The following is a 69848-nucleotide window of genomic DNA, read 5'->3' as shown; positions in this document are numbered from 1 at the left end:
TACAGTAAGTGCAAAATCAACAGAATTATGGGGCCTATCATAGTGGATATTGCTTTTAGAAGCTGATGAATTCACAGAACCATCATCCACATTAAAACCACTGTGATTTTCCAGGCATAGTTCAATACGGGGTTTTTGCGAGGGAGCTATTTCGCCACCTTGTGTCTGAGCTAATCCTTTCTTCCATGCTATTAGTTTTAAGAATTCTCTTAAAACTGATATTGGCAGAGTAAGGAGAGTAATGAATGATGCAACACGAGAAGCATCATATGGTTCTGATGCAACACGGCGACTGAAGTAGTCACATATCTCTCCTATTTCAGATTGAGTTAATTCCTCTTGGGCAGTACTAGAATTTTGCTGCTGTTGCTGCTGCTGCTGTTGATGGAAGCGTTTCACACTCAGAACTTGTAGAAGAAGTTGAACCCTGTGGACACTAACAGCAAATACATAGCCCCTGTAGAACGAGGAAGACAAAGATTTAGGGTAAAAAATGCCAGGTCGTATGATAGCCTATATGTTTTTAAATATGCAAGATTATCTTTTCATGAAAACTAATGTGTTTCAACATTAGCAGATGAGCGAAAAGGCTTAGGATCTCTTTCTGAAGAACCACACAAATTATTCCTTCCTAACAATCTGTAAAACACAAAAAAAAAAAAATGCTTTCTTCTATTGTTTAAACAACATGGATATGCCTTTGTGCCTTGTTACATTCCAGTTATCTTCCTCACAAAAGCACAGAAATACCTTACATAACCTACTTCAGTACTTAGTTTACCACCAATTTCATTCCTCCAAGAATTTATAATAGCAAAATCTTTCTTCAACGTGTTAAAATATCCAATGTCCTTCCATACAATTCTCAAGCCACCCAATTTAGGATAGTGTCTAATTAGTTCAAGCAGAATTTCAAACTCAAGTAGTACAAGACTTCAGGGGTTTGAAGCGTGCTCACAGGGTTAGGGAAGGAGTTTAATTTCCATTTCATGCAACACTTCAAATTAAAATACCAAAAATAATAAAAAGAATTTTAAGTGTTTGGAAAGATCTGCCGTGATTTAAAACTAAGATTTGGTTCATGTAATGCATAATTTAGAAGTAACTCTTCCAGTCTTACCCGACAAAGAAGCGCAATGCAGGCTGTTCTTGGTCCAAATTTAAGAGTGCACCTTCATTGTCCTTCAAAATTGACCCAAGAATCTCTTTCAAAAGATCGGGTAACTGCGCAAAGAGCCATAGTACTCCAAGGTACTTAAGAATGCCTCTTAGTACCTTCTTAAGAGCAACAAGAGGAACCCATCCACCTCCATACCCTCCATCATCACCAAGACCAATAATGGCAGTATTCAGTTCTCCTCTCACGTGAGCAGGGACACTGGCACCCGGAGATCTACGTATAGGCAATCCTGAGCTCACAACAGACAGGTTTGAAGATCCTGGCATAGGATTCCCAACACGGTTCAAGGCAGCAACTTGGTTCACTGCCCTAGACATAGCAGCAGAACTAGGTATGTTAACTCTACTTCCATTGGCACTTGCTAGCTGTGAGCCTGAACTTGGGTTTGTATTCGCCATTCCTACTGTCTGTTGACCACCAGTGATATTAGAATCTAATCCATTCAGCTCCTGTGCAACATGCTCCATGATGAAAGGCCTAAATTGAGGGCATGGTAACGACCCTCCAACTGAAGGGCCCCCCTTAGGTGGTGTAGCTGGTTGCAACCAAACCTGGTCTCCAGCAAAGCATCGCATGTCAACAGCAAAATGTTTGCGATATATGATTCGTATCCAGTAGGGGCCACGTAGTACAACAGAGACGTCAATAGGCAACAGTGAGCTGGGGACAATCCCAGGGCCACCTCGCCCTGCTGCAGCTAACATTGCAGCCCCATGAAGGTTAGGGTTCCCAAGAGGAACTGTAGAAGCAGCTCCAACAGGGTTCCCCGTTGAAGCAGAAGTCACCTGACTAACATTTAACCCCGTTGGAGCAGAAGTCACCTGACTAACATTTGTGGTTGAACCGTTTGGCAGAAGCCCCTGGGATGATGAGTAGCCTGTTTGTTTTGGGATAGTAGAAACGGCTGTAGCTACCCCTGGAACCCCCGGACCAGTACCAGCTCGCGCAGGCCGTGTTGCAGCTCCAAGAGCATGCAAAGGTCCTGCCGTTAGGCGAATGCAGTCCAAAAGGGAAGCAACTTCAGCTCCATTTATGAAATCTTCAAGGAACTGCTCAATACAGCAAAGGGTAGGCATATTATTAGCATGCATATCTGTGATAAAAGAACACTGTGGAAAGAAGGAAAAGAAAAGTTCAAGGTAAGGCTACTACAACATTATATTTGAAACAAACATCTGAGATCAAATGGCAACAGATTCAATGATGAACTGATAAGGGAGTTACTCAAAACCTTAAATACTAAATTCAGGTCAATTTAAATGTTATCATTGTATACTTAAGGATTCAAGAATGTTGCCTTTGTATTCAAATCTATGAATTAGAGATAATTCATAGTTTCCAGATTCTCCCAAAAGGAGATTTAGCAGTAAGAATGTATCCCATTTGAGGTTTAGTCATCTAATTGGTTTTCTCTATGTAGTTTTATTTTGATCTTCCCCACATAAAGTGTAATATCTTCTTGTTTCCTATTATAGGAATTCTAATACGAGGATAGAAGAAACAGTAGCCTGTACAGAAGTAGTGTAACTTGTCATTTTTTATCAAAAAGAGAGAATACAAAGATTTTTTAAAAGCTGACGCTTAAAACAGGGCTTCCCTTCCATGTAATTACGTAAAACTATCATCTTCTTTGTTCCATTTTATTATTGTGCAGCCATTACCAAATTAAACCAGCCATCTTGTCAGTCTTATATCTTTAGTTATAATGCTGGAAATTGAAGAATTTGGATCAGAAAAATTTTCACCTGCTGTATCACCCAGACAACTCTACAAAATAACAAATATACAGTTTTCATCGGATCCATGACAACAACTTCATAACATTAGACCTCTTGAAATTGTTTTCCCTTTACCCGATTGGTTGTAAAATTCAGATAAAGAAATGTGGAAGCACAAAATGAATTGAAGGAAAAAGACTTACACATGATACACAGGACAACACAACTGAAAAAATTTAGGCTTAAGGAAATAAATACAACATTATGACAATAAAGAAGAGAAAAGACTGACAAAAGAAACAAGAAAAATGAACAAACCTTGGTATGGGGCCAAAGTTGGTCCGGAGAAACATGCATCGTGCAACCTTCTTTACCTGACTCCCACTCAACAACAAAACGAGCAAGGACTACTGAACCAAAACTAAACCACAAACTCATTAATCCAACAGCTTCAATTCTAAATGCCCTTTTCATTTGTTCCGATAACTTATCAGATGCCTCACTAGCACCTTTGCCTCCAACTGGTGCCTTAACATCAAAGTTAGCAGTGCCTTCTTCTGGTTTCTCATCTGCTCTTACTCCAAGCAGCTTCCTCATCCCAAGGGCAAACATTCGAGCATTGGCAAGCCTTTGAATATCAGCAACTAACTTCTTAATACTATCATCCTCAACTGACTGATAACTCAGAACAACACCCTCTGGATCAAAACGGATATGGGAATCTATATCAGATGTATTTGCAATGCGAACCCCAGAACCCCATGGGGTACTGTTGCTTCCCTTTTGGAGTTCCCACAAATCCCTGAAGTGCTGATCATTTATTTTGACGTCCCAATGCATGCTTCCTGGTCTTCCAAGTCGTAAGCATATGTGTCGCCATGTATAGCCACGTGCAAATGGAAGACGGAACCATATATTAGAAGATGCACTTCTTAGTCCCACTTCTTCAACATAAGGAATGTCTAATAACTCCATCTGACTGGTTAGTCTGGCATGCTTAATGCATAAAGAACAATGCCTGACCACATGAAGAAGAGCAGAAATGTAAATGCTTGAAGGTGCATTCCCTTTGTTTGCTTCAGCAACAAGATTACCATAACTGTATCTTTCAGCCTTAGAAACAATTTCAGCTGATATAAGGCCCCCGGATAAGGGCTGCTGAAAATGAGCTGATTCTGAGATTTTCCTTCTTTTGTTGCTAAGTCCGGTTGCAGCTTCTATATCTTGAAGTGATGGAATCAAACTCAACATATCAGATACAGTACGCTTTTGTGGATGTTTATCATGTTTTGAAACAATATCAGTATCTGCTGCGTGAGCTGAAGAAAGAATATTTTAATTGTCAAATGCAATTCATCAAAAAATAGGATTTTGAAAAAAAAAAAAAAAAAGAACGTGAAGATAATTAGATAAATGTCCCAAAACAGATAAACTCAGAGAAAGTATCTTACATACGGGAGGCGAAGCCAATGAGCTTGATCCAGCAACTTTGATGGACCCAGCAAGGGATCCAGTAACTGAACTCCTGGGTCCATTTGGTTTTGCACTTGGAGGAGGGGCTCGAACAGAAGCTGTTCTTGGGGGAGATAATAGACGAGATGACCTACCCACAGATACTAAATCTTCCTCCACAGTGCCAATCTCAATGGAATGTGGAGATCTTAGAGAAGCCAAATCCTGATCAGACTTTGAAGCCGGCAGTTTCTTTACAGCTGTGCTTCTTGCAAGACCAGATGATAGCGAACTAAAAGAACTAGATTGTACAGGGCCCTTTACATTGCTTGATGAATATAAAGAACCATTATATTGGGTATTCCCAATTGAACCTTTTGCAACATTAAGATGTGACATCTGCACACCTCCCTCCCACCTTGGAGAGGGAGTTCCAGCTTTTACACCATGAAGATTCATTTGCAGAGAGCCAAAATGAGAAGCAGAAGATGTAGTAAAAGATGAAGAAACATTCTGCAAGGTATAAGAAGATGCAGCTGGCCCTTTCTCAAATTCAAACACTTCATCAACAACAGATGAAAAGCTTGACAGCGGACAACCTGCAAGATGCATAGAACCGTCAAGGTTGAATTCAGAAATAAGGCCCTGTTCCGAAGTATGATTGGCACCATCAGCATTAGGCATAACGGAGAGTAAATTCCCTTGGTTAAGTATGCTCAAATTGAGTTCATCTTCAAGTATCTGCATCTGACTGATGTCAATTTGTTTGATGCGTATCACACGATTTAAGTCACTAGAAGATTGACCTTTCTCAGATTGATCAGGCTGAGTCTCTACTAATTTAAACATGGGTTTAAAATCCTTATCAAGTTCCATCAGCAAAAAATAAGAGCTCCCACAATCTGGAAAACCCATCAGCAACACAGTTGACCCATTCACCAGGTTCTTTGGTACTTTCATAGAAGCAAACCCATGGTCATAAACCTGCCAGAATCACATCATGCAGCTTCATAAACATTAACGAGATCTGTATGGATAAATACCTAGTAAGAATCCAATAGGCAGTCCATCTAATTGTTCTCTTAATCTAGAAAAGGGTCAAAAAAGGAAAGAAAGAAGCAACGAGAACAAGATTACCTCAAGCCCTAAAAACCTGCCAATAGCAGCAAATAAGTGCAAAATACTTTTGCTTCTCAAGCTTATAAAAACTTCAGCTGCAGACGTACTTCCTTGATTTAAGGCTTCTTCACAATCAGATAATACTGAAGGTGCAAGAACTTTATGAGATGATTGGAGAAGAAAACGGCCATTCCTGCAAGATTGGAAAAGAAAATGAGGAAATCTACAGAAGATGGATGTCTACCGAAACTACCGATATTGTGAAGAGCCATTATGTTTGTGTTCATTTCTCCTCTGAAATAACAGAACTTCCTTTTTAGTGCCAAAAGGGTTTTTCGACAGGTAGGATCCAATGGATGCTAGGTGAACATCATCTGGGGAAAAGGCATACACGCACACAAACAGAAGAAAAAGAAGAAACTTGAACAACACATTATGTTAACCCCAAAATCTTTTTCCTTTCTGGATTTTGTGTGTGTGTGTGTGTTAATCTCACTAAAGAAAGCACATTGCACTGCTTTAACATCAGGTATTCTTATAATCTTTGAGGAGTGCTTCTACAAACTTCTTTTGTGCTCAATCAAAATGATTTCAGCCAGAACATCAATTTTATCCACATTTTTAATCTGAAAAATAAAGGTCATGATCGGTCATAGATCTGAATTGAATCAAAGGTTGGTCTATCTAAGAAGAGATCAATCCCTTAATTTGAAGGCACAAGCTAAATGTTCAATAAAATCTCTCGACCCCATGTACGATTCAGTTCTACATCTTAGAGCTGAACTAATTAATAGAGATTGAGCTGCGGCCAGGGAGTCAAATAGGTCGGGAAGAAAGAGTCTTGAGGTTGAGTAGAACGACATACATCTTGGTTGGTTTCACCTCTTTGCAAGGTGATGACACCTCTCAAAGTATATGACTATAATGAGTTTAGGGTATACTAAACTGGTATACTAGACTATACCAGGGAATGTCAGACATTGCATCTTGAGTGAAGGCCAGTTACCACCTATACCTATACTCAATTCCTAATATGTTCTTATTGAAAAAGAAAATCTTGATAAAGACCTTGAGTCATCTTCAACGGCAATCAATCAGAGAGGACTACTTATCCTAGGAAAGTTAGCTGGGACAGTGATAAATTGGCAGTCTTAATCTTGATTTACTCCTTCTCATGAAACCATAAATCAACTGAACTGGTTATGAAGCTGACTAGTGAAAAAATTGAAGCTCATCAGGCCATGCCAATGGATGTATTAAAGTAGTGATCAGATTGCAGATGGAACAGGTAGAGAGGCCCATAAAGGGTCAGGTTTAGGTCAGGTAGAACTTAAAGTTTGCATATAGCCGAAAGATATAATGTATTCGTGGTTTGTTTATATATAGCATCATAAATCTACCAGTGAAATGCAGAAAATTGTAACACAGAATTTGTGCTATCGGCAGGAGCAGATAACAATACCTTATATTTATTCCAAGGGTAAAGAATGATGAGCCATATGCACGAACACGTAGAACTTCCTGCCCCTCATAGTCCCTAAATTCAGATTTGTTATCTTTCTGCAAACAAAATTCAATAATGAAGAAATTATTAAGCCGTCTCAAAATCATAAAATCATCAAGCAAACTAATGCATTAAACAGAAAAAAAATCCCATTAACATTTTGAAACCAACCTTTCTATTGTCAGCATCTAGTTCATCCATGAAAGATTGAAGTACAACGTCACTTGGAGCCCGACAAATCTGAATATTCTTACCCAGTTCTTTCTGAATTTCAAGCAAACGAGTGTATCTATTACAAGATATAGCTCTCAGGAGCAGCTTTTCTACATCTATGCAACTTTGGTCTAGTGCGAATTCTGCCTCCTTGCCAGTTAATGGATCTATAACAAATGAGCTATGGAGGCACTTTATCTGTAGATCAGGTCCAGGTTCAATCTTTATAAAAGGGCATGATCCTGAATCAGATGAACCTGGGTTTTTATCAAAATCTAGCCAGTAAATAAGTTTTAACCCTGGAGTTCGTAGACCAGCTGAATCTACTTCTCCATCTTGATTTGGTTGTATGGAACTCCCACTCGCTCCATGACCCATACTTCCATCAGATATGAGCTCAAACCGTATTGCATCCTTCCATCTTCCTTGCCGAAGTGCTTGTACTTGTCTTATGACAGTGTCCATAACAAGTGCGACGCATAACTCATGAAGAATCGAGTATAATGTTATGAATGGATTGTCAGCAGCCGACATTCTACGCTCTAAATCATCTCCAAGAACATGACGACGTGATTCTTCCAACTTCACAGGTCCACTTCTCTCACCAACAAGCAGTTCGAGATGCAATATCCTCCACATTGATAGATGTCCTCTGTAACCAAGAGTAACTAACGCCTTAAATTCCCCATCCACTCGTAGCAATGCGGTACCACTAGAAACTTTGACCTCAGAAATTTCTTTAGGCAAAGAAACTTCGAGTAATTTAGCCCGTACAAGGGTATCCAATTTTTTCAAAGCAGCCTTCTGCTGATCCTTGGTTAATGTGCTTTGCATACCCATATCTTCAATACATTTTGGTAAGCGTTGATAAGATCCTGTAAGGAAGACTTCAATAGCAGATGGAACATCGTAGATAGGAGCACGAGCTTGCTGTAGCCCCTCATGCATGAAAAACAACGAATCCGCTGCTTGGGTGAAACATGTATCATGACTTGATAGAGTAGATGCCAATTGCTGAGAATAATGTATTAATGGAACCTGCAGTTCAAAGAATATAAATAAGTAAAAGAACATTTTTCCAAATTCCAACTGCTTGGGAACTGAACAAACCACAAGGTCTTAAAAAATAATAAATAAACAATCCAATCTATGGAACGTTAATAGCATTCAACAAAAAAGCTGTCCTGCCACCAGTAGGAGTGCAGACCGATTCAAAGAATTTTCTATGACAAAGAAGAATTTTCTATGGTAAGCAACGAAGAATATCTATGATTCCAATTCCCAACTTTTCCCTATGCTCCTATTTTATCAGCAGCGAAAACACGGTCAGTGATTCCACTCTTTTCAAATATTATGACCCTGAAAAGAGCAAAAACTAAACCAACTTCTTGCTACACGAATCAAAAACATTACACCCAACCACTTCAGCAAAACAAATTCACAACACACAGATATATTCAAAATTGCATCAATTATTCATCTTCACCATCTTTTTAACAGCCAATCAAAGAACAAATAAATCAACCAGCCTTAAAAAGGCTAAATTGCCTTTTCTTCCAAGACAAATTAACTAAGAAGCAACAAAGCGAAACCAATAAAACAATGTATTAATTCAAATTTCCATATTTAAAGATATAAACTTTCCAATTAAACAGCCTGAATTCACAGTACATCACTCAGAATTTACCTTCACCCACTAGTCAAAATTCTTAATTTTAATTTTAAGCCTAACCTAGCTTATCAAAATTCTTCCGGGTTGACTGGGAATAACTCAGCAACTAAGTAAATAACTAACTAACTAACCAACCAACTCATTAGTCGCTAACCTGCTGGCACCACTTGGCAAGAACATTGAGGCGGAGCATGCGTTGCTGAGTTTTCACAATATACTTCAACAAGTTAATCTTCTTATCGGTATCGTACTCCTCGCCCGTCTTCGATTTCTCCACCAGCTCTTTGAGCGACGCAAATGAATCCTCCGCCGCACGACTCACCAGAGTCGAAAACGGCACCGTTTGCTGCCCTAACTCCCCCATTTTTAGGAAATTCCCAAAAATTAGGGCTTTTTTTTATTTCCTTTTAACTAAAAAATTTACAATTCTCTAAGATCTGAGTGCCGTGTAAATAACTTTGATTTACATGGGAGATTTATTAGGGTTTCGTTTCGTTTAATTGCCTTAAGTGGCTTCGCTCTTACAGAGTGAGAGAGAAAGTGAATTTTTTTTATTTTTTTATTTTTCCTTATTTTCACAGAGCGATTCTCTCTCTCTCTCTCTCTCTCTCTCTCTCTCTCTCTCTCTCTCGCTCGATTCGCTAGCTCGCTCCCTCGGTCGTGGGGGAAGAAAGGTGGAATAATATTTTGAGGCCCTACCTCTTATAGGCAGGAAAATAAAAGTGACTGAGTGATTGGGTCCCACTTGGGGAATTTTTGCCACATCAGCATACGTTTCAAAATGAAAAATAAAAAAATTAATCTGAAATTTGCTTGCTCTTAACTCTTAAGTCACCACTTTATTATTTCACGCAAAATTTGACGACTTTATTAATTTATTAATCGAGATGAATTTATATTAGTTGTTTAACAGTTATGTTACATGGTCGGGAATCTGCTCTTTAAACCACTAATTTGTTTATAATACAAATATTAATTGCGTATGTGTGTGTATATACTCACGTCAAAATAAATCCATTTGTTGTTTTTAAAAACGGAGATGGACATTCAATTTAATTCAGGCAAATAATTTAAAAGTTGTAAATCAATTAGTATTTAAGTTTGAAACTAAAAAATTGATTCGTTAAGTGATAAAAAATTTGAAAAAAAATATTTTTAAAGCAAATAATTTAACATCAAACCAAACTGAATTCAATTCTAATTGAATTGAACTAAAAAATAATGAAATTTAGGTAAAAAGTCTAAAATTTTGAAAAAAAAATATACAGTATTTTTTAAAACTAAATTATATAATATCAAATCGAACCGAACCAAACCAAACCAAACCGCACAACCAATTTAGTTCTGTAATTTCAATTCACATTCGATTTCGTTTTATAAAAATGAATTAATTTCGTATCAGTCGAAATCGAATAGTACCCAGCAATAGTTGCCTCTTTTTAAAAAAAACATTGCTCATTTACATTTATTATGAAGTCTGTAGATTTACGATTGTAAGCATTTTTAAGTTACCATAAAAAAATAGTACTAATAATTGACCCAAATGGTGACATAAAAAAGTGATAGAAATAGGGGTCCGGTTACGGTGCAACGGTAATACGGTATCACCGTTACATCCAGTCGTTGGATCCACTTGGATGAATGAATTCAGTGGGATCCAACGACTGGGTGCAACGGTGGTACCGTAACACCGTTGCACCATAGTTTTCTCCTGGAAATAAATACAAATTTGTTTATACTTTTCACTTTCAAAGGCAAACACATGTTACGTGTTTTAGTCACGTTTTAAGTCGCCGTTTGGATCAAATAACATTATCCAGAAGGAAAACTTCAAAAGAATCTTCCATAGCTATCTATACTTTGGTAATAGAAGTTTCGATGACTAACTTTCGTGGTGATTGTTGATGTAATTACTAATAATAATGTTGGTAGTGTAAATGCATGCGTACACTTTTTCAAAGGAATAAATTGCTTGACATTTTATTTGATGACAAAACACTCTACCAAAAGTCTATCATCGGTACTAGTGGAATTTTCATCAACTAATTTGCACAGCTCCGTCACTGGAATTTTTGCTCCTAGGCTTGCGTGTTTGGCCGAGTGATGATCAAGTAATTTTCTTTGATAGGTTACCCATATTCAAATTTTGAAAAAAGTAAATAATTATAAGATCATATCCAGGTCTAGCGATCAAATTTCTAAATTAGAAAACATGGCCGTTTAGCTGAAGCAAGCTCGTAAAAATATGTGAATGAAAAATATGACCACTAAAGTTAAACTCTTTAACTCCTAATGTTGTTTGAGTTTTTTTATTTGCTTCCTTATGAGTTATATGATTTCTTTTAATTCTTTTTTTAGTTTCGATAATCAGTATTAGACTTTGGCCCTATTTGGTACTGAAGTGTTCTAGAAAAAAAAAGTTGTAACTATAAAATAAAGATTAATATTATATAGTAAATATAACTTTTAAATAACAATTTTGACAAAATGAGTAAAAATATAATAAAATTTTCATCATATAAGTGTAAAATCAAATTAACGTAAACTACAGCAGGTAATATTTAACCAATACTTTAATGTTGCGCTTTTAAAATTATAATTGCTCAACCTCAATCTCAAATAAGCGTGTATGCATGATTCAAGTTCTTAGGGGCGTGGTTTCTGTTAACATAAATATGTTAATAATATTGATTTTGATGATAACAAATTTTAAATGTATTTTGACAAAAATATTGGAGCTATTTCTGAATAAACGAAAACCCTTCTAATCATTGCCTTATTTCTTTATAAAAGATGGATTTTCAAATTAGAAATAAATTCTCTGCAAAAACTTGTTTAAAATTACAATTATGGTCATAAACGGTGAACCGTTTATTTTAAACGGTGAACCGTTTATTTTAAACGGTTAACCGATTAAAGGCAGAGAGTAACACATTTCCTAAACCTCTAACCGTTTATGAAAAACGGAAAACACCCAAGATGGGAAGGCTACTGGAACCTAACGGTGAACCGTTTATTTTAAACGGTTAACCGATAACGTCCAGAATTGAAGGTTGTCCTCATCTGACATTGATTAACGAAAACTGATAAGGCTGAATTGTTGTGCAGGTTACTGGAGCCAAACAGCAAACCGTTTATTTTAAACGGTCAACCGATAATACCCAGAGAAGCCACTTTATGCAATCCCTTAACCGCTAAATGAAAACGGATTAACTAATATTCATTTTATTGGTTACTGGAGACAAACGGCTAACCGATTATTTCAAACGGTTAACCGATAATATCCAGAAACGTTACTTCATGCAAGTCCTTAACCGTTTAGTGTAAATGGATAACAAATGCTCTTCTTGCAGGTCTCTGGAAGTTAAGGGCGAAAGGGCAATCCTAAACGGCAAACCGTTTATTTGAAATCTGGCCCAACGGTAACTTTGACTAACCGAAACTGTTAACTGTTAATGGTTAACGGCGAACCGTTTTCTGTCCGACAGTTTGTAACGGCTAGATTTTCAGATTCAAGTATAAATAAGCTCATTCAAATTCAAAGAAGGTTGATCACAACACGACCATTTGAGCTAATATTTGAGAATACAATCTTCATAGAGCTTAGAACACATTCTTGCTTCATCTACTCACATATTAAGCATCATTGTGTAATCTTATATATTGTGAGAGGCAAAACAGTTTGTAATCTTTTACTTTGAGTGATTGTAAGTGTTGGGATACATTTGGGTTAAGAGATTGGGGATAATCTCTTGTTGTAAAGGTCCATTGACACCTTGGAAGTCAAGTGTAAGCATTTGAAGCCTTGGAGGCTTGCTTAGTGGAATCCTCAAGCCTGGAAAGCTTGGAGGCGTGGACGTAGGCGAGGTTGGCCGAACCACGTAAAAATCTCGGTGTTTGAATCCCTATTCCCTTATCTTTTTATATTGTGATCATCTTAATTGTTATTGCTTTGAATTTGATTTATAATTGTATTAAGTTTTTATTTAATAAATTGAATAATTTTTTAGAATCCCAATTCACCCCCCCTCTTGGGTTGCATACTTGTATTTCAGTTTCTCCCTTGTATGATTCTGTTTTTTACTTTCTTGAACAAATTGTCACTGGCTTGTTTCGAAGTAATGATCATTAGGGCATTGATCTTAGATTACTTTAGGATACAAAATTTCTTTTTTGACTTTCAGGAACCTCACATTGTTTCAATTCAATTTGACATGACAACTTTGTTGGATTTTTAAATCCAATATTATTAGATCCTTAATCCAACATTGGGTTTATATGTGAATAATTATATATTGCAGACTATCGTATAAGGTTAAGTTTAATTAAAAGTGATCTATTAAGATTTTCGGTATGATGTGTAGAGACCTGATTAACACTAAAAAATATACATTTAATAAAGATAAAATTATCAGTTTTTCAATAATTGTGTGGATTAATGTGCTCATTATTTTTAAATTATCTTAACGCTCTCCAAATATTTTTTATATTAAATTAATTTGTAATATACTAATTTTATTTTAATTTTAGATTGTAGATATATTTCAAGAATAAAAAGGAGTTGGAATTGGAAGCGGGAACAAAAAACGAATTATTGAAGCCATCTAGAATGCATTATTCAAGAGATGTAATTAATAAAAAAATATTTTAAAAAATAAAAATAACAGAAAAAAAATGAAAGATGCTCATGATAGCCAGGCGGCCATTTTGCCACTTGACCATCACACTTCTCAACTTACATATATATTATAAAAATAAAATAAAATAAAAAATAAAAAAATAAAAGGATAGGGATGGCAATTAGGAGGGGACCAACATCCCCGCACCCATCCCTAATATTTTGTATGTATCCATGTCTCCTCCCCGTCCCTATTAGAATTGCTTGAGGGGATCCACGTCCCCTTCTTGAATAATAAGAGGGGATCATCGAGGGGTTCTCAATCCCCGAATAACTGATACGTTTTTAAATTTAAATTCTGAACTTGATTTAATTATATTAAAATAAAATTTTAAACAAAAGTAAGGTTTGACAATATATCTTACACTAACATTAATCTATTACAAAAATCGCACTACAAAATACAAATCATTAGAATAATTATTTTCATCAATTTTCATAATCCTATAATAACAAGAAATTATTTTTATATCAACAATGAAATAAATGAAATGAGTATAGATACTAAAATTAATATTTTTAATAAAAGCATTTACTCTTGCACCACATGCTCCTCTTGTTTTTCCTCAAGGAATGTGACAATTGAAAGATAATATCAGGGTTCAAATCTAAAACAATAAAAATAATATGAGCAATATGACTCATAATTTAAAATAATTTTGGGCTAAAGTCTTTAGAATAAGGTCTGGTTGAATAGTAATTCATGACTAAAACTAGTTAAGTAGGAGCGAAATTTTATAGCAGATTTGTATAAATATTTTTATATTTGTTATTCATACTAATATTTAATATAATTTAAATTTAATTATTCATTTATTAATAATTCTAAAATATAAAATCAAAATTAAAATTTAATACAAGGAAATGGGGGATACGTTGGGGAGAGGGATTCTACCTCATCCACGTCCCTTCCCCAAATAAGAAACTGGGAAAAAATTATCTTATTCCCTTCCCCGAATAAGAAATTGGGTATAAAATCGTCTTCATACCCTCCTTGAATAGAGAAAATCCCAAAGGTCCTCGTCCTTATGGGGATTTTTGCCATCCCTAATAAAGGATGATGCATTATAGGTAAGGAGATGCAGGCATGCAAAGGGCCGAGCTGGGAGAGAACGAGGGAGTAAAGTTGAGAGATTTCTTTCTTTCTTTTCTTTTATTGTTTTCTTCTGTATCAATTTTCTTGTAATATATTTCAGAAGTTTGTCAAATAAAAAAAGAGTGTTCTATTTTCTTTTTATATGAGTGGCTAATTTTACCAAGTTGAGGTAAAAAGTGAAGGTCAAAGTTTCAAATTATTAAATTAATTATTTTTTCAAGTGAGTTTTAAGCTTATTTTATTTTTGTAGTTATTTTTATGTCATGTTAATTTGTAGATATCCTTGGATCTATATAACATTTTAATATAATGTCGACACATTAATATAGTTATGACATATTAGGTACTTGATTTTATATTTATCCACATACATAATTAGTTAAGAATTAAATCATATAATAATTAATTAGTAAAAGTGAGGCAAAAGATAAAAATGATAGAGTATTAAAATTATAGTTTGAATATTGAGAACGGATATTGTAATCTTAGCATAATTTTCAATTGATTCCTAATAATTTCTTTTCCTACAATTAATTTTCTTTGTTTAACAAATTGACTATTAGATTCTAAATTTCCTGTGGTTCAACCTCGGACTCACCGGGTTATATTATAACTAGATACCTTTATACTTAGAAGTAATAACACTTTTGAATCGTGTCAATACCTAATTATATTCTAATTTTATGATGAGCAAAATTACCAATATTTACGAATATGCCAATTTAGTATTTAAAAAACTGCCACAGTAGTATCTGCCAGCTTCCAGATACTTTTATATGATATATTTTATCAATATTATTTTAAATGTCATTTTCTGTCAATTTCACAAACGTATCTTCCACAATTTTTTCTTCTTTTTTTTTTCCTCTCTCGCACAAAGTCTTGACTGCCAAAAAAAAAATTACTTAGCTTTTAATTCTATAAGTTTGATCTTTTTTCTTACTAAATGAGTTTAATTCACAAGAAATTTCTAGATCCAATTCTCAAGTATTATTTAATGTTAGTGTTTGATCCATGCCTATGCTTTTATGGATTGTTACGTTAGGTCGAATTTTTTTTTCTTTCAATAATTTTTAAGATGTATGGATTTTATATAATTTTTTTGTTGAATTTTGTAGATATTGCTTGATGACTTGATTGTAGGTTAATAGGTCAAGAAACAAAACAAGGTGAGTGGTGGGCTTGACAAAAATTCCGGGCACAAACGAGCCCAGCCTCTTCAGTTGTGAAGGTTCGAAACAACAGAAAGACTAAGCCCGCCACAGCCTGGTAAAAAAATTATTACGAAATAATATTTGAAACCTCAATTTATTTTATCAGCCCGCACTTTTCAATTAACTTTATTTATTCTCAAAATTATACTTTATTGAAAATTAAATTTTAATCCCCCTTTTCTTTGTCCCTCTTTTGCGCACTCTCTCTCTCTCTCTCTTTTCTTTTTTCACTCAGTTGCGCCCTCTTTCTATCTATCTGGGCATTTTTATCCTATCATTTATTATCTTCATAACCTTAAAAAAAAATTTTCTCCTCTTTAACATCGAAAACCAAGAATCTCAACAATTTTAATTAAAAAATATCCATTGGAATGGCTTTAAGAATGTAATTAGCCATAAGAACTTAGTTCGTTCGTTTCTTGAATCTTGCTTTCTATAATTTTTTTGTTTCCTGTAAGGGTTGTTAAAGCTTGATTGTCAAGGGTCTTCATTAATAATGTTAGATTGAAATATAATTAATTTGGAGTTTATGAAGTGGGTTCTATTTTCATTTTGATGATGAATTTTATATAAAAAAAAAATTATCTGCCCAATTGAGAACCTGGTCCCTGATTTTGAGGAATCATCAACCCTAATCAGTCAAAGAACCAAGACTTTTGATCTGAGCATGCTTTCAGTTCATAACAATCATCTAAATACCCTTCGATTTGCACATCAACAAGACAACTGCAAGCTCAAGTTTCTTCTAAATTTTAATTAAAGACAACTTGTAAAACCATTACTAACTAATTGGCTAAAAAATTGCAATTTAGAGAGAGAGAAAAAAGAAAAAAATATATATTTCAATTATAGTTTTTTATTTTATAATAAGGATAATTTTTGTAAATGAATATGATTAATTAAGAAGTGGAAGTTGGTAAAATGAATTGAGGAGTCAAATATCATTACTCAAAAATATATTTTGTCAATTACAACCCGTAAATTGCTGGCTCCACCCCCACATATTTCACAATGCACCCGACAGAGTGACTACTTTCTTCTTAAGCCCATTAACCATTTTTGTTTTCACAATGATTTAAAAATAGTTTTATCATTTTATATCTTTTAAAGTTAAAAGATATAAAATGATAAAACGAAAATAGACACCTTTTTTAAGGATTGAAATTAGAAACCTAATTCATGATTATTCATCTTAAAATAAATTTTTTGATCCACATTTCATTTTAAAATAAAGAATTTTTTAACAAAATAAATTTCGAAAACTTAGGTTTCAGATCAAGCCTGGCCCAGCTCGGCAAAGTTGGGCATGGGTTTGGGCTTGCCCGATAACTACTTAAAAATAAAAGACTATTGAAATTTTTATCAATGTCAATGTATATTCTATTATTTCACATTTGACCCCTACTATTTACTTGTTTATTTTTTATTATAAAAAGTTGAATTCTATCACAGCTCCTGCTATTGGCCTCCTCAATTTTAGACTTTTAGTAATTCGGCGAGGGTATTGGAACTTATTAAAATACTCAATAAACATTTTTAAGAACTTTTTAAAATACTCCATAAACATATTTACTCAATAAACACATTACTAAAATTTAAAAATTTAAATTTGATTTGTAAACTCATTTAATGCCTAAAACACTCTTATTAACTAAATTATCATTATTTCTCTTGCTCTCTCTTTTCATCTTTTTTTCCTCAATATTTCAATTTTTTCATCAATCCTCTCTGGATTATTTCCACTCTTTTATCTACCACTTTTTTGCACAAATCCTCCATTTTTTTCCAATAACTTTTAATTTGCTCCCTGAACTTAAAAGATTATAGGGAAAACGAAAATGTTATATTTGCAATAAACAAAACACAACAAAATCCAAGTGCTTGATTTGACCATTCTCACTTGGTTTTTTCAGTCATATATAGAAAGCTTAAAAGGGGTAAATTAATTGTTGAATCCAAAAAGCTTGTAAAGAAGAACTCATTTGCAAAATTCAAAAGAAGCTTTAACGCCCATAATTTTTTTTTTTAGGTATAATCCAAAATATCCTGCAAAGTCATTCCTTCTTCATGACTAAAGTGTGAATGAAATCAGAGTGCGAATGAGAAACAAAAATTAAAGAAATTCATAAATTTTAAATAAAGATGAGTGAAGATTACAGATGATTTCAAGATGAGAGTAAAAAGTATTTAAATGAAAGAAATAATTGTGTTCCATTTTTTTATAACAGCAATTTAGGTAATGAACAATTTAGTAATAAAAATTTTCATTAGAAAATGAGTCTAATGAGTGTTTTGATTAGTTCAAATAGCCACACCTTTATTATCTTAGTGCTTGTTTGGTATACGAGATAGGATATAATTGGACTGAACAAGATTGGATATGATGAGATTGAATTATATGCAATTATAATGTCTCATACAATATTGAATTAGGATATAAATAATAAATTCTTGTGTTTTTTTTAAAAGATAATTCTTGTTTGGTATGTCTTGCGATTAGCTAATAACTGATATGTCTTATTTATTAATTTCATCAAAACTATCTTAAATTAATTTTTTTAAATTTATCTTGAGTTAATTATTGTACCAAAAACTGGGACAAAAATAAACTGGGGAAAAAAAATACTCTTTTTTTATTTTTTTGGTTCACTCATTAAAATGATAAAATACTATGAACATCGACCCAGCAATTCATAACGTTGAAGCTATAGTATTGTGTAATTGATTTTGATAAAGAATTCATAGCAATAGAGAGAACTAGGGTTTTTTTTTTTACTTAATCCCGTGAACAGTTGTGTGATAAAAATTTTAAAAACGTAATCCCCAGTGTCTCGTCGGGGTTGAATTTTGGCACCGTCTAAGATTAAACGGTGGACCCATCATTTTTATTTCATCTCTACCTTTTTGTACTTAACGAGAGATAAGAATAATTTTACACCAAAATTATCCAATCTCATGATTTTTAATTATAACCAAATGGCCATTAATGTTACATCCAAGTCAAGTTTATAATATTTCTATTATGTGCCCAACGAACCAAATTCTGGTTCCATTGCTTGCAAGTCTTCTCATGCCGCTTATCTACGATTGGTTCATCCATAAAGCTCTGCACTACACGATATGCAAATTAACAACTCAACTACATCTCCTTATATAGAAATAATTGATTCTCTTATCTTTACAAATATGTACATCATTAAAAACTTTTATTCTCAGTGATTCTAAGTGTTTATGCTTACGAAAAACAGTTAGTGTTTGAGCTTCACATATATTATTTGTTGTATCAGTTGGCAAAAAGGCCTCATTTTTCCATACATATTCAAGTCTTATTGGGTATCAAGATATTGTTGTCTTTAAGCCACTAACTATATATTATTAAAAAATATATAATTATAAAATAAAAATCGATAATATCTAGTAAATATAACTGTTAAATAATAGTTTTGAAAAATAATAGTAAAGATATTATCGGAGTTTTATCATGCAAATGTGAAATAAAAATAGAAGACACTTTGCTGTTATAACTTTTAAACTATAATTATCTAACCTCAATACCGAACATGCTTACATGCCCCAGACTACCGGATTAATGGAGCTAATTAAGATCACTTATCTACTATTTTAAAACTACTAAAACTAGCACATTAATTGTTGTGTTAGCTGCTTGAGCTTAGTGGTTGAGTTCTAGGTTTTTCTGATCTGGCAAAAAATGAAAAATGAAAAAAACAAACAATGATTCTAATTCTTGCATCACCCTTCTTTCTGGAAAATATACCAACTAGGGTTTACTCAAGGGAGCACTAATCAGATTTGGTTTGTAGAGGAACATTTAATTTCTAGTTCTTAAAATATCGACGTACAACTTGAATTTTTCAATCTGTTGCTCCCAAATTTCTATTTTTTGTGGATAGCTAGCTGGCGAGGCAACTGGTTATAAAGGAGGAAATACAAGAACAAAAGTAACAAATTATGAATCCTATTTGTAGCACAGCTTAATATAATAATTTTCTCATTGATGTATTAAAAACATTTGAACACAATATACGTTTCCTTTGTACAGTTCATCGTTCAAAGCAAAAACATATGATGCCCAGTCTATACATAATACATGCATATATATTTTTTTTCATTCTCTTTAATTCCTGAGGAAGGAAATTAATTACTCAAAAACCAGAACCCAGATCTGAAGTGCTTCTCCGGGAGCCCAAACTGAATTGGTTCCCTCTCATTACAAAATCATTCGGCTGTTAGTTATTGGCCTTATATATGGAATTTTTTTTTTTTTTCATTTAAACAGCACAGCCTAGGCCTCTAGCTTCAGATCCTTTCATGACCCTTAGCCTTTTGCATGAAGTAATAAACATCTCCCATGGTACATCTCCTACAAGCATCCAATCACCATCTTTATCCTCATAAGTTGGTACGAACTCTGAACCATTGTAGCCTTCACTCTCTGAATATTCACCTGAAAAATAATCATCACATACAATTTAATATTAGATTCAAAATTCTTCTGGAGTTTGGACTAGTAATCTAGTTAGTCTTTATTTCTCAAAAATTACCCAGAAACACTTGTGTCGTTATTTTCATATATAGTTGTTAAATCTGATTTCTAACAGATAAAATAGCACTTTTGTTTGATATAGATTAAAATTCAGAATAAATCTGACGTGCAACAAGTGAGAGCTAGAGCCAGTATAGATAAACTTACCAACTTTGAACTTGAACATGTCTTCCAAGGCCTTGAGCAATTCAGGATAATCGTTGTAGATGTTCAAATGAATCTTTCTGAGATAAGGTGCCCCGTCCATGCTAACTTTTACATAAATTCCGGAAGCCTCAGCCTCCGATTTCTTCGCTTGTAGACTATTTTTCCTGTAAGATCTAATCGGTGGCCACCCCACTACTTGTGTCCTGTAAAATTACAAATATACGACATCAACCCCATTAGCTCATGCATATAATATGCTAAAACGTTACTAAAGTAACTACATATAAATAAAATAAAAAATAAATAAAAAAAGTGCTTACTTGCTAGGCGGAGTTGTTTCTTCTTCAGATTTTGTAGCATCTGATGCATTAGAAATGACCCTGGAAGATCCTGACCGATGACCTTGGTCGTCGACGATGTTCATGTCAGGCAATGATCTTTTGTTGCTTCTTGATTCTTGGGTTCCCGGTAAGCCTAGCCGCAGCTCCGTGGCCTCAAGGTTAAGATCTCTCTCAAATGCCATGGCCTTACTTGTAATTTGCTAGACGAGCAATTCCAAATTGATTAACTAATACTTTGAAAACTCGTGTGTCTATATGTTGGCAAATGGCAATGGCGTACAAGGAAGCTATAGTGACGATGATGCAGGGAAATTTCTTCAAATGGTGATTGCTCCGAACGAAAATGAAAGTAGAAACTGTGTGGTGGGCAAAATGAAAATTCAATGGTGTTTATATGGAGACAATGCATGCCGAGTAGTATTATAAGGTTGATGAAAGGCAGAGGAATATTGCCCTCGGTGAGAGAACTTGAAATATCCCACTGCACTTAACTGCGCGTGTGCTCACACTTGCTATTCTTTTTCATGCATGTAAATGGAAAATGGAAAATTCTATTTGAATAATAGGAAGATAGAAATAATAGAATTTTAGTATGAGCAGTGTTATCGTTTTGTATGCTATTGTATTACTATAGTATGAATAGTATCTATATTTTTGTTTTCATACTGTCTTGTTGCTGTTCAAATAGCAGTGCCAAGAAAAAAAATGTGTTATTATGTTGTATATTCGCTTTTAGAATTTGTAGTAATAAAAATATAAATGGTGAATGTGACCAAGTAATAAATTGAAATCTTTCACATAAAAAAATCACATGAAGTTATAAAAAAAATAAAACTTAATAAATATGGATGGTCGGTTTGTAAGTTATTAGAATTAATAATTGAAAAATGAATCATTTTTCTATTAAAAAAAATAAAAGCTTTCAATTTGTATTTAAAAATTATGAATTTTTAATTTATAAATCTGGATTAAACAATTGTCATTCTTTTCCATTTTTTTTAAATTAAAAATTCTTTTTTGAACTCCTATAAATTATAAATTTAAAAATATAACATAAAGTTATCTATTCTTTTTTTTTTTAATTTAAGTAGTATTCATTTCATCCACTAATTACTAATAAAAAGTCAAATATATTGAGTATCTTTTTACTCAAAAAAAAAATTCTTAATATTACATTGATTTACTAATATTTACAATTAAAAGTTGGTCAAGCTTCTTCTGATTTACTAACACTTATAATTAGAAATCTATCTAACTTCTTCATGTAATTCTACTGTAACACAATTTAAATTTTTGAGCTCAAAATAAATCAAACCTTCATTTAAATACTTAACAAAAAAGTGTTTCCACTAATATATAAATTAAGCTCAAGCCTTTTTCACTGCATCATAAAGAAAGTGATCTAGTTAGATGATGCGTCCTTTGAGAAAAGAATATTTAATTTCCCATTAATAAACCTGCTGAAAAAAATGGTTTTTATTTTTTATTTTTTTTAGTGGAGAGTAGGTTTAGATGCCCGGCAAGGAGCGTGGAGTCGTGGAGGGAGCATCTTAGGGGAAGGTATCTTTAGTAAGTGAATTAGGGACAAGGGCAGGTAATGTGTTTGTCACATGAGCAGCACAATTTAGGAGACTGCCCCTCCATTTTGGGGACAAGCTTTGGACAAACCTTAGCCGCTCATATTGAAGACCGTGACTGTAGATCCAACGCTCCACATTCTTTGATCATTCCAAAGGAAATAAATCAGAACCGTTTGATCAAAGTCAAGTGGTGGACGGTTGCGTTGCATGTGAATTGGGCCCACGTGGGTTTGTCGCTGGATGGCAATAGCATGGTGTGGCCTGCCTCAACAGCAGTGGCTTTTAATTTTTTCGATCCACAGTTTTAGGGCATTTTTTAAAATTGCTGTTGGTGTGGTCAGCACTCAGCACCTTGAGCCATGCCTTCCATTTAGGGAGTTCCATGCATTTTCACTGGGAAAAAAAAATTCATATAATTTTTTTTTTAGTATGTTTTGTTGATTTTTATAGATTCAATTAAAATATACTACATGAAAATAAAACTTGTCCGTTATATGAACGAATTCTTCTATTTATAGAACCAATCATTCCATTCAATCTAATTATCTACAAGTGATTTTTCTTTCCTTTTTTTTATTTTTTAATGATTGTTTCGAATATGATAATTTCGACCAAAAAAGAAGAAAAAAAGAAAGAAAGAAACATTAAAGAATTGTTAATGGTGGTTTAATTGATGGGATTAGGGCCCTTTTCTTTTCTTTTTTCTTCCTAGTCTTGGCTTATTTTTTAAATCTAGTTATAGTTTAATTGTAAATAAAATAGAAAAAAAATAGGGACTTAGTTTAGTATCGCTTTTTAAATAGAGACTTATTTAAGCAGAGCTTTTGTTAAAGAGTTTTTACAAGTTGAGTTTTAACAAAAAAATTTCAATTATTTCACCGTCAAAGAAAACTTTATTAAAAATTATAAAATTATCTTAATAGATAAGTTATTTAAAGTTATGTTGTGAAATGAATGAAATAAGATCATGTAATAAGTAAATGATATTTTAGACGTTTAATATTTTAAAAAAACTTTTTAACCTCTATTTCTGAAAGTCTAAAATTTGTGTTTTTGATAGTAAAGACAAAATAATTTATTTAAACTTTAAAAACTCTACTAAAAAAAATCAAACAACAATAAAATTTTAAAAAAAGAGTTTAGATTAAATAAATATTTATGATCATTAAATAAGTAATAACAAAATAGCACTGACTTAATTGTTAACAATAAAATTCAAAACTCAATCTTAACCACTCATTAAAAAAAATACTTAGAGAAGAAAAAAAATAAGGAGCTAGAGGATCCTTGTCTTAGTCAATGAAATGTCATTTATGTATTATTTATTACTATAATTATAATATTTAAAGGTACGTATGCCGCCGTAATCCGGGCATCATCAAATGATCAGAACTTAAAATAAAATCTAATTACCTGATATTCTTAAGGTATCGTAATTAAATTCTTATTTACATATACAGTACTTTATCTAGAGTTGACGTTACATAAAGATGAAAGGTCGAAATTTTGGGTTTGGTAATCTCCTCAAATAATTTTGATGAGACCCCAACTTTTTTTTTTATTTATAATTTTTGGGGTGTCCTACCAAACTGTAAGAAACATTGAAAAGGTTAATTTGGTTTGCTATGGCTGTTAACAGCAATATCTATCAAGAGATTTATATTTTGGAAAGTCCTTTATTACTTTAATTAAGTCAAAAAATTAACAGTTAATTGTCCCCGCTTTGTTTAACAAGGTTTTGTTGATCATTATTTAGCTTCATAATGTTTTAGCTAAATAAGGTGTGCGTGCGTAGGTACTTGAGTTCACCCACTTTTCTACTTTTGTTAATAAATTTGTTTGTAAACATTTTTTTTTAATTGAGTAATATTATACATCTCTAAATTTTATTACAAAATTTCATTCTAATATGTCATTATTAGTAAAATAATGTACTTAATTCTCATAATTTTTTTTAAAAAAATAATCAACTATTTAATAAATGACACATCACATACTATATTATTTGGGACGAAATAAATGAATTTATGCTAAAAATATGATAGAATGGTTTTCGATTAACTTTATCTAACTAATCATCCGAATTCAAGTCTTAAAGGAGTTAAAGGATAAAAAATAAAATTGAGCTTTACTTTTTTTTTAACAATAAATAAAAATAATATTCAGGCCAAATTCTAAAATTTTATATTGAATATTTTTATAAGAATATTATTAAGAAATATTAAAAAAATTTAACAGATAAAAATTTTAGGGTTATGGTCTTTAGATACAGTAATTTGAAAATAATTGATCATTTGGGTTACACCGACAACACAATAAAACATTAGATTGCACCATACTAGCAAAAATTGCACGTGGATTCCATGTGATACTGTCATTTCTGAGATTAAAAATGTTCCTATTGATTCTTCTTCACCAGCGAGAAAAATTATTTTTGAGAGAAGGCTTTGATTAAAAATTATTTTTTCATAAATAAACAAAAATATCAACAGTTTTAAAAAGTTAAAAATATTGGACGGGACCACAGATAAACACCAAGGGACCCATAATTTTTGGACCTAAAAAAGCGGAAACTGGGGTCCACTTCAAGCGGATTTATGACACCACATCATGATTGTCTGGATGGGGTCTACATACTCTTATTATGTGACAGCCAATCAGGACCCCACATTCATCACAGCCTGGGCCCCCTCCTTTGTAATAGACCAATTACCAATTGGGTCCCATCGCACACATTTCCAGCTATTCCATTTTTCAATCTTATCCCTTTTTATTTCCCCTCTCTTTTCAATTGTCTTAGGTACCTTTTTAATCCTGTCTTTTGTGTCCCAACAAGTTGACATAATTATATTACCATGGTATTGATTAATGTTGTTTTAATTAAGTCTAATCTAATATAATCAATTCAATTTGATTTCATTTTTTTTTAGCTAATCGAGCTTAGATTAATATGTATAAAAACAATACTTCATTATCAAAACCAATAATCTATTTATGGCTGATCGTGAATGTGTTTTGTTTTTTATCACCCGTGTTTGAGCAATCGAAAATTTTTTCAATAACGATAATGATTAGGTCTCACAATATGAGAAACAAACCTAAATTTGGGAAGTTTGAGAGTTCTGCATCCAGCAGACGATATAATATTCCATTTTATAGAACATACCTGAATTTGGAACAAGTCACAGAACCTCGCGTTCTTGGGAGGGTCATTGGCAATAGAACAAAATGAAATCGTATCATTAACATATCTATCCACACATCGGGTCGTAAATTGACTATAATACTAATTGTAGCAACCGAAGTTTAACAACCGAGTAGATATTGTCGGCTTTACCCACACAGTTTGTCGTGATTTTATTATCTTACTTTACAACTCAAAACGAGTGTATTTAATTAGGAGAGCCCACAACTTATGAAGTAGTCTAAAAACTCACATAGATTTTTAGTTTATAATAATAATAATAATAATAACTGATGATGGGGTTGTATATTTTGAAATGTCATAAATATTGTAACCGTGGACACGGCTGAATTATGGAATGAAAAAGACTAAAGAAAAACATTGGGAAAAATGCATTGAACACGGCAACTCTATCTAGGAATTTCATCTTTCCTCTTTAGATTGAACATTCAATGTTGATATCCCAACTATATTTTGTGTAAAAAAAATTGAAAGTTACTCAACAATGCATTGAATCTCAAAATTTAATGTCATTTTCTTGTTGGCGTATGAGGGAGACAGTCCGCTCGTGGACATTTATACTGCCACGTTTAGGTGTAAATTGCCAAATATGAGTTGGGTTTCATGATGAGAAATGTTTTTTAAATGATGAGAAATGTTTTCTAATTAAAGGGTGATTTGATCAGTGTAATGTTAAACAAATTTCTAATAAATTGTTTTATTTTTGTCATATATATATGTTAGCTTAGCAAAGCTAATCAAGAAGATAAGTTTGTATCAATTTGTTCTCTGTGTTAAGCCATGTATCACATCGCTTTCACTTGTATTATTGGAGACAATTAAGGATATTATTAGATCAATTATTAAGGTAAAACTTTTGTATGGACGTTTAGATTAGATGGCATCAATTATTTTTCGAGAAATTGCCACCCATATTTGAAATGACATATTAAATTATAATTTCAACAAAGGATTGATATGGAAACATGATCAGGTTGTTAGTTAAATGGAATAGAACTAGCATGTAGATTAATATGATTTAACCATTTTTTTTCTCGAAAGAGTTTTTGAATGATTATGATTTTTTAAGACGTCAAATTTGTAAAATGATAAAAAAAAATTTAGTCAATATAAGAGACTTGAAGTTTAAATTCTACTCAAATCAGAGTTAAAAGAGGAAAAAAAAATCTTAGCTGCTCCTCATATATACTATCTCATTTGTTGAATTCTTACCACGCATGATTTATTATCACATAATTGGTTAATATGTACATGGGATTGGCATCCAACCGATTATGAAGTATATTGTCACATTATTCCTGTTATGAAAGTTATAAAGAGATTAATCTACATTTATATGTTAAGGCATAATTGTATTGAAAAAATTTCAGAAAAATAAGTGTTTTCAATAACATTCAATCATGTGTTTGTATAATTTATGTTTTTTTCCCCCCAAAAAAATTATGATACGAGGTTATGGCATTTTGAAGCATATTTTTTTTCTCTACAAAGACTATCATCGAATCAAAATCTAAGTCCCTCAATAAATCTAACTATAATATTGTAATTATTAACTTTTTTTATATAAATTGCTTTTTTAACCATATGTTAAATCTTACAAAACTTGCCACATCAGTTTGTAGCTGATGACAAAGAGTTTGTATTTCAATTTTATTTTAATGTAATATTTAAGGAAAACAAAATGTATACATGATGAAATACAAGGAAAAAAAAAATGAGGAGGATAAAATAAGTTCTACACCGCACTGTACGGAAAAAGACGAAGATCTTCTCTGTTGGTAGTTAAAAACTTGAAAAAATGTAACTGAAAGTGACTTGTGCTCGAACTTTCAATACTATTTTCAGCGTTTTAAATGTCTCACGTGTGGTGTCTGACGGAGATATTGACAAGAGTTAACACCTAACAGTGATGGGCGCGTACTGTGTACCATCACAGAGCCAGCTGCACACGTGTGGGGCGCTGTAGAGAGTTAGGGGTGATGATGACAGTGGGCTTGGTGGGGCCCAGTATCCACACGGGGGAAAAGACATGTCCGTCTGGCTTTGGCTGGGCTGTCAGTGGGCCTTCCCACCCCAGAATTTTGTTTTGGAGTAGACGGCATGTCGTTTTCAATCCTTTGCTTTGCTTTCTGTGTTTTGTCAGCTTTTGGGGGAAAGAAATCCAATGAGGATATGGCTTCTTGTTTGCCATGTCATTTGCTTCACATCACAACAGGTCATGACCATACACCATCATCATCATCACCACCATCATGCAGGGCCTTCCTAAGTGGCATTGTGGCCTATGGCACAAAAATGATAAAGTATGCTGACAAAAGAGCCTATATACCATTATTTTTATCAATATTTTGTCTTTTTTTTTTTTTTAACTCACTTACCATGCAAATAATAAGACTCATGAAAATAATAGGGCACTCTCTATCTTTCTATTTTATGTGTATGATGTTGATGATTTAAATGGTTGTGGATGAATGAAAGTGAAGGTACAATTTTCTTCAATTCTTTAAAAGAGCAAGACATTATAGTCAAATAAGAAATATGGTGTGACTTTGACCTCATTTAATGTATTAACTAATGGATAGGGAAAATGTTATTCATGGCTAGCTCCTTAGGACCACAAATTTCCAATGCCTATGAAAAATATGAAGAAAAATATTTACTTGCAGGTTAGCATTATCAACATAGGAATTGGGAAGTACCAGACTGTTAGTGTGTGTGTAATGTCATCACCTATGTATTAAAAAAAAAATTCCTTTGGCAAATTTCTTCATTAGTTAGAGTAGTTGTTGAAATATCATATTAATGCTTATAAGATATATCAATTAAAACCGTAAATCTTCCTCATTAATTTTCCTCGATTTTGACTTGTTTAAAATAAAAAAAATGTATTATAATGCACGACATTTTTATTTTCTGCTATTTATTAAACTAGAGATTCAACATAATGATATGGTTATTTTGAATATTAATGGAATAATTTAATTTGAGATAGTAATCGAGTTTTAATGAATACAACATAGAAAAAAAAAAAAAGCTGTAGATTTAAATAATATTAGGTTCGAGTCAACTAGAAAATTTTATTTTTGAGAAAAAAATATTTGATGATTTTTTTAAGAAAATAAATATTTATAAACAAATGTAGTAGATAAATAAATAAAATTGTCATGGGTGGATGAAACAAGGCACATGCAAGGATGCATCATGTACAATGGGCGGGGTGGTTTAGTTGGTGGGGCACAGGTAACACTCTCTCCACCAATCAGTCTTTGCACATGCACGGTTTCGTTGACTTTTCTCAGTTGTCGGACCCGCGTTGCCACCTGGCCTCCGTTGATTCCTTGAAGGCTCAGCTCACAGCCATGCAGACGCCAAAGGTTTTGCCGTCATATTAGCTGGGAGCATTCAAATCTGTAAGGCGTAAATTTTATGGTATATAAAATATAAAAAAAAAATTCGAATATAATAAATATATTGTTTTAGAATTTTAAAAATTTTAAAAAAATTAACTTTGAAATGTACAAGAATCTTACATCTTTATCAATTTACCCCCAAATATTAATAAACCTTTATATTGTTTCAAATAACTTTATTAGATGAATCAATTAGCACTCACACTATTTTTATTATGGTTGTGTGTATTATAATAAATATGGTATGCCAATAATATCATGTCACCTAATAAATCTAAAGTTAAAAAAAAATAAGTTAACATCAAACTTGAAAATACAAAATTCTTTTGTTTTTTTATTTCCCAAAGAGTGAAGCTATACATACACACACAAACACACACTTGAAAATAAAAGCAAAGATTCAAACAACATGTAAGTTTCTTGTTTTAATATATCAAAATTCAAGTATTATAAGTGTTTTCGCTACCTTTCAATCACTATATGATGGAAACAACACTAGCTGTAAAAGTGAAGAAGTGGGTTTCAATCTCATCCATTGAAGCAATCCCAAAAGTGTTCTCGTGTTATGCTTGTCATTCAAGAACAAATGCTTGTTTGCAGAATGAGAAATTTCTTGCTTTATGAGAAGCATTTTGCACTTTTCTATTTGCTTGCCATTTTTGTGCATATGTAGTGGTGCCCATCATGAAATAACTTGGTTTCTTTGAATTGCCACCACATATAGTGGCGAGTGGATAACTCTAGGTGGATTGACAAGATCTTTATGGTAATCTTCTTGGAGTCACAATGGCAAAGATAAGGATGCATATATATAGCTTTTCATTTTTCATTAACAAACTCAATTTCTTTTAACAAATTTAGTTAAATGGTTTTAAACAATATTGATTATACAAGGTTATAGAAAAACACATATTTCATCGCACGATTGAATTATTAGATGTAAATCGTGTATTATATTAAACTCTAAATTTTTTAATTAGTATCAATACAAGAGATTTTATCGATTAAATAAACTAACATACATATATGATATTGTATATGTAGTTAATAATTTAAACATCCGATTTGAGATTAAAAAAGAGACTCAAACTACATTTTGTTTTAACTTTTTTAAAAATTACATTTTCTTGAAATTGATTGATGTTTGAATCCCTTTTAATGGAAGTTTTATATATATTCTTAATTTTTTGTTTATAACTCACGCACTCATTGAACCTCGAACCCAAGACGTGAATCCTAAGAAGCCACTCCTTATCATTTGAAGCTAAACCTTGCTTCTAGATTAATGCATCTTCAACTGGTTAATATGTTTAATAAACAATGGCAAATATGTTTGGAATAGTAATAAATATCAAATTAAATTATCCTATCAAAAGTATCAGCTAATTATCACATGTCATTACCACAAAATTAATCTTTTATTAACGGATTTTTTCTATATATTTTTCGAGGGAAATTTATTTAATATGCAATGAACATTTTTGTTATGAGCCAGCAATTATTATTTTATTGGTGGAGCCTAAAGAAACAAATAAAAGGCAAACAAGGCCAACTTGGTATGTCCACTCACCTCACCACAATCATTCTAACATTTACATCATTCATGACATCACTTTCCCGACAACCCGCGGACGGTCCAAATTTACCCATCTCATCCACGTGGTATCATCACAACCGTCCAAAACCTCCCACCCACATCAAACAATACACAACATGACCTTATATCATCCAACATTTTAGCAAACTTTGCTCTTTCTTTGAATGCAAAAAAGAAAAAGAAAAACCAGAACTACTACTCTCGATACCCTCTCAAAATACAAACAAACCAACCAAAAAAAAAAAAAACAAGAGAGTGATAATTAATTAATTAAGAGAGGAGTTTAAGGAGTGTTTAGTGTGTAAATTTGAAAGTTTCATTAAGATGATTAACTTCGAAGCGACGGAGCTTCGGCTAGGGTTACCGGGCGGTAACGGCGGAAGCAGTGAAGGCGGCGGCGGTGGTGAGAAAGCCAAGAACAATAACATTAATGGCATGAAGAGAGGATTTGCAGACACCGTTGTTGATTTGAAGCTAAATCTTTCAACAAAAGAGTCAGGTGGGATTGATGTAATTGAGAAGACGAAGGGCAAAAGTGCTTCTGCTACTGGGGCTACAGACCTTTCAAAGCCTCCGGCCAAGTAAGTTATTTTTCTATTTTGATATATTATTTTTTTTTCTTTTTAAATTATCGTTACTTGGAATGCAAATTTGTCTTTTTAATTAACGCTAACAAATTATCTAAATACTGTTATATATCTTTTTCTAATATCAAGATGAAATATCGTTATTACTAGCTAGAGTAGATGTTATATATTATTGGTTAAATAAAATGTTGAATTTAATTTATTAATTATTTCAAGTGAAAGAGAAAAGTGTGAGATTAGTTTTTCTTTTTTCTTTTTTTTTTTTAACGTTCATAATGAAAATAAGGACTTAATTTTCTTCATGTGAAGATAACAAAATACTAACATTTTTTTTTTAAAAAAAACTTATTAGCTAGTGTGTAAATTCAATGAAATTGATTTTTGACATTTTTAATTAATTTCCTGTAAGAAATACTATTGATGGGGAATCCGAAAAAAATAATCGTTAAAGAGTTTTATGAGGGTACGTTATGTTGTTGTCACATAAGCAAACAATTCTGACTAAAGGGAGATTTCAAGGATTTGGTTTTCTGTCGGGAGGAAAGAGGAAAATTACAAAACATTAGGAATCTTTACTTTTCTCACCCACCAAACAATATTTCAATTTTCAAATTAAAATTTTTAAAAAAAGGCCACAGCTAATGATTCTTATCTCATTTTGTTGTACACCGGGAAAAAAAGAAATCTCAGTTGTACGGTCAGACAAATAAGAAAAGGCCACTTGCTTTTTCAAAAAATAACATGCCTCTAATCACAAAATTTGATAAATATTTTATATCATAATTTCGGAATCAGAATTTTGGTTCAACGGAAGCCATAAAGAAGAAATAACAATTTCGAAAAGGTTGAAACGTAATATAAACAAAACCACTGAATTTTAGTGAAAACCCAAATTTTTTTAGGCCTCAATATAGTAAGTTATTATTATTTGGGGGGTCAATTAATAGTTAATGACATGAAAATGATCTGATTTTTTTTTTTTGCAGGTCACAAGTTGTGGGTTGGCCACCCGTTAGATCATTCAGAAAGAACATCATGGCCGTCCAAAAGGACAATGAAGAAGGTGATAATAAGGCTAGCAGCAGCAGCAGCAGCAATGTAGCTTTTGTTAAAGTGAGCATGGATGGTGCCCCATACTTGCGCAAGGTTGACTTGAAGCTATACAAAAGCTACCAAGAACTCTCTGATGCCCTTGGCAAAATGTTCAGCTCTTTCACCATTGGTACCTACATATAACTAACACAAGCACTTTTAATTAATTTCCTCCCACAATTCACACTACTCAAAAAGTGCTTTTTTTAAAAAAAAGTTAAAAAAAGTGGGTTTATTTATTTAATCTGTTATGTATGTAGGTAACTGTGGGTCTCAAGGGATGAAGGATTTTATGAATGAGAGCAAACTGATTGATCTTTTGAATGGCTCAGATTATGTACCTACTTATGAAGACAAAGATGGAGATTGGATGCTTGTTGGTGATGTACCATGGGAGTAAGTTCATTCACTTCTATTGTGTTACTTTAGAGTCAGTACAACCAACCAATAGAATCATGACATGTATATAAACACTGTCACGATGTCATGTGTTGATTGGTTGTTTGTAAGTTCAATAAAAGTACAAGTGAATATCTTGGTACGCATGTACATCCTTGCAGTATGCTAATGATACTTTCTCAATTTGATTTGATTGACAGTATGTTTGTTGATTCATGCAAACGCTTAAGAATAATGAAAGGATCCGAGGCCATTGGACTTGGTAATTATATATAATTAACCTTCATTAACATTTTATACCATATATGATTAATAGATATAATGTTATTGATATATGTAATTAGCATGTAAGCATGTTGAGAATATAATTTCTTGCTATTATTTTTGCAGCACCAAGGGCAGTTGAGAAGTGCAAGAACAGAAGCTGAAGATTGATTATGATCAGCAACTTTTTGCCAAAAGCAGCTTGTTAAAAAAGCTGATTTCAAAACCAAAAGGGCAAACCGGCTTGTTGAGGAATCAAGCAGGGAGAGTTTGGATGTGCTTATGTATCATGCGTTTTTTTTTTTCTTTTCTCTTTTTTGGGTTTTTGTTTTTAAAATGTTAGTAATTAGTAGAGAGTTGGAATATATTCTGAGAGAGATTTGTTTAGTGACAAGAAGCAATAATTAATATTCTTAGAACATGTTTATAAGTCTCCAACTTCCCACTTCTGTAACTTGAGTTTATTGTCTATGACTTGTCCAATAATAATAATAATATCTTATTATTTATTTTATTTTATTTCTAGTTGTGACTTGTGATCATTATTGTTTGTTTTTTGTTCCCTCCACCATTTGTATTAATTAAATATTGCAAGTGATCTTTTTAAAAAATAAAAAATAACATATTCATAATATTCATTAGAATCTCTGCATTATCTGTACACTTGTGCTTCATAAATTATTATTATTATTATTTTATTTTATAAATAGTGTGATTGGTTGAGGAGGCAAGAGTACAAAATCCATTGACAAAATGATAATAAGATACAGAACAAAGCCATGTGCTTACTGTTGGGGAAATTTATTGAGTCCATTATTTGATCCGTCATGTTCCTTCCTGCAAGTAACCTTAATGATAATTTGTAGCTGTGTGGACCCGAAAATGCTCAAAAAGAAAGACTGTTGATTACAATATTTGAGATCTGGACAGACTGACAGTGTTAATTTCTGTTGGCGTTTTTTGTGACTAAAATATTTAAAAAAGGGAGTTTATATATCACCATCAAGTAATTTGAGCATGTTCAATTGATAATATTTTCTTTGAATGAGTAATAAATTTTAGTAAAAAATTAACATCTTCTCTTCTTGTCCCGAGCTTGTTTGAGTTTTTAAAAATTTTGTGTTATTTATACTATGGTGTTGATAAAAAGATATTAATCTGTTTAATACTATACGATTATATATATATTTTGTGTACAAATGAGTATTCTCAGAGTATACTCCTATGCATTGAATCCTCATGCATGAACTTTTAAAAGTTTAGTTTAATGGCAATACATTTGTTGATACATAAAACACTTCCAAATATTGTAAAGTAATTTGACACACTGTGTCCCACAACTAGCTAGGACCATGTAAATCTCTTTTCCAACCAATTTTGGCTGGCATTTTTGGAGTCTAAGATAATCTTTTTATGTAACAAAGTTCATACAATCATCTTTTTTCTTTTTTTCCCACCCCTATATTACTCAATAGTTCTAGAAAGAATAGACTGCATCAATGGACGAGCAGCAAGTTGGTTGGAATCATTTCTGCAAGATCTTCAACACATAAGGTTAGGGATTTGTAAAAGATTTGCTCTGTCCCTTAAAAGAATATTCTTAAAATCATTTAATAAAAACCCATGGAAATATAATAATGTCACGTTCTTTCCTTTTTATAGTAAGCTATTACATTTTCTTTTCATCTCCAACGCAAAACTGGGGATCTGTAAATATTGTCTCTTCCTTTTCCAAGATTCTTAATTGATAAAACCATTACTATAAGCCACCCTTTTGTGGCCTTAAAATGATTTATATATATTTTAGATTTGATAGTAGGCAAATGGGAAATGACTATGATCGTTTCTTGTGACCACTGTGATTAAAATTGCATGGTTGAATCTAAACATTGTAGTTAACTTGTTCATTAGTTAAAGTGTGCTTAGCCCACAAAATCATTTTTGTGATCTCATCAAAATTTTGCCCTTGGAGAGTGTTTAGGGCCACTCATGATGATTTACTGAAACACTTTGAAAACTAGTTTCTGCTTTTTCTTTATAGGGGGGATTCAATTATTCATGAGTATGTCCACTTAATTACACTTGGCCAAATGAACAAACATCAATCTTATTGAAGGCATTTGGGAGGGGATTCAATTACTCATAATGAGTATGTCCACTTACAGTTGGCCAAATGAACAAACATCAACCTTCTAGAAGGGATTTGGGACCCTACCAAAGATAATATAAAGAAAAGGATAAAAGTAGTAGGCTAAATTGAAGGCGATAATTCCAATTCCAAGTGAAGAAGAAGAAGATAAGAAATTAAAAATGAGTCATCCCTATTCGCCGAGTGATCTGATTCTACCAGATTTTACTCCAAATTTACGATCTACATCTGAAGTACATGCTTGGAACGGAATCGCTACCTTTTTGGTCATGCTTGTCATCTGGCTCGTCTCCGGGAGGTCATCACGCAAATTGTCTAAAACAGACAGATGGCTTATGATCTGGTGGGCTGTAAGTGGCCTCATTCACATCATTCACGAGGGTTACTGGGTTTTCTCTCCAGAGTTTTATAAGGACGAGTCTGGGAATTATTTTGCCGAAGTTTGGAAAGAATACAGCAAAGGTGATTCAAGATATGCATCAAGACATGCGGCGGTTCTTGGTATTGAAGGAATTGCCGTGATTTTTGTTGGCCCTGCCAGTCTTCTTGCAGTGTATGCTATAGCTAAAGGAAAGTCATACAGCTACATTCTTCAGTTCGCGCTTTCTCTTGTGCAGTTCTATGGGTCGTCCCTCTACTTCATAACAGCTTTCTTGGAAGGCGATAAATTTGCATCCACTAGATATTTTTATTATTCATACTTCATTGCACAAGGCGGCACCTGGCTTCTGTTTCCAGCCCTAATAATAATCCGCTGTTGGAAAAGAATTTGTGCTGCATGTACGCTCCCAGACCACAAGAGCAAAGTTTATTGATTGTTATTTCATATTCTGCTGTGACTCAACAATACATGCTTACATTGATCATTAAAAAAAAAAGAAAAAAGGAGTAGGCTTCGTTGAAGGGACGCAAATGAGTGTCTTTTAACCAAAACATTACAAATAAATGAAGTGAAATTTAGATTAACTAAGTGAAAATATTGAGAGGTGGCATGTAGTAGTGTATTATTATTCAGTTATTTTCACAGCTTACATTTTATTGGAGATTTTTGTTTTCTATTCTTTCTTCTAATATTTTGCTTTTATTGATGATAAACAAGAATTGCATTCATCGAACAAAATGGAAAATAAGAAAATAGATTGCCGAAGCAGATAATATTTTTTTAAAAAAAAAGTTAAAATTGTTGTGAACCCTTGTTGGTGGATGTCTAGTTAATTAAGCATGAGATTTTAGACAAGCAAGTATATGGAGCCAAAACCGCTCAATTTAACAAAGAATGGCTATGACATGAAGAAGACTATGTCATCATGGTCAAGCCAAGTTTGGTATGTAGCTAAGCTAAGTGGCCCATTTAATTCACTTAGTATCGAGCATGACATGACCAATTGTTACTGGTTGATGATTGCTACAAGGGGTAGTTTAATAATATTGTATCTTTTAAAATAATTGTTGTTAGTTATGCTGTAAAAATAATTAGATATCAAGAGAATCGGTTAAATATTTAGTAAAATTTATTTTTAAAAGTGTTATAAGTATTAATAGTAATGATATTTATTTAGTAAATTTCATTAATAAAAACTACTGTAAGAATGTAAATAAGTTAATTGGACATAATGTTGAATAAAAATTATTTAAATATTTATAAATATGTGTATAAAATATTTTTTATTGTGTACATATAACTAAAAAAATATTTTCTATTATAAATTTTATTTTTATTTTGTTATCTCATTATAATTGGCAGCAACAACAACAACAACAACAACAACAACAACAACAACAACAACAACAATAACAACAACAACAACAACAACAACAACAACAATAACAACAACAACAACAACAACAACAACAACAATAGTCTTTTTGAAGTTAATGCCTTTATTTCCTAATTAATAAGGATAATTTTAGATTTTTATAATATATATGGGGATATATATGGAATTCTATTAAGTATAAAAATAATTCTTAAAATCAAATTTTAAAAAGTTACTCATTTTCTACTTTTCAAAATCTGTTGTAGGATAAGGTGGTTTTACCAAAAGTAATTTTTAAAAAAATTTACTCAATCCTAAAATTAGCTTTTAAATTTTTAAAATTAATTTTGAACCTCCCAAAAGTAATTCCAAGTAGACCTTAGATTAAGTCATGCTCGCCTTGTACGCTGTACAATTCAAAATAAGAAAAATAGAACTCATCTTGACTATTTCCCTCAGCTCCCTTTCATTTATTTACATTATTATTTAGAGTGGTGATATTTGGCCCCCTCATTATATCTCACTAACCCCCACTTTTCAAATAATTTTTATTAAAATTTTTAAATTAATCTTTATCTCTCAACATACCCTACCAAATCCCCAATTTACCCTTATTATGATTTTTATCTATTTTTTCTAAGCACTCACCATGTAAAACTTATAAAATCTATTCTAAACTAGAAAAAAAATTATAATCATTGTAATCTCTCTATTTCTTTTTAAAGGTTTTATCCACCGTTATCATAACCATAAAATAAATTTCATACTTCTTCATCTTTTTCATCATCCTCTATTGAGTATTATACATTAATTTGTTCTATGATTACAAAAGTAAAATGTACAATATATGAAAATAGATAATAATTTTAAAAAGTTAATATAAATTAGGGTTTAAGAAATTAGATTAGCTAAAATTATATAATAATAGAAATTATTATGTGGGTGCACTTAAAAACTATTTACCTTTTAAGTCATTTCATATAAGAATAAAATATATATTAGTATAAAAGTAACTGGTGAGAGATAGTAGGATATAATGAGGGAGTTAAATATCACAAACCTATTATTATTTATTTTATACTTCTTGGAGAGTGTGTCTAGTCAGATAAACTACAAGATAATTGAGCTTTCGTTCTGTGTAGGCCCATTCTAATTCTAAATTGGGCTTCATATAATTCGAGCAATCGAGCCTTCTAAGTTTTTCTTTTTAGTATGACTTAGTCTGTTGACACCCTAATACCTTTTAAAAATCCCTTTCTTTACTTTATAACTTCAACCTTCATCAAAATTATATGGGAAATTTACAAAAATAACCATTAATATTTTATTATTTTCGTAATTAACCCTCTCAACTTTTTTCTATCAACATTAGCCAAACACAAGCCTTTCTTCCCAAATTACCCTTCTTTACAGAACAAAACCAACATTGTTTCTCCCATCTCGCCAAACCAAAAGTAGCTTTTCATTCTTGAATCATAAGCCAACGGCGACCGCAAAAGACAACTGTAAAAGTGATATCCGATCATAATCTATCCAAATTCAACACAAATCGACGTCACTTACTGGTATGAATTATTTTCTGAACTTACTGAACTGAGTCGGGTGAATCTGAATCTGGCGACAGGCTGCCTGTCGCAGCAAAACTTGGTGCGACAGGCACCCTGTCGCACCAAGCTTCGGGCGACAGGTTGCCTGTCGCACCCACTCTTGGAGATTTATTAAAATTGTATTATTTTAATTAGGACTGAAATAAATTTTTTTTTTAATTTCAGGCTTAATGGATTCAATTGTACTTGAATTGTGTTACGATGGTTGGTGGGAGACATTAGAGAATGGCTGTATGGAGTACGTGAATGGTAAAAATCGAGCTTTTTTGGTTGGAAAAAATTACCTGTTTGATCAGTTATTGACAAGAGTATACGAGGTGTTAAAAATAAATCGTAATGACTATAGTATCACAATGAAGACAACTTTGAGGTCTAGTAACACATTATATCGTATATGTGCAATGCCCATGGATATATGTGATGATGAAATGGTGAGGGTTGTGTTGCATATGGCATCTGACGTAGCTAATTTTGGATGCATTCCTATATTCGTGACCACATCACCTCGAGTTCCGAGCGAAGGTATTGAGCCACATGTCGATACAGAAACTTCGTTTAGAGCAAATATGTCTGGCCCCGATAATGATGAAGAGGTGTTGCCAAGGACAATATCGCTGCAGCAATATTACTCTCCAATCCACGACAATTATGACAACATTGATGATAATGGCGTTACGTTACAGGATGTTGGAGCAACGGTATTTCCAATAACAACGTCGTTGGAGCAACAATATTCTCCGTATCACAACAATGATTTTCGGGACAATGATGATTTTCATAATGAGACAGAGGGGGATAATATTTGTGCAGAACCTTCTAATAATACAAGGCGGGGCACTCGTTTCAATAATGATGGTGATGATGGAGGAGCCGGTCCTTCGAATGTTCCGTCATTTCAGGATGAGGATGAGTGTGAAGACAATACTCCTATGAATAACAGAGGCAATAGACCTATTCCTTCTATGGTTCAATCGAGAAGGAGAATTGACCCCCTTACAAGTCTTGCTCCAACTTTACCTTCGAACATGGTTGCTCCAAGCTTTGTTAGCAGTTGTGACTCAGATGATATCAGCGTGGGTAAGCTATTTGCTGAGAAGAATGAGCTTATATTACAACTACGCAAGGTGGCCTTTAGAGATAAGTTTGATTTCAAGATTGCACGGTCTACTACGACACGTTTCGAGGCTCACTGTTGTTCAGAATCATGTAAATGGCGTATTCGAGCAACTAGAAGTTCGAACGAGCAACATGTTCCTTGGGTGGTGAAGAGAATTGATAATGTACACACTTGTCATAATGAGGTATTGGTTGATGGACGTCATCAACTAAGGAGCCGGGTTGTCGGTCATATTACCGCAGAAAAATATATTCAAGATAAGAGGATTTATACTCCCAATGACATAAGAGCAGATATGCAACAGGAATACGGTGTTCAGTTAACATACCAGCAGGCATATAGGGCGAGAGAAGTTGGTCTTGAAATAGTACGCGGCAACCCTGCAGAGTCATACAACTTGCTCCCTAAATACTCTCACGTACTAACTACAGCGAATGAGGGTACAGTCACTCACCTCGAGCAGGATGGAGATGGTAATTTCTTGTACTATTTTGTAGCACTCGGATCTTCCATCAAGGGGTTTATGCAGTACATTCGGCCTGTCATTGCTGTAGATGGTACTCATCTGAAGGGATTATATCGTGGAAGCATGTTCGTGGCAACATGTCTTGATGGTAACAATCAATTGTATCCGTTAGTCATTGGGATCATGGATTCAGAAAATAATGATGCTTGGGAATGGTTTATGATGAAGTTACATGGAGTGATTGGTGATAGACCTGAGTTGGTAATTATCTCTGATCGATGCACTGCCATAAGGAGAGCCGTTCTTAAAGTATTTCACAATGCAACTCATGGCGTTTGTTTTTACCACGTCAAAGGTAACATTAAGTCACAATTTAGAATGTCCAAAGCTCTTTGGGATGAATTTGAGCCTGCCTTTATTAATGCAGCAAAAGCATATGGCCACGAGGAATTTAAGAGACAACTTGAAGGGTTGTGGATGATCCACTCGGGTGCGGCTGATTACCTAGAAAATAATGTCGGTACGTGTAATTGGGCAAGGTCTCAGTTTGAAGGTAGGAGGTACAACATTCTTACCACCAACATCGCGGAGAGTGTTAATGCTTTCATGAGGGAACCTCAAAAATTTCCTGTTACTCATCTTGTTGATCACTTCAGGAAAACATTGCAGCAATGGTTTTATAATAGAAAAATTGTGGTTGAATCAATGACTACTCGGCTAACAACATGGGCGGATGAAATAGTCACTGAGAGGAGAACTATAGCTGAAAGAATGATAGTTCGGCCGGTGTCTCCGCATCGCTTTCAAGTTATAGGCGGTGGGCTTAAGGAAGGGTTGGTTGACTTGCAAAAGAGAACTTGCTCCTGCAGAGTGTTTCAACTTGATCAGCTTGTGTGTGCTCATGCAATTGCGGCGTGTCTAACACACCGGGTGGATTTTATTAACCTTTGCTCGGACTTTTACACTACAGAATCGTTGGCGATGGCTTATGCACAACCAGTGGAGCCAGTTGGTGATGTGGCTGATTGGGAAGTTCCAGATGAAATTCAGGAGCTGCAGGTATACCCACCAGTTGAGGCACCGCCACCTGGACGTCGTAAAGAGTGCAGAATACCCTCGGCTGGCGAGGACGTTGACCGGCGAACTGTAAGATGCGGCCGGTGTCATGAACTTGGCCATAATCGTAAGCGATGTAAGAATCCTATTGCGTCGACTCGAAGTTAGTTGTATTTTGTGTGTTATTCGTTGGTTAAAACTATTATTGTTTTTGTGTTACGTTGGTTAAAACTGTTATTGTTTTTTGTATTTCGTTGGTTAAAATTGTTATTATTCATAAAACTTTATTTTATTTTAAAGTTCAAAATGTGAGGCATTAAAATTATATAAAATTAAGTGCGGAAATTAAAAAAAATGTAAATTTCAACATTGAAATTACTACATAGGTCTACAATATAATATCGTCATTAAATATATCAACCGCAATTTTCTTTCTAAAGTACTCGACATGACTAGCGTTAAACTCCAACCTAAGCCCGAACATTAAATACATCGTAACCATCAATACAAAAACACTGCAATCGCCAGTTCCAGGCTCTTGTTGTGGCGCGCTCTTAACTGCGATAACTTTCCACGGGTCTTCACTCCGCAACTCAGGTCGTATATTGTAGAAGCCAACATATTCCAACCAGCGAGGGAATATAACTTCAAGTGGCTTGAATTTCAACTTGTACCTTTTGTCGTCGCGAAATGTGAGTAATGAGTCATAAATCCAGACTTTATTTTTCCGAAAGTCAACTCGTGCTAGTACCCAATGCGCGCCGTCCAAGTTAACAGGGATGAGTAACTGCATATAAAAATTAAAAAACATGTTCGTTATATATGAAATTGAAATACAACAAAGAAAAAACAACTCCTCGAATATTTTCATTATAGTACATGTGAAATGTAATAAAATACATACCATATCGACATCCGTCATTGATTTTGACATTGTGTGCTGTCGCCCACACAGATAACTATTCAAGCGGTCGTCGAATACCATTGAATCGACTGCACAATTCCCGTTATTCCATAACTGATTCAAGAACACCTAGTACATAGATAACCAAGAAATGCATAAATTAATTAAACTTAAAGGCAATAATTAAAGAAATTAAATAGTATTTGTAAGTTTTGTCGGCACGTTACCCAAAAAAATGTGTCCGTATGTGTGACACGTTGGAGTAAGGCATTTGGATACTGCCGTTGTTTCTCGCTAATCAAGCGGAGATACTCGTGAATATGCTGTAGAGAAACAGAAATATTACGATTTAAAAAAAAAAATTATACACAAATACACAACAGTATACACCACGAGGAAAATATAAATACCTCATCGCCTAGCCATCCCATCGAAGCTGTCCCCAAAATTATTTGAAAGAATGACCGCGGGTGCTGGACGTTCCGGCGGACTCTGATATCACCAGTGAACCATCGATCAAACTCAGCAAACCAACTAGAGTCCTCCAATCCTCTCAGCGGATTTACATCCACACTCGTACTCATGTCAATCGCATGCTCCATGATTTGGGGTCGAGGTAACCTCCGGACGTTCTGTCCTCGCCTGACCGGAGGAATCATGTAAGGACTGTTATAAACATACGACGGTATGTACGCGCGGCCGAACTTACTAACGCCCGGAGGCACCTCTGTGAACACCTGCACGCTCTCCCCACTAACATCCCCGTAGAAACTAACCAATCACGTGGGCGTAGACAAATTTTCATTGCCCACGTCAGTATACACTCCATAGTCATCCGGGGCCTGTACAATCGCCAAAAAGAACATATTAAATAATTATCAAATTAAAAGTTAAACGAACATAATTATTTAATATAAATTAGCTTACCGCATACGAGCGTGCAGTGGGAGAATCCTTATTTGGACGTTTAGAAAATGTGTCGATGAAGCCAACAACGGTTTCTTTAAAATCTTTTAATTCTGACTTTATTTCATACACGTTACGATCAATCTTATCCAGCCGTCGTCGTACGTAATCATTAAACTGCTTTGTCCTCGACTAATACAAAAGAAAAAAATAAAACTTTAGAATAACAATAAAAAAATAATAACAACCAAAGTGAAAAATATCGTATATTATTTATAACCTCAGAATCCCGTGCGTCATCAGAGTTGTCTGTTTGCTGCTGGTCATCAACAGCCACCTCATCCTCAAAAGTGTCATGACGCTGCTCAAAAGTGTCATGACGCTGCTCTGGTATTGGGTTTGGTATGTCGTCATGATCGTCATGCTCGTCCGATTGTCTTGTAACCGACGGCATCGCGTTGATTGAGGGTTGGTGCTGTATAAAGTATCATTTAAAATTACTAAATGAAAAGTCAAAAATTTCGATAAAAAAAATTTTTGTACTTACAGTATACCGACCTTATGAACCCAGTCTGGAATGCTTGGCAAGTAATCCTTCACAGAGAGCCAATATTTTCTGCTACTCTCCTTTGAATTTAGCTCAAGAGTTTGTAAAACGTCCGTCTGCCATAAATTTAATTGAAAAATTTAAGTAAGTAAACCCAACTTAAATTTAGTAAAGTTAAAAAAATAAGTAATACATATTACTTACAAGACGAGATTCGTCGTTGAAGAACGAATAAACCTCCGCAAAGTTGATTCTCGAAGACGCCATAGGCTTCCATTGCAGAATGCGGGGAATCTTACTCTTCGTTTTGACGACCCATGTTGATGGTAACCCTCCGATTGCTTCATAAATCCAAGCCTACAACAACCAAAGTGAAAAATCAAATAAAAAAACTATCAAATATTTAATACTATAAAACTTATTAATAAACAAAAAAAAGCACCTGCACCCCAGACGTAAATCCGTAAAGATTGTATTTTTCAATATTATGATCTGGATTTTTCAACCGAGTCTTCTTAAATTTCTCGTCTTTTTCGAACAGTGCATTGTCAAGACTCTCATAAATCATTTCCCACGATAATAGACCCCATGGACGCTTTCGGAAGTACTGAATATCATCAACTTGGTCAAGCCAATCGAAATTAATTTGACAGTGATTTTTTCTTGCATTTAGTACTCTGTCCGCAAAATAAAACATCGCAATCTTTAATGCGTCCATATCGTCTATTTCCTCGAAATTCAACTCCTTAAATACGGCATCAAATTGCTTCACATTAATCTTACGATGCACACCACCAAAATACGTATTCCGTAGCCTCTGCTCCATTTCATCATTTTTTTCATTGGTATCAACACCAAATGAAAGTCCAGTAACCAAGCACCATTCGACAATTGACAAGCGAATCAAATGCTTACCAATTTGAAACCATAACTGATCCTCACGGCTATCTTCTTCATGGGCCACTTGACGCAGTAAAAGATTATGCAAAATTACCCCACTAAATGGAAAACTTCGACACTCCAAGAAATGCCCAAATATATCCTTTTTGAACATACTCAACTGCCGGTTTGTTAATTTTTCCTCGATAGCTTTTACGACCGAAGATAACATACACATGCTCGAAATTCGACCAGGAAAGTGATCAGCATAACGAAAATACATCTTGCCTACTTCAATATCCGGTGATTTTGATTTCGCCATGTATCTGTAATATTTATAAAATTATTACATTATATTTACAGAAATCAAAAATTAACTCGTAAAAAAAAACTCTAATTTTTTGGTGCGACAGGCAAGCCTGTCGCTCCAAAAAACTCGTGCGACAGGCCCTGTCGCACCAAAAAATTGGTGCTGTCGCACCAGATTTGGTGCGACCGCAGGCTTGCTGTCGCGTGAGGCTTGCTGTCGCACCAGATTTGGTGCGACCGCAGGCCGCGCATGGGCGCGCGCCCTGCCCCCCTCCCTCCCCACCCCCAAAATTAAGCGCAATCACTCCAAAATCAAAAACAGTACTCCCAAACACCACCAACCACCACAAACATCATCACCACCATTATCAATCTCAAGCTATAACTATTATTATTCTAAAATCTCATTTTAAATTAATGAAAATAAGAAAAATGACTAACCTAGGTTTTGTTGAAGGTTGTGGATCGTAGATCGGATGCCGGTGAGAGATGGAGCCGCCGCCGACGGGGTTGATGTCGCCGCCGATGATGGGAGTTGGATCGGTTTGGGAGAGATGAGAGAAAGGGAGTGTTGGGGAAGAGATGAGGGAGGGGTATTTTGGACTCAAATGTTGTTTAATGGCTAATGTTGATAGAAATATTTTTGGGGGGTTAAGATGAAAAAAAGCAAAGTTTTTTTGGTTATTAGTGTAAATTTCCCAAATTATATACAATGACAATTTCTAATAAACCCCTCATTATCTAGATTTGTTAACAAAAGAAACATGTTTGGGCAAGAAAAGCTTTTGAAGCCTTGAAGGTATCAATTTCTTTGCTACCATTTTTCGTAGTAGAGTTTCTGTAGAAATGTTAAGGTCTAGACTATATCATTGTGTAATAGTGCTTCATTTTTTAAATCAATAGCACTCGTCTTAGGTTTACTACAACTTCAATTAGTGTGCGAGGAATTAGTGACTTAGTTCAAAGTGATCCAGATCACATGGTATTCACATCATCCCTTTCATCTTATTTATCAAGCAGATATTTATTGCACTATGATATGAACTTATTTAGTCCAAGAAGTAGAGGACGGGTCAAAAACATATTTATGAGAAATATGGTTTGAAAAAAAAAAGGAACCAACAATAAAAAATTTATTTTAACAGTTACAGTCTCAAACTCAAATATACCTATACCATAATTTATAATTTTGATTAAAGATTCAAGAGATGAAAAGAAGTGCCTGAAATTAAAATTCATCAAAGTGTAGAAAAAAAATCATTTTTTTAATTTTTTAGTGAGAAATGACAGCAAGGATTCCTCCATTACTATTGAAATGACAATGAAAGTTTTTTATTGAAAAATGAAAAAGATAAAAAAATTTATGAACAAAAGGAAATTAAAGAAACCATAGGGTTTGACGATAACAAAATCACCATCAAAGGTAACCATTTTGAAATTTTTTTATTGAGGTTATTAAAGAGAAGGGGTTTGAAGAGGTATCCAGTCTCGCTCGTTTAATATAATTTTGATTAGTTGATGCTAATACCTCACAAGGAAAGAAAAATATTGATTTATTATGTCTTTTTTTTTTCTCTCACAAAATATAGTAATATACTTCATAAGAAAAATCACATCTGTTTAGGAAAAGATTAGGTTATAAAAATATTTCAATTCATTCAGTACTATACAATTATACATATATTTTGAGTATAGATGAATATTCTCGATGTATACTACTATGCATTGAATTCTTGACACTCTTAACACGTTACATTTCAATCAATGATTAGAAAGTAATATATATGCGTTATGAGAATCCAATAGATAAAGATTGTAAAAACATTATACATGGTCCTAGCTAGGCTCTCATGCATGAATTTTTTTTTTAAGTTTGGTTTAATGGCAATACACATCTGTTGATAGATAAAATATTCCCAAATCTTGTAAAGTAATTTGGCACACTGTGTCACACAACTAGCTAGGACCATGTACATCTCTTTTCCAAACAATTTTGGCTGGGATTTTTGGAGTCTAAGATGATATTTTTATGTAACAAAGTTAATATAATCATTAATCATCTTTTTTTCTTTTTTGCCCACCCCTATATTAATCAATAGTTCTAGAAAGAATAGACTGCAACAATGGACGAGCAGCAAGTTGGTTGGAATAATTTCTGTAAGATCTTCAACACATAAGGTTAGGGATTTGTAAAAGATTTGCTCTGTCCCTTAAAAGAATATTCTTAAAATCATTTAATAAAAACCCATGGAAATATAATAATATCATGCTCTTTCCTTTTTGTAGTAAGCTATTACATTTTCTTTTCATCTCCAACGCAAAACTGGGGATCTGTAAAAATTGTCTTTTCCTTTTCCAAGATTCTTAATTGATCAAACCATTACTCTAAGCGACCCTTTTTTGGCCTTAAAATGATTTATACATATTTCAGATTTGACAGTAGGCAAAGGGGAAATGAATATGATGGTTTCTTGGACGTGGACGTTGTTTAGTCAACAAATGATTTACAAAATCGTATATGTGATCTCATCAAAATTATGGACGTGGACGGTGTTTAGGGCCAGTCATGATGATTTAGTGAAGCAACTTTGAAAACTAGTTTCTGCTTTTTATTTATAAGGGAGATTCAATTAATCATGATGAGTATGTCCCCTTACACTTAGCCAAATGAGCAAGCATCAATCTTATTGAAGGGATTTGGGACCCTACCAAAGATAAGAAAAAGAAAGGATACAAGCAGTAGGCTCCGTTGAAGGGACGCAAATGAGTGTCTTTTAACCAAATATTACAAATAAACAAAGTGAAATTTAGATTAACTAAGTAAAAAATTTTAGAGGTGACATATAGTAGTGTACTATTATTAAGTTATTTTCACAGCTGGCACTTTATTGGAGATTTTTGTTTTCTATTCTTTCTTCTAATCATTTTCTTTTTTTGATGATAACCAAAAAAAAAAAAAAAAAAGAGGAAAAATAAGAAAATAGATTGTTAAAGCAAATAATTTTTTTTTTATAAAAAAAAATAGTTAAAATTGTTGTGACCTCATGGTGGTGAATGTCTAGTTAATTAAGGATGAGATTTTAGACGAGCAAGTATATGGAGCCAAAAGCGCTTGCACCGATTGGCAATTTAACAAAGATTGGCCATCACATGAAGATGACTATGCCATCATGGTCAAGCCAAGTTAGGTACGTGGCTAAGCTAAATTGCCCATTTAATTCACTTAGTACCGAGCATGACATGACCAATCGTCATTGGTTGATGATTGCTGCAAGGGCCAATTAGGTAAAATTATATATTTTTAAAATAATTTCTTGTACTGTACAAATAATTAGCTATAAAGAGAATCAATTAAATGTTTGGTAAAATTTATTTTTAAAAGTACTATAAGTATTAATGGCAGTCATATGTGTTCGGTAATTCCTATTAATAGAATGTTATAAGAATGTAAATAACTTAATTGGATATAATGTTCAAAAAAATTTATTTAAACATTTATAAACATGGATATAAAAAAATCATTTTAATTATATAAATATTTTATATTATTAATTTATTTTTATTTTGTTATCTCATTATATTTGGTAATGATAATAATTTTTTAGAGGTTAATGATTTATTTCCTAATTAATAAAGATAATTTTAGATTTTTATAATATATATAAGGATATAAATGAAATTTTATTAAGTATAAAAATGATTCTCAAAATTAGATTTTGAAAAATTGTTCCTTTCATGCTTTTAAAATCTATTGTAAGATATGGTGAGTTTGCTAAAAATGATTTATAGAAAAAATTTATCAAACGTTAAAATTAGCTTTTAATTTTTTAAAATTAATTTTGCGTCTTGTAAAAGCAATTCCAAACTAGCCATAAATTAAGTCATGCTCGCCTCGTATGTGATATAATTCAAAATCAGAAAAACATAACTCTCCTTGATTATTTCCCTAAGGTCTCTCTCCTTTATTTTGATTATAATTACGACCAAAACTATTGACACCCCTACCAAAACCCATTAAAATCCCTTTCTTTATTTTATAACTTCAACCTTTATTAAAATCATATAGAAAGACAATTTCTAATAAACCCCTCATTATCTAGGTTTGTTAACAGAGGAAAAACATACGGACAAGAGAAGCTTTTGAAGCCTTGACGAGACCCATTTTTTTTGCCACCCTTTTTTGTAGCAGAATTTTTGTAGAAATGTTAAGGTCTAGACTATATCATTGTGTAATAGTACGTCATTTTTTAAATCAATAAGCATTCATCTTAAGTGTACTACAACTTCAATTAGTACGGGAGAAATTAATGACTTAGTTTAAAATGATTTAGGTCACATGGTATTTACTTCGTCACTCGGTTCATGTTATTTATCAATCAGATATTTACTGCACTATGATATGATTCATTTAGTCCAAGAAGTAGAGCACGAGTTAACAATACACTTATGAGAAATATGGTTTGAAATAAAAAAAGTATGTAACCCACAATTAAAAATTAATTTTAACAATTACATCCTCAAACTCAAATAAGCCCATACTATAATTTATAATTTTGATTAAAGATGAAAAGAGATGAAAAGAAAGTGCCTAAAATTAAAATTCAACAAAATGCAAAAACAAAAAAAATAAAAAATTTTCTGAAATTTTTGGTGAGGAATGACATTACGGATTCCTTCGTTACTATCAAAATGACAACGAAAGTTTTTTTTATTGAAAAATGAGAGTAAAAAATAAAAAAAAAACTGTGAACAAAAGGAAATTAAAAAAACCATAGGGTTTAACAATAACAAAATCATCATCAAGGGTATCCATTTTGAAATATCTTACTGAGGTCATTGAAGAGAAGGGGTTTGAACATGTATTCAGTCCCACTTGTTTAATATAATTTTGATTAATTGACTCCAATATCTCACAGGGAAAAAAACATTGATACATTATGTCTTCTTTTTTTTTTTTTTCTTAACAAAATATAGTAATATACTTCATAAGAAAATCACATCTGTTTCTCTTGAGTTATTGTAATGATAAACTTCTTCCTTTTTTTTTCCCCAATTCCATGTTAGGCTAAATTCATGTAAAACAAAGTCACCATTAATATGTGAACTCCAGCACCACAAATCTTTATACATGATTTCTAGAAAAAATATTCTTCACATGCATGCATCATGCGAGATGTAATGCCAATTCCAAGAAACTGATGCTAAGAAATCACATATAAATGCAACAGCAGCACACAAAATCCTTTTAATCCAAAGAAAGTTGTATCATCAACTTATATCTGTGGTTTAAAAAATACATTACACTTCATGGTGGCTTGGCCGGCAACAAACAAATCTTATTTTGATTTTAAAATATAATTTTGGGCCACCACCATTTTAAAGTCTTTTGTGCAAGCCTAATGAATAATTAAGCAACGCTAATAAATGCTGGCTATATTAAATTTTTTTTTTCCCTTTCTATATGTACATCGATTATTTATTTTCCTAAGTACTGTGCTCAATGACAATCCCTTCAAAGAATCAACCTCTAAACTCTTCTTGCATTATCTAAAAAATGTTACTGATAAAAGGTTGAGAGCTTTGTTTCACTATCACGTGTGGGCCAGAATAAATTATCACACCGGGGTGTTTAGGCCCAGTGGCCCAGTGGGATGTTGGGCCTGGGGTCGATTGAGTAATTCTCAATCAGGTCGTGTTAGGAAAATCAATCCATGTTAATTTTCACAAAGAATCTTCCAGATTGTAGTACTTGTGGGTTCACGAGTGGATGCTAAAAGTACAAGCATTACAATTTCAATCATAAAGGTCATTTTCTTTTAAAAAAATTAATTAAAAAAATAAAAGAAAATCATCGGAGTCAAGTGACCACATACAGCCTTCTGGGGCTACCAACCCACTGCACCATATGCACATGTTTTTTTTATGTGGCATAGCACGTTGATGTTGACTTGGTGGTCGGAAAGCTCCGAGACAGATGCTGGCAAATAATAATAATGCCACTTATTTTCTTGACTTACGAAATCATTGCTCGTTTATTATTTGACAAATGTTAAGTTATAATAATTATAACATATATTTTTTTACGAATCACATAAATTATGTATTTTATAATTTTATGTGGTTCACATAAAGAATATATGTTATAATTATTATAATTCAGAAACTCCCTCGTAAAGGATTTGTTAGTCATGTGATTATAAAAAATAAAACATAATCCAAGACCTTTGAAGATTCCTTCCGGATTTACGAGCAATAATTATGAACTGTTTAACCCAAAACAATTCTATATGTGTGTCATTTTTCCACATTATTTTTTTATTAGTTTAAAAGTCTAACAAAAAAATAAAAAATAAAAATGATATAACCATTCCGCTTAGTTTTTTTTTTATAGTAACTCGTGCCTTCAAATATTTTGATGGTATAAGTTTTGAGTTTTTTAGAATTCATTTCAATCTTTTGTTTTAAAAAATGTGGATTACGAATATATTTCTTTTTTTTTTTCTGAATATACGTGAGAATATGTTTTTTGAGTTAATTTCCACCAATTTGCCTTAAGTTTCCAGCTATGAGTGGGAATGGGAGTTTGCGAGCGTCATGAAAGTGATGCAGATGAAATTTAAGATGAAAAATTTTATTTTGAAATTATCATCTCAACAGCCGCCAACAAGAAATTGTTTGGAGAAGCTACAAGCCTTTTTAGTAAATACCTCTTACCTTTCCTTTATAAAATATGCCTTTTATAATGTAATTTAAATTACATTAGGTTTTTGTTTTATTATTAGAAAAATTATTAGTCATTCACTTTAAATTCATCCTATTATAAAAAAATACTATAAAATTTTAATTTTTTTTAATTTTTCATCCTAAGTTGTAATTCATATCAACTATCCGCCAAAAAAACATAATTGCCCTCATTGAAATGATAAAATAAAATAAAATACATAATATAGTAGTAATTATTTTATGAGAGTAATTATATATATATATATATATATATATATATATATATATATATATATTTGTGGATGGTTGATATAAATTATAAATTTACGGTGAAAAATAAAATAGATTCAAAATTTTATAGTATTTTTTTAATAACAAGATATATATAAGGTAAATGACTGTAATTTCCTATTATTATTTAAAATTGGAAATGCTTCTGTCAACTTTTCTATGCAAATTTGGTGTCTTTTGTTTTTGTTAATATATATTGGTCATTTTATGTAGCAAAAATTTGTATATTTATTTTTCTATTTACATTGTAAAAGTTGAGTTTTTTTTTTTTTATATACAATGAAGTTAGTAAATTGAAATTGTTTCTTTATACTGTTTAAGTGTAGGTGTATATTTACTATATATGATCATTCAAAATCTTTTATTTGGTAAAGAGAGAGAGAAGCTTCTCATATTTAATGGGAATTAAGTAAAAAGAAAAAAAAAATTGAAGAAGCAGAGTAGCATTTTAAATATAATTTCACTGAAAGTGGTGGGTAAACAATATAACTAAATATTTTATTGACAACGAGACAAAAGTTATTTCATATGAATCATGCTTTTGCTGTCACGGTGTCCCCTGTCAGGTCCAAATCATGCATTAAAGGAGTTTAGAAAAAAAAAATCATAAAAATCTCCAGCCACCGCTTATAAAATTTATAAAGAACTGCATTTTAGAGGTGTGATGAAAAATGGCATGATTGCACAAATTGAATATTCTGCTGAGATGCCAAAGTGATAATCTACTATTGTGGTGCATGTCACTTTTAAGTTATGAAAAAAGAATTATAATTATAAAATAAAAATTAAACAGTATGCCGTAAATATGAGTTTTAAAAAAATAATTTAATAAAAATATTAAAAATATATTAATTTCTTATTATATAAATAATAAATTAAATCAACTTTGTTAATATTTACTAAAAACTTTACAGGTTACCCCAACCTCAGTAATATAATTAGAAGTGCATTAATAATTTAGAAGAGGAAGCACACTGATTGTAAGAATAAAAAAAGCACATTATTGATGGTAATGCTTTATTTTGAACTACAAAATTAAGAACAAATTAAGCTAATTTTCTTCTTATAAGGAGTACAACGAGTGAGTTTCTAGTAATTTATTCTACATCATGTAGTGGGGGAAGAACTGGAATGCTCTGTTCATTCCTGAAGAAGTTATCAGGATCAACCTTGGTCTTAATTTCAACGAGCCTGTCGAAATTTTCCAAGAAATAATTGATCCCATAAGCTCTTCCCTCCGAGTAGCCTGTCTCAAAATTGTGGCTGTTGGTACCCAAATCAAGGTCCCTGTAGGCTAGAAATGACTGCCTTGGGTTCTTGGACACATAAGGAGTCAAGTAATCGTAGAGCTGCCTGGTCAAATCTATGTAGTAATTTGCTGCGTCAACTCCTTCTTCATTCCAATTCGTAACGTACTGAATCTTCCACAAGTTCCCATCTCTGTGCGGAAATGGACTCGCCGTTGCCGGAATCTCATGCATTTTGCCACCGTAGGGGTTGAAGTTCATGTACGGTCTTTCTAGTTCAATCATCTTCTTCCACAGCCCTTCGAGGCCTTCCCTCGGGATTGGCTCCGTCACATAATCTGATTTCCTCTTCAGAGAGCTCAGCGTCAGTGGCGTTCGATCGAGCAACACACTTGCCGGTGTCCCTGCAGGGAAGCTGCCCCAGTAAACCACTGAATCAATCCAGCTCAATTCGGTGCAGTCGGATCGAGTTAATCCCAGTTCTGGAAATCCCTTGTCAGTGATTGACAGTAGCCTTTCGGACCCTCCGAGGAACAAGGCAATAAACGTAGCCCTTACCGTCCTTTCCCCAGTCCGTGTGCTGCTGTTCACAACATCCAGCACCAGCCTGATGAATAGACCATCGTCCAGCTTGTGGGCGACGTGTTGCCATTTGTCCACAGCATCGGTAGCATCTTGTTCCAAGGTCTTTTCAACCTTGAAGACGGTGACTGTTTCCGGAACAGGAACAAGATTGATTTTGTAAGCAAGAACAACTCCAAAGCTGGCTCCCCCTCCTCTGATAGCCCAAAAAAGATCCTCCCCCATGGAGTTTCTGTCGAGTATTATGCCATTAACATCCACGAGCTTTGCGTCGACAATGTTATCGACTGATAATCCATATTTCCTCATCATATTTCCATACCCTCCTGCACTGAAGTGGCCGCCAACACCAACTGTAGGACAAACCCCTGCTGGAAAGCCATGAGTTTTGCTTTTCTCCGCTATTCGATAGAAGACTTCACCTAGAATTGCTCCAGCCTGAACCCAAGCAGTCTCACTTTCTATATCGACATCAATGGAGCGAAGATTGAACATGTCAAGGATGAAGAATGGGACATTGGACACATATGATAGTCCCTCATAGTCGTGTCCCCCACTTCTAATTTTCATTTGCAGGTTGTGCTTTTTAGCACAAATTATGGCAGCTTGGACATGGGATTCATGCATTGCAGCCACAATAAGCACAGGCTTTGGAGTTGAGGATGTGTTGAAGCGAAGATTTCGGATGTATGATTGCAGTACAGATGAATATGAAGAGTTTTGAGGAGTATGTATTGCTTGAAAAATTGGGTGGGAGGGCGGAGAATTGTTCAGAAGGCATTGGTGAAAGCTTTCGTGAGAGTTTACCCTCCAAGACCACGAAATGTACAACACAAGAACTGAAACCAGAGAAATTACAGCACGTTTCAAAATTACCATTTCCATTTTCTACTTCCTCTTGCTGTGAATCTCCCCGGAATCTGATTCAGGATTGTTTGCAGTACTATATTTGTTGATCTTTGTCACCTGCTACATTAAATTTTGGAAAGGCATAAATATCCCACATGATGAAAATTGGACGGTAAAAGCAGAGAAGCAATCTTCTTTACTTAAAATAAGCAACTAAAAGAACTTCAATAAAAGTAGAAGAGATAGCTTTACTAACTCAGAGAGCTCTTGTTGTAGTAAACTTGTGGGGAACGAGAGGTCAAAAGTTGACAGCAGCAAGGCCTTCAGAGAGTGAGAATGAGAAGCTCTTAAGCTTTCGCAGTATAAGCAGAGTGGTAGCTTCTGTACTTGAAAGCTTGTGTCTAGAGATAAGTGGCTGTGAGTTATAAAATAATAAGTGATAAGTGAGTTTGGTAGGTGATTGTTGTGGTGCAGGATTGTTGGATTCTGACTGAAGATGCTTCCAGGGAAATAGACAAGATAGATAATTAATGTAAGGAGAGCATTGCTGGCCTCATGGTTTTCATGATTTTTGCATCTTCCAAGAAGATGCTCTGTGCTCTATAGTACAGTTACCTTGTAGATTGAGTTCTATATATTATATAAGAGCTGATGGTTACAATTAATATTTGAGAGTAAAATTTATTTACGATGTAGGTCAAAAAGACGATTTTATCCAATGATTGAGTGCCTCATTTCTTTTATTGTATGCGAGTTGGTCGTTACAAATGATATCAGGGTAAAATTTAGTTTATAATGTCCTAATCCCTCAAGACTTGAAATAGCACATAATAAAGTGTAACATCTTAAAGTGTATCTGGAAACAAAATTGTGAGGACTCGTAGCCAAAATAGACAAATATTATATTAAAATACGTAATCATCTTCATTACTTTCATAATCATTTATGTTGGTGAAACTCCCTAAACTTGTCACTATTGCATGCATACAGCCTTCAGTAAATAATTTGTCATTTCGTACCTGCTCTACTTATCAATAGCCAAAACCTGTCGGCAGAGTTTTGTTCATTCTTCTATTATTTTTTTTCCCCAGATCACTATATGTCAATCACTTAGATTAATAATCACTGACAAGTTAACCACCTCAGGATCATGCAATAACTCCCTACAAACGAGCCAAGGCCGCTGCCATTGACATAAAATGTGAAACAGAAGCAAAACTCAAAGGAGTTCCATTTCTTCAGTAACAGAATAATATTAACTCAGATGGGAACTTGAATTAGCATCAGAACCAGAAGCTGATGATTAAGGTTTAAAGAGATCAATGACTAAGATGATTAATTGATTATGTAACCTAATAGTGTCATTACCAGGTAACAAGGTGATCGAGAAGAAACTTCTAACTAAAATTCCATCAATATATCCAAGAGCTATACTAGGAAACCAGCACTTACATAATGGCATGAGCATAAAGCGTTTGAAATGAGATTATAGACCTCAAGTAATATACCAAAAGGATAACCATCTATTCACATACTTGATGTGCGAGATAGGAACCCAAAACCACCTGACATCATTTGTAGACTAGAAATAAATCTGACGTAACGGAACACACTGATCCCATAACCAAGTCAACAATTGAAAGAGCTGCAGCATCAGACTTTCTTATGCTTAAGCCACATAATTTGCCTGTTTTTCTCCCTTAGTGCAACAAACATCTCTCTGTTCTGCCTTTCAGTTAAGATATCAGCAGCTTTCATGAATAGCTCATCGTCCTCAACAATTTCGGGCATCCCCTCTACTATTTGCATCACTTCCCCAATGCTACAACCCGGCTTATCTATCCCCTTAAAACTCTTCTTTGCTACAGCATCTAAAAGAACATCTAATTGTTGAGATACTTTAAGTTCAGCTTCTTCTGAAACTTGTAGTCTCTTTTTCCCTTGCGCAGAAACAACAGCATTATGTGAAGAAGTGTCAGCAATTCCAACTCCTTCAGAAACATCTTTCAATTTTTCTTGTGTAGAAACAACAGCATTGCGGGAAGAATTGTGAACCCCAACTTCTTTTAAAACAAATTCTCTCTTTTGCTCTTGTGTGGCAACAACATCATTAGGGGAAGAAGTGCTTTCTTTCTTTTTTCCTCGTGTAGAAACAGCAATATTACGTGATGCAGCATCACCAGCTCCAACTCCTTGAGAAAGAAGTTCTGTCTTTTTTACTTGGGTAGAAACAACAGCTCTACGGGAAGAATTTTGAGCAACTCCGACTCCTTTTAAAACTTTTTGTCTCTTTTTCTGTGGTGCCGAAACAACAGTGCTGCTGTAAGATGTGTCGTCATCAGTACTACATGATTCGTCGACCATATAGTTGAGATATTGATACATAATGATTGGTAATGTAATCAAATCAATTAAATCATCATCACTATCAGTAGATGAACTCATATCTGTAAAATTAAAAAACATTATCATAGACATATCAATTTAAAAAATTCCGTCACTCAAATTCAAGATTAAGAATTTGACAGAACATTTTAATAAAATTGACAATTTTTATATACATTTGACTTGTAAATTTCAATCACCCAAATTAAAGATAGCGAGGAAAATGAAAATAAGCTGTATGGCCTACTATAGTCAATGATGAGACTCGTTGAAGACTTTTGCTCTGCAAATTTTATAGACAGGGTTGTCAATACCCGAATGTTTAGTTTCTAATCGGTAAATGACTTGGTGGATAAATTTAGGCTGTTTCAACATTCAATCTTCCAATATAAACTATGAATCCATCTTCGGAATTTCAAATCATGGTAAAAAATTTCTATAAATGAACAAGCATTGACAATGGAAGGCGATCAAGAACTACGTTTTATAACAAAAACACTCAAAGATTCTCATACATTGTTTCAATTTCTTTACTTTTTTCACCTTTCAATTAAAATGCATACCATCTGATGAGACCAATTCATTTGTTTTATAGAACAGAACAAAACCTTGCAAAATAAAGATCAAAGCAGAACCATGCCGGGGCACATCACTGACACGAATGTGTTTCAATTTGCATTTGAAACAACAGTTGACAAAGCAGCTGTAAAACTGCTTTCCCGAAGAAGCGCTACCAAGAGCTTTTAGTCAAAAGTGCTTTCTAAAGAAGGCACATTCTCAGGCCCAAATGCTACCTAAATCTAATAATAATAAAAAAGAAGACTCAGACAATAAAAACACATTCGTGTCAGTCACCATATCGCTGTTTGGTCGAATAAACAAGAAGAACCATTTTTATACAAGCCCTGGTATTTTTGTTTTATAATTTCACGATAATTTGAAATGACTGCATGAGGGAAAAAATAAATAATTTTTCTGCGGAAACCCTAGCACTGACCTTCTTGGTAATTGAGATAGCGGCTGCGGTGGCGGGAGTTGTAAGCAGAAGATAATAGAAAAGGCTGAGAAATGTTTTCAGGCTCAGGAATGAGTAATCTTGTAAAGCCAAGCATTCACCCAGAGTTCCCTAGAGAAGATAATTATCAAGTTATCCCCGTAATTTACAAAAATTACAAATATGGCTCTAAATTTAATATGTACCGATATTTAAAGTCATTTTTACATTTTACTAATGTGAACACTATTAGAACCATTGATATTTAAAAATATTATTTGAGCCTCCGATTAAAATAAATAATCTCATTTAATTTATAAATAATTTATTTTTTCTTTTTCCTCTATATCTCTTAAGTTTACTAACCATCTCTATAAATTAAAAAATATAAAATAGTTTGCTAATCATTTTTTTTATTAATCAAATTTTCTTATATAAAAAACAAAGACAAACCGTAAACAATTTTAATTAGTAATTTTCACCTCATCAAGTTTTAAGTTTCAAAATTTGAAATAACTAATTAGTTTTGTGTGTGTGTGTATAGGTTGGTATTAATTTAACTATTGACTTTACTATTAGTTCGATTTACGAAATTATTAGTTTCAACTCGAGAGTAAACTTACTTAGTTGTTAGGTTGAACTTGTAATACAATCGGACCTAACCCATAAAAAATTCTTTGAAAATCCTTTGTTTTATGATTCTTTTATAATTAAATGTTAAATTGTCTCTTCTCTCTAGGTCATCAAATTAAATCCACTGTTAAAATAAATTGACTTACTGATAAATGCTTTTTTTTTTTTAATTTTTTGAAACAATCTTTAATTACACTTTACTATGGTCAACGAAACTGGGGGACGATAGATGAGTTTGAAAAATATGTGGACCTTTTAGTGTTATGTGAATAAATAGTGGTAGCGCAATGATTTTTATGCTGTTCAAGTTCAACGACACATCGCAAAATGTTAATGGATGACGTACGGGTAATTTTTTAAAACCTCCCCTCACACTTAAACTTGTTACAAGTAGATGGTGAGAATTTATTTATTTATAAAAAATCTCTTACCGTCAGTTAATTTTAATATTGACCGTTAGTTGACTGTGCAAAGATAATATTACCCTCAATAATAATTTATAGACAGAAATAACTAAAAAAAATTAAAATTATTGGCTATTTTATTCTCTTTAAATTATTGATATTTTTTTAAAGTTCCTACAAAAAAGATAAAATTAAAAAATTAAAAAATTCTCTTTAAATTATTAATATTTTCTTAAAGTTCCTATAAAAAAGATAAAATTAAAAACTTAAAAATGAAATAGTTATAATCTTTACCTATGATATTATAAATCTTTGGAATTGACAAAGATAAAATTATCAAAAAATAGAGTTTGTGCTTTTCGCACCAATAATTTTAGTTTTTTTTAGTTATTTTCGTCTATAAATTATTATTAAGGGTAATATTATTTTTGCACAGTCAACTAACGATCAATGTTAAAGTTAATTAACGGTAGGAGATTTTTTACAAATAAATAAATTCTCACCATCTACTTCCAACGAGCCTAAACTCAGGTTTTTAAAAATTAGCCGATTACATACTTTAACTTTGAGAAAAAAGTAAAAAATGAAAAACGATAAAAGTGAAATCAAACACAGTGCCTGCATCGCAGTGAAGGAGAACTGGGGGTGGCTGGCAAAAAGATAAACATCACGAATATGGTGGCTCACTATTTTGAGGGATAATGGCTCTATTCACGGCTTCATCGTGTTATTATTGCACAAGGTTTGCTTCTTTTGTTTCTGCAATAAGCTTTTATCATTCATAAATGTTTCTTTTTCCTCGGAGCATGCAAAGAACAATAGTTTCTCATAAAGATTTTGGTCTCACAAACTCAAAGACCCATCTGGGTTTTGTTCAAAACTTAGTTTTTATTGTTAGGTTGATTTCTTCATCTTTGCCTTCAGAGAATAGATCAGTAGAAACTAAAGAAAATGGACAAAAACTGTCCTCTATGGTCTCCTATTTCATGAACTCATGTGGGTTGTCAGCAAAATCTGCTTTAGCTGCTTCTAAGAAAGTCAGTATCAAGAACACAGAAGGAGCGGACTCGGTGCTTAGGCTTCTCGGGAACCATGGTTTCACTAATTTGCAAATCTCTAAAGTTGTGAGAGTATGCCCCCAAATCATTGCACTTAATTGTGAAAGGAATCTTTTGCCCAAGATTGAGTTTTTCGGTTCTATTGGAGTTTTGAGTGACGACCTTCCAAAGCTGATATCATCCACCCCACATCTGTTAGCTGTGAGTTTGAAGAATCGTCTTAGTCCGAATTACAATTTCCTCAAGAATATAGTTTTTCTCGATGAAGTTGTTGTTAGAGTGATGAAGCGCATGAAATGGGCATTCCTACGCGATTTAAGTAGTAATTTAGCACCAAATATTGCATTTTTGAGAGAGATTGGTGTACCTGCATCTAACATTTCCAATTTTGTAATTAGTAATCCATGTGGAGCATCCATTATACCTTCTAAGTTCTGCGAGATTGTCAATAAGGTCAAGACAATGGGATTTAACCCCTTGCGGAGAATGTTTCTTAAAGCTATCGAAGTGATTAGTCAAATGACAAAATTGAACTGGGAATCCAAGATTGAGGTTTATTGGAGGTGGGGTTGGTCCAAAGATGAGACTCTTAATGCATTTAGAAGGCATCCTTACTGTATGCGAATATCTGAGGAAAAGATTACAAAAACTATGGACTTCTTTGTTAACAAAATGGGTTGGTTATCACAAGATATTGCAAAAAGACCAGAAATTCTCTTATATAGCCTAGAGAAAAGGATTGTTCCTAGGTGTTCTGTTGTTCAAGTTCTGCTATCCAGGGGATTGATCAAGAAGGATTTATGTCCATGCTCTCTCTTAGTACTTGGGGAGACACAATTTAAGAAGAGCTATGTAACTAAATTTCAGGTGAAAGTTCCTCAGTTATTGAATTTGTATGAAGAAGAAATGAATCTTCTGGATGTAAGACCTGGGTTTGAGAGGTATGTGGAATAAAGCAACATAATTGCTTATCTTTAGTTCAACGTGTAATGTTCTCTTTCTTTGGGAGTTCATAGTTTTGTCATTTTTTATTTATTGGGTGTTACATTTGTATTGTTTTGTGGAAGAACAAATGATTTGGTATCATGACTTTGTCAAACATTATTCTGTAACATGGATATGAGTCCAAATGATGAATTTAGTAGAATTTAACACGGAAAATGGGAATTTACTTGGAATGTCTCTATGCATGGACTTAATGGTTCTGTTTTTGCCTTGCTGTGGATAAATCTCTATTTATAAAAGTTTGATTGAAGGGCTTAAATATCATTAGCGTCTCTATTGGTTATTGTTAAAGCAATTGATACTGTATATCCTGAAAATCTATAATTTTGTTGATTTACATGAAATATGATTTATGATCTTAGATCAATGGAGTTTTCGCATGAGTTTGTTAATTTCTAATACATCAGAAGAGTGGTGTTGTATCCGCTGCGAGATAACCTTGTAACCAAATACTCAAATAGTCACCTTGGTTTTCTTTGAAGCACATTTTTCCATGTTTAGTTGCTTTTCATGAATGTGAATAAGAATCAATAAAAACTGAAGATCGGGAAAAAAAAGGAAAAATCATTTGTATTCCATCCTATTCACAACATCTAAGAAACAGAGTTAGGAATATGGTAGTGGTAATCAGACTTGAGTTTTGGTTCTTATAATAGATTTGTGTTCTTGGATGATTCTTTTTGTTTAGCTGAATTGGTAAATAATACTTTTCTTGTTTAATCGAACTGCAGAAGGATTGGATGTTAAGTCAACGGTGTCGCCGAAGACTGTTAGTTCATTATAGTTTAAGTTAGTGCTGCAGCTGTCAACTTCATGGATAGTGATATACTCTTGTTTAATAGGTATTCCTTGTTTAAGGAAGTTGCAGAAATTTTTTAAACATCATTTTGTTAGTTTACATTCTTGCTCTTGACCTTAAGCATTCTCAACTCCAGCTTCAGAGAAAAGAAGCTAAGAAAAGAAGCAAGAAATTCTAGTCTGTTTATAATCATTAACGTCGTTAAAAGCAATTTACAAATTCATTTTACAATCACATTGTCTTAGTGCTGAACCTGTGTGTGCATCTTCAGAAGTCTATTTGCCTGTTTGGATTCTTTCTTTCAGGGGGAACAAATTTTCTTATTGGTTTCACTTTTAGAATCCAAATGCTGATGCATCATATCATATGGATCAAATTTATCATTAATATTGACTGATCATAGATGTTTATGCGATATCAGCATCCTGTATAGCTGGTAAAGCTTTTAATGTGCGATTTTTGGTTGCCTCTCTGGACATCTTGGTTAGTCTCGAACCTTCTTCCTTTAAACTTTCTAACTTGAAGAATTTTATTTAACTTCACATGAGAATGCCACCTTATGTTCTTTTTTCCTTTGAAGAAGACAAGGATGATATGTGTTGTTTCTAGCATATACTGAGTAAGGAACCACCCATCATAGTTAATTTACAAAACAAATTAAATTAGTGGCCGTAAAACCTGCTCACCGTTTCCCTCCATTGTTTAAGAGGATAAGTGACTAAGTGTGGTAGATCATTTGAGAAGATTTTCTTTCAAACAAGCAGGGCGGAAAGTCATTTGTTGATTTGTCAAGAATTCAAAACCAGGGTAGTTAAAAGTGGTTGATTGCTTCCAATTACATGAGAAGATTATGAACCCTGTTGGATTCTGGTTACTGCTTGTTTGGCAGTGTAAACTTCAATGGATAAAAGTTAACCTGTATTTGAGTGTAAAAATGTAACTAGTAGAAAAGTTGAAATAAAACTACATAATAAATCGCGTATATATTCTGTGTTTCTTTGACGATTTCTATGTATCTACAGTTTCAATTGTTGTCCTAGGACCATAAGTTCTTAATATCTTATCTAATAAAATATCACAACTAAATTTGTATTTTTAGCAAATTCGTAATATATTATATAAATAGTAAGATAGAATTATATAAGAGTTTTCAAAAAAGTATTGTTGAGGAAGAAATGAGAGGCCAGTAAGAAATTGCCACGTGTCAATGGTGCTTAACGATGAGAAAGTCTCATAGAGGAGGTTGGCTTATACCCACTACACAAAGGATTGAAGGAGAATGCAGATTTCGTCATGGTTCGAGCATAGAGGGCTGAAGAAAATATCCAAAAATATCAGGCACCTATGGTGCCACTGTTGCTAGAAAAAGCGATTGATTCCTTGATTGAGAATGAGGAATCAAAAGAGAAATACCTAGTCGGAAAAGAGGAAGCAGCAAGCTCCTACACCTACAAAAAGCCAAAAACAGGTCATTAAAACTGTTGGGACCATTTGCCCTCACTTGGCACGCTAGCGATTACAGGGACAGCCCCTGTAGAGGCATGCTGAACCACTCGGCAGAGTCGAATACCTTTATGTATGGAAAATTTATAAAATAATAAAATAACTCTCTCTCCAAGCGTGCTCCAAAAGGGCATGAAAGCCCACAAATGCCAAAGGATAGGAGTGTCTTTTTCAGAGAGACAAAAGGACCAATACAAGTGAGCCTGGTAGCATGGTGGCCAAAAGCCCAGGGCATGCTATGTAAAGACACTCATGTTTTATTTTTCTTACTCATTCGAAACATACGCAATACAAGGTAGAGGCACTTCTTCAACCTCTACCCACCATTGTTGATAGTTTGCAAGTTTTCAACTTAAAAAATAACCCAAAAACTAATTTCAGTGTCGGAGTGTGGTTGCTAGCCACTACTAGCTCCACCTCTAACCTCTTTTCTCCATTTTACAAGTTAAGCAAGGTATCAAAGTCACCTCAATCCAGATCTAAGCCTCTCACCACGATTTCACCTCTTCCATTTCTTTCTCAAGTCCCATGAAAGGTCAAAAATAATCAATATACCTCGATTACATGAGGCAGACCCTCACCTTTTTTTTTTTTAGTTTTAATCGCGAGGTATCCTGGGAAGGGCCCCAACTGTGGGATGCACTTTTAAACCCGTACCACAATTTAGGCAGCCCCTCACCTTAATACATATTTATTGTGTTTAGGTAGGTTTTTGTCCCTATTTCCTTCATCTCGAAATCTAGCTAGTTAAAGCAAGTAATATGTTATTAATTTAGTCTTTTGGCCTAAGTGAGATCGCTAAAAACTATTATATAAGAAAAATTATTAATTTACTGAATATTAAAGTATAAAGACTTTACTGTGTACTGTTTAGATTACTCACTGAATCTTTGAAAGAAGTCAATGCTTCAAGTCCGCCTACAAATCTGGTCTTTTGAGTTAGAGAGGGGCAAGGGGTTCATGAATATTGTGATTTGAAAGTCGTTATATCTAACTACACCATGAGTTTGATAAACAGAAAGCTATTCACAGTCACCCCACCAGTTATTTTTCTAAGTGAAAGAACACATATTCAAACTCCTACTTACGTATCCGAGAAAGTTACGAGTTAGTGTTTGTAGTTTTGTTGGCTAAACCCGATTTCGTGCAGCGTTTTCGACGTTGTTGATATTGGATGATTGCACTCTTGACCTTCATGGGCAAAGGAAGGGACGCAGTGTTTATCATTTATCTTGAAAATCTGACCACTTCATGATTGATAAACGAAAGCTTTATGCCGGTCAATCAACGACCTTAATTTTCTAAGTGAAAGAACTGACATCCAAGCTGCTACTTAACCATGTGCCTGGAAAAAATTCCACAATAATAATATTCGTGTAAAACTAAAATTTTTTTTTGACTAAATAACCATGACATAGAAGGAACATGATCCTCTCCTAATCTGAGCACTACTGAGTTTTTAAGGATCTTTTGCCATGTGTCTTTTAGTAGTAGTGTATAGGTAAGATTTAACTTCTTTTACTTTTTTATTTATTAACAACCAATCAATGATTGAGTTATTTGCTCAGGACAGATTAATTTATTTGCTCAGGACATGATCAGATCAGGAGATAATCCTGATCCGACATAGAGACCCAATAAATATTAAAATAAGAAAGTGGGTGGACACTTGTATCCTAAGGTTTGAAAAAATAATCACAAATATTCCCAAATTTTTACATTTTAATAAAAGGATGCTAGGATTTTCTTTTGGCCATAATATCCTTTACCTCTATTAACAAAAAATTTTAACGGTAATATTTTATAATAATGGAAATATAATATTAAAATAAATGTATTAATATTTTAATATTTTACAATCTATTAGACATGTTTTTTTATATAATACATAGAACCATAATATTAAAATAAATATGTTAGGATTTGAATTATTTTGTATATTATGTAAAATAATTATTTTAATATTACTAATATTTGATATATCTTATTAATTGTAAAATCTATTTAACACAAAGACTTACTTAAAATCTTCATAATAAATGCAAATATATTATTAAAATAAATATAGTAATTTACACATTTGAAATTACTTAAATTATTAAAAATATTTTAATTTTATTAGTCTCTAGACAGATTATACTATTTGTATTATAGTTGTATATATAAATAAAATTTAAAGTTAATTTATTACTTATTAGCTACTATATTCAAAGGATATTATAATAAAAAAAAATTATTCGTGTCCTTTTTTAAAAACTTTGGGGTTTGCATGACTATTTCTCCAAATTTTGCTTAGATTAGTTAAATACAATGAAGTTTTAGTTGATTAAATGTATATCCATTAAATTGTATATGCACTCTATAAATTATTAATTTATCAATTAATTAATACCTCCTTAAACTAATAAATTTTTTTATGGTTTTTACATTATTAATTTATAGAGATTTTACCACGTATTCTAATTAATATGCTAATGAGATATATTTATTAAACACAGCTAAAAACCTGCCGTAACAGATTAGAATTCTGTCCTTGTTTTTTCCTTCTCCTTACTTCTCCTTGATCTTTATAACCTAGTTAAAAAACAATGTTAATTGATTGTACGTACGGTGAAAAAATAAATATAAAACTCAAAATTTAACCATCGAAGAGATATGTCGAGCTCGCATATTAAACTTAAAAATCTATTCTCAAACCCGAGGGTGTCACCATTGATGAGCTGCAAGAAGGTGGATGCAACATCCATTTAACAAAAACAAAGTAAAGTAAAACGAAGTATTAAAATAATTCACACATGTATAATTGCACTGGGTATTAACAATTCTATTTATTATCTTATGTGTACAAGGCTGAAAGTTTCTACAAAAAAGAATTAAAAATGACTTGTTGGTACAAATATTTCAATCACGATCATTTCAAAAGAGTCACTTAGGCAGTGTTTACTTTCTGAAGTGGGAGTGTGGAGTGTGGATTCCTCTCACTCCAGTGTTTACTTACCTTAAAAAAAGGGGGAGTGGGAGTGGGAATTCGTGGGTCCCACTCAATTTTGGAGTGGGGAGTGGGATTCCCACTCCCATGGGGAGAGGTGGGAGTGGAAATCCACTCCCCCTTCTTCCCATTTTATCCTTATAAAAATAAATAAATAAATAAATAGTATTTAATAAAATAAATAAATAATATTTAATAAAATAAATAAATAATATCATATTTAATCAAATAAATAATATCATATTTATTAAAAATAATAATTATATCATATTTATTTTATTAAATTTAATAAAATAAAAATAAATAAATATTATATTTAAATTAATAATATTAAACATTAATTTTAATAAATATTAATTATTTATTTAAATAATAATAATAAATATTTTATTCTAAAAAAATATTAATTTTGTACTATATTATCAATAATAATATTTCATTTGTGTTGCTATTATTAATAATTTTTATTCACATAATTTAAATTAAAATTAATAAAAAAATTATGATTTACATAATTAAGAATATTAGTAATTATTATTAATTTATAAATATAATTAAAATATTTATTTTATTTTCCAAATATATTTTTTATTAATTTTTTAATTACAAATTATAATTCTGTACATAAGGATAAAATTGTAATTTAAAATAATTTACTCCCAATCCAAGACAAAGTAAACAAATAATTGGGATTCTGATTGACAATCCATACTTTCATTTAGTCTAAGTAAACACCCTATTCTCACTCCCACTCCACACTCCTAATCCAAGGATTCCCACTCCTCAGGATTCCCACTCCAATCCAAAAAGTAAACGCAGCATTAATTTCTTTGAAATGAAGTTCTTATCTATCTAATAAGAGAGATGTTTGGTAGCCATGTTATGGTATGAGCTGAACCTACGACATTGATCAAACCAAAAAGGGCAGCAGCAATTTTTCTTTCAACATTTGACCGTTTGAATAAAAAAGGGGGAACGCCAAGTTAGAATTTGGAGCTGCCTCAACTTATCATCCACTTGTGGGGGGCGGCGAAGAAGGACGATAAAGCTTTATTTGGCAAGGAGAGGATTTTTATGGGTGGAGTGTAATTCCCATGCCTAGCGGTTGTTTACCTCTTTACTTTTCCAATACTAAAGACGAGCAAAAAGTATTGGGAAGCAGAGCACGTGCGTTGAATTCTTGAATCTTCGTTTATTCCTGATTTTGACTCTCATGCTACAGAGATACGGTCCCAATCGCATGTAAGGATATAAATTTGCTGACGGATTGAGTTGGGAGTATGGGAGTCGCTATCCTCAAGTAACATTATTTTGTTTTAAAAAATTTCAAAAAATTCAAGTTCCCAAACGGAAAAAAAAAGAAAAGAAAAACAAATCAGCTCCATATTACTGTTGCTCGATGATTATTAATTAAAAACACAACCTATTTTGTAACTCTCTAGTATACATATATAAAAAAAAAAATTCTCTTTTAAGAAAATTTATTTCATTTAAAAGAGAAGAGAGTGATATTTTGTTAAAGAGAGATTTGAATATCTTTTTAACTATAAGATTATAGTCTTAAATTCTAGCTTCCCTAAGGATGTGATGGGTTGTTGAGATGTATTGTCGGGATAGTTGGGGTACACCTATGTCACTGGAAGCAGATCAATTGGATTTTTAATCCACTGGCACATAGTGGTTAAATAAATGCTGCAAAAGTTATTTAGGTTTTGTGATGTGGTTGGAGGACTTGGCTATGTTGCAACTATGGTATCGTGCCATAGTTACAACTAGTCATTGGATCCACTTGGATCCATTGTTGCATCCCTCATCCAATGGTTGGTTGCAACTGTGCCACGGTACCACAGTTGCAACATAACCAGACCCGTAGTTGGAACTGTCCATAATGATTAGATAACTACCCGAGTCCTTAATGGTTCGAAAACTAACCATGATGAGAGATATTACAATGGTAGCTATTTAGGTATTTACATCAATGAGGGAGTTACTCCAAAAGTGAAGCTGAAAGAGCTAAGGTAGCCAAACGGGCAGCTAGGAGGCAGGCCAAGGTACAACTAGGAGCCGAAGGAGGTAGGCCAAGGGGCAGCTGCAAACCAAAGTGGTAGGGGGGGTAAGAAACACTTAAGATAACTAGATGAATAGTTTTTGGGGGAGAGGGAGAAATTGTAAGCTCGCTAACCTCTGAGAATCACTGTACTTTCATTGTAAAATCTTTGGTGATTAATATACTCTGCATGTGTGTGTTTGTCCCCATGGATATAGGTCTAACGAAATCAAACCACGTAAATATTATGTGTTATTCTATTTACTCTCTTTCTATTCTTATTGTTTACTACTGTGTGAGACTTTTCTTAATATTTCATTGTTCGCTCCGCGACCGAGTTGATTTGGAGTACCTGACTGTGCCAGAGAACAATTGGATTGCTCAAGGAGCTATTCTAGCCAATTAATTTGGTTTTGATTTTAACATTAAAAATAATATAATTGTATAGAATGAAGTTTTTTTTTTCTCTTGATAAATAATTAAATTGTGTGAGATAATTGTAAAATATAAAAAAAAGGATTGTTTTGGTATTTAAAAGAATGGTAGAATAAAAATCAATTCTTAAAATTTATTAAATAATTGCAGAGAATAAAATAGTTTCTAAAATAAAATTCGAGTGTAAATAATTTCATCCTACGATTATTTTTGGCGTACGTCTTAATGTTGCATTGGTGTTAATATATCTGTTGGAATTATGAAGCTCAAATTTGATCTCTGGGATATGTATGACACGTCGTCTATTTGTCAGCAAAGATAAACGACATGTCATGCATTGGAGTTCAGAACAGCTGAATGATACAAATGATATGTCGGCTAGATTCGTTAGTAATGCACGTGATGCGTCACATGTTTCACTAACTCAAACGACAGCCATCTCTGCGTTTTAATCAATAGATTACGTGAACGTTTGACAAGTGTCCCTAAGCAAATTCAAGAAGTTGTTTTTTTCGTTAGATCACGCGGGAAGCAGCTGGAGGTCTTCTTGGCCGGAAACCCAGGAGCGTGAACTGACTTCTTGGGGTTCTTTCGGATTGGTCACAATGGAGTATAAAAGGCCATAGGATCTATAGTTAAGGGTATCTGTTCATTTACATGTATTCTCCATCTTTGTAACTTGTTCTCTGAAATCAGTAAAATGGTTGCTTCGTTTTCCACAGTGGATGTAGGCAAGAAATTGGCTGAACCACTATAATCCTTGGTGCAAAGTGTGTGATCTGATTTTCTTTGATTGTGTGATTGATTTCCAGTGGTTATTCTTGTTTCTTGTCAAAACTTAGTTTAGTGATTAATTCCAGAACAAAGATCAAGTTTCATAGAGTGGGTCTTGGGGGTTTCAAATTGGTCTTGGTGATTGGTTTGGATTCAACAAATTAGTGTCAGAGCCTATCTCTGGTTTCTTGGTCTCTGTAATGGCGTCAACTAAACTTGAAGTGGAGAAGTTCACATGCGAAAATGATTTCCACCTATGGAGGCTCAAGATGAGAGCCTTACTGGTGCATCAGAGGTTGGATGTTGCACTTGATGATGAGTCATCATCCAAGAAGCCAATGAAAGGAACTGAAGAAGAATTATCTGAGGTACTTGATAGGGCACACAATGCAATAATTCTA

General features: G+C 33.1%; 10 protein-coding genes across 16 annotated transcripts in view; 4 read left to right on the top strand and 6 right to left on the bottom strand.

The window, feature by feature from the left end:
- Positions 1-9538, bottom strand: part of LOC102616264 (mediator of RNA polymerase II transcription subunit 14) — a 10345-nt gene extending 807 nt beyond the window's left edge. The window contains exons 1-8 of the mRNA XM_006471617.4: positions 9013-9538; positions 7145-8224; positions 6932-7029; positions 5488-5662; positions 4350-5334; positions 3217-4217; positions 1121-2229; positions 1-457 (exon numbers count right to left, since the gene is read on the bottom strand). The exon at positions 1-457 is cut by the window's left edge and continues 807 nt beyond it. Of these exons, the coding sequence (XP_006471680.2) occupies positions 1-457; positions 1121-2229; positions 3217-4217; positions 4350-5334; positions 5488-5662; positions 6932-7029; positions 7145-8224; positions 9013-9222 (5115 nt within the window). The 5' untranslated portion in view covers positions 9223-9538. The remainder of the gene's footprint in view (positions 458-1120; positions 2230-3216; positions 4218-4349; positions 5335-5487; positions 5663-6931; positions 7030-7144; positions 8225-9012) is intronic.
- A 10287-nt stretch (positions 9539-19825) lies between these two features.
- On the bottom strand, positions 19826-21286 carry LOC102617264 (auxin-induced protein 22D). Its single transcript, XM_006471620.4, has 3 exons — positions 20878-21286; positions 20558-20760; positions 19826-20311 (listed from the first exon to the last, which is right to left on the bottom strand). The coding sequence occupies exons 1-3, from the start codon at positions 21078-21080 to the stop codon at positions 20136-20138; spliced, it is 582 nt and encodes a 193-aa protein (XP_006471683.2). The 5' UTR covers positions 21081-21286; the 3' UTR covers positions 19826-20135.
- A 9547-nt stretch (positions 21287-30833) lies between these two features.
- On the top strand, positions 30834-33551 carry LOC102617550 (auxin-responsive protein IAA16). Of its 2 annotated transcripts, none has more exons than XM_006471622.3 (5): positions 30834-31271; positions 32264-32499; positions 32702-32765; positions 32969-33030; positions 33159-33551. In XM_006471622.3, exons 1-5 carry the CDS (start codon positions 31015-31017, stop codon positions 33194-33196), a joined length of 657 nt encoding a protein of 218 aa, XP_006471685.2. In that variant the 5' UTR covers positions 30834-31014; the 3' UTR covers positions 33197-33551. The 2 variants fall into 2 exon arrangements, with proteins under 2 accessions (XP_006471685.2, XP_006471684.2); XM_006471621.4 differs by having other exon boundaries at positions 30836-31271; positions 32630-32765.
- A 1204-nt stretch (positions 33552-34755) lies between these two features.
- LOC102618211 (probable 3-beta-hydroxysteroid-Delta(8),Delta(7)-isomerase) lies at positions 34756-36219 on the top strand. The gene has a single exon (XM_006471624.4). The coding sequence runs from the start codon at positions 35343-35345 to the stop codon at positions 35994-35996; it is 654 nt and encodes a 217-aa protein (XP_006471687.2). The 5' UTR covers positions 34756-35342; the 3' UTR covers positions 35997-36219.
- Positions 36220-38973: 2754 nt separating this feature from the next.
- LOC127902337 (uncharacterized) lies at positions 38974-41352 on the top strand. The gene has a single exon (XM_052441239.1). It carries the CDS (start codon positions 38974-38976, stop codon positions 41350-41352), a length of 2379 nt encoding a protein of 792 aa, XP_052297199.1.
- Positions 41353-41572: 220 nt separating this feature from the next.
- On the bottom strand, positions 41573-42690 carry LOC127902336 (ubiquitin-like-specific protease ESD4). Its single transcript, XM_052441238.1, has 4 exons — positions 42499-42690; positions 42316-42411; positions 42089-42217; positions 41573-41971 (listed from the first exon to the last, which is right to left on the bottom strand). Exons 1-4 carry the CDS (start codon positions 42688-42690, stop codon positions 41573-41575), a joined length of 816 nt encoding a protein of 271 aa, XP_052297198.1.
- On the bottom strand, positions 41711-45422 carry LOC127902595 (uncharacterized). 2 transcript variants are annotated; one of them, XM_052442140.1, is made up of 9 exons: positions 45171-45422; positions 43746-43898; positions 43553-43657; positions 43275-43469; positions 43016-43186; positions 42499-42930; positions 42316-42411; positions 42089-42217; positions 41711-41971 (listed from the first exon to the last, which is right to left on the bottom strand). In XM_052442140.1, the coding sequence occupies exons 2-6, from the start codon at positions 43806-43808 to the stop codon at positions 42868-42870; spliced, it is 597 nt and encodes a 198-aa protein (XP_052298100.1). In that variant the 5' UTR covers positions 43809-43898; positions 45171-45422; the 3' UTR covers positions 41711-41971; positions 42089-42217; positions 42316-42411; positions 42499-42867. The 2 variants fall into 2 exon arrangements, with proteins under 2 accessions (XP_052298100.1, XP_052298099.1); XM_052442139.1 differs by lacking the exon at positions 45171-45422 and adding an exon at positions 43984-44112.
- A 7247-nt stretch (positions 45423-52669) lies between these two features.
- LOC102618773 (berberine bridge enzyme-like 8) lies at positions 52670-55326 on the bottom strand. 2 transcript variants are annotated; one of them, XM_006471627.4, is made up of 2 exons: positions 54678-55326; positions 52670-54541 (listed from the first exon to the last, which is right to left on the bottom strand). In XM_006471627.4, the coding sequence occupies exon 2, from the start codon at positions 54455-54457 to the stop codon at positions 52841-52843; it is 1617 nt and encodes a 538-aa protein (XP_006471690.2). In that variant the 5' UTR covers positions 54458-54541; positions 54678-55326; the 3' UTR covers positions 52670-52840. The 2 variants fall into 2 exon arrangements, with proteins under 2 accessions (XP_006471690.2, XP_006471689.2); XM_006471626.4 differs by having other exon boundaries at positions 52670-54538; positions 54678-55325.
- Positions 55327-55724: 398 nt separating this feature from the next.
- On the bottom strand, positions 55725-57954 carry LOC102618494 (uncharacterized). 2 transcript variants are annotated; one of them, XM_025095768.2, is made up of 2 exons: positions 57804-57954; positions 55725-56868 (listed from the first exon to the last, which is right to left on the bottom strand). In XM_025095768.2, exons 1-2 carry the CDS (start codon positions 57916-57918, stop codon positions 56075-56077), a joined length of 909 nt encoding a protein of 302 aa, XP_024951536.2. In that variant the 5' UTR covers positions 57919-57954; the 3' UTR covers positions 55725-56074. The 2 variants fall into 2 exon arrangements, with proteins under 2 accessions (XP_024951536.2, XP_015383828.2); XM_015528342.3 differs by having other exon boundaries at positions 57415-57891.
- Positions 57955-59420: 1466 nt separating this feature from the next.
- LOC102619962 (transcription termination factor MTERF2, chloroplastic-like) lies at positions 59421-61930 on the top strand. 3 transcript variants are annotated; one of them, XM_025096983.2, is made up of 3 exons: positions 59421-59579; positions 60294-60836; positions 61632-61930. In XM_025096983.2, exons 1-3 carry the CDS (start codon positions 59539-59541, stop codon positions 61645-61647), a joined length of 600 nt encoding a protein of 199 aa, XP_024952751.2. In that variant the 5' UTR covers positions 59421-59538; the 3' UTR covers positions 61648-61930. The 3 variants fall into 3 exon arrangements, with proteins under 3 accessions (XP_024952751.2, XP_006471695.2, XP_006471694.2); XM_006471632.4 differs by having other exon boundaries at positions 59422-59579; positions 59762-60836; XM_006471631.4 differs by having other exon boundaries at positions 59441-60836.
- The last annotated feature ends 7918 nt before the right edge of the window (positions 61931-69848 follow it).

The sequence above is a fragment of the Citrus sinensis genome, chromosome 5 (assembly GCF_022201045.2).
Source record: "Citrus sinensis cultivar Valencia sweet orange chromosome 5, DVS_A1.0, whole genome shotgun sequence".
NCBI classification, from domain to species: domain Eukaryota; kingdom Viridiplantae; phylum Streptophyta; class Magnoliopsida; order Sapindales; family Rutaceae; genus Citrus; species Citrus sinensis.
Note: the sequence above shows the minus strand (reverse complement) of the source record. Positions and strands in the feature narration are given on the sequence as shown.

What these genes read in the sequence shown, in the direction of transcription:
- LOC102617264 (XM_006471620.4), bottom strand. Translation starts at nt 21,080, where the DNA reads ATGGCATTTGAGAGAGATCTTAACCTTGAGGCCACGGAGCTGCGGCTA. An exon ending in GAAACAACTCCGCCTAGCAA is followed by an intron (nt 20,761 to 20,877) that starts GTAAGCACTTTT and finishes GTAATTTTACAG; the next exon opens with GACACAAGTAGTGGGGTGGC. An exon ending in CATGTTCAAGTTCAAAGTTG is followed by an intron (nt 20,312 to 20,557) that starts GTAAGTTTATCT and finishes ATTATTTTTCAG; the next exon opens with GTGAATATTCAGAGAGTGAA.
- LOC102617550 (XM_006471621.4), top strand. Translation starts at nt 31,015, where the DNA reads ATGATTAACTTCGAAGCGACGGAGCTTCGGCTAGGGTTACCGGGCGGT. An exon ending in CTTTCAAAGCCTCCGGCCAA is followed by an intron (nt 31,272 to 32,263) that starts GTAAGTTATTTT and finishes TTTTTTTTGCAG; the next exon opens with GTCACAAGTTGTGGGTTGGC. An exon ending in ATCCGAGGCCATTGGACTTG is followed by an intron (nt 33,031 to 33,158) that starts GTAATTATATAT and finishes TTATTTTTGCAG; the next exon opens with CACCAAGGGCAGTTGAGAAG.
- LOC102618211 (XM_006471624.4), top strand. Translation starts at nt 35,343, where the DNA reads ATGAGTCATCCCTATTCGCCGAGTGATCTGATTCTACCAGATTTTACT.
- LOC127902337 (XM_052441239.1), top strand. Translation starts at nt 38,974, where the DNA reads ATGGTGAGGGTTGTGTTGCATATGGCATCTGACGTAGCTAATTTTGGA.
- LOC127902336 (XM_052441238.1), bottom strand. Translation starts at nt 42,690, where the DNA reads ATGGAGCATGCGATTGACATGAGTACGAGTGTGGATGTAAATCCGCTG. An exon ending in TGGGATGGCTAGGCGATGAG is followed by an intron (nt 42,412 to 42,498) that starts GTATTTATATTT and finishes GTTTCTCTACAG; the next exon opens with CATATTCACGAGTATCTCCG. An exon ending in ATACGGACACATTTTTTTGG is followed by an intron (nt 42,218 to 42,315) that starts GTAACGTGCCGA and finishes TCTATGTACTAG; the next exon opens with GTGTTCTTGAATCAGTTATG.
- LOC127902595 (XM_052442139.1), bottom strand. Translation starts at nt 44,109, where the DNA reads ATGATTTATGAGAGTCTTGACAATGCACTGTTCGAAAAAGACGAGAAA. An exon ending in TCAACGACGAATCTCGTCTT is followed by an intron (nt 43,658 to 43,745) that starts GTAAGTAATATG and finishes AATTTATGGCAG; the next exon opens with ACGGACGTTTTACAAACTCT. An exon ending in ATGACGCACGGGATTCTGAG is followed by an intron (nt 43,187 to 43,274) that starts GTTATAAATAAT and finishes CTTTTGTATTAG; the next exon opens with TCGAGGACAAAGCAGTTTAA.
- LOC102618773 (XM_006471627.4), bottom strand. Translation starts at nt 54,457, where the DNA reads ATGGAAATGGTAATTTTGAAACGTGCTGTAATTTCTCTGGTTTCAGTT.
- LOC102618494 (XM_025095768.2), bottom strand. Translation starts at nt 57,918, where the DNA reads ATGCTTGGCTTTACAAGATTACTCATTCCTGAGCCTGAAAACATTTCT. An exon ending in CTATCTCAATTACCAAGAAG is followed by an intron (nt 56,869 to 57,803) that starts GTCAGTGCTAGG and finishes TTAATTTTACAG; the next exon opens with ATATGAGTTCATCTACTGAT.
- LOC102619962 (XM_006471631.4), top strand. Translation starts at nt 59,623, where the DNA reads ATGTTTCTTTTTCCTCGGAGCATGCAAAGAACAATAGTTTCTCATAAA.